We start from the raw sequence: 72089 nt of genomic DNA on the forward strand, positions 1-72089 counted from the left end.
AAAGCATAATTAATCTTGGTCTACTGAATAAACATAACTTCAGAAAAGTGATGTTTCATCCCATTGGTTCAAAGAAGTTCAAACGAGTCAAGTCATATTTCCCACTGAGTGCATTACTTTGCAAGTCTTAGAAAAACTGCCCTTTTTAAAAGTTTTGGGGCTTGTTTTCCATTTTAATGAAGTTTTCCTTAAAGTGACTTTTCTATTCTTATACTTTTAGAAAATTAAAATCTCAAACTATGTTCTATGCCATTAATTTTTCAACCTAAAATGACAAAAGCGGTACTGTCATAGGTCATGTGAAAATTCTACCAGCAAAAATAAATAAATAAATAAAGCTACTTTGCTGTCTGTTCTATGACTGAAACATTTCTTTCTAGAAATTAGGGATAAATTTGGAAACATTCAACTAATTATAATTATAGTCTTCTTCACTATAAAATGTGTGGGGATATTGCAAATGGTATTACATATCCCAATCTAGAGTATTCTTAACTTAAACCTTTCATGTAAAAGGTATCTTCTCCCTAAATGCCTGAAACAGGGTTTAAAATACTCTGCTAAACATAAACACTGTGGCGATCATGATAATGTGATACCCAATGCCTTTCCAAATTTTAGGCGTGAAGACAAATTTGTTGCCTGAGATGTTCCCCAGTATTTTCAGAGGCTGTTCTCCGTCACACTTTACAAGAGCATGAGCCACAGGCCTTATTACATGGAGAGGGTGGCAGCAACGTTGCTCGACAGGCCTTGTGGTACTAACTCAGCACCTCACAGAGAGAGGCCTTTACTGAATCAATTTTATGTTACCATTAATAAACAATATGTGCAATGTAAAGCACATTTTTACACAACTTGAATTAAGAAACCACTAATGTAACTATCTTTTTCCCAAAAAGCACTTTTCCTAAATATTTACTTCTGTGACATTTATGCTTATTTCTAAGTGAGGATTCTGTTCAGATGGTGGAAGGAGCTTGAAGTCCAACATTCATAAGGAGAACACATCTGCAATTTTATTTATATTTTCCCATTTACCAAAAATATAGAAAGGCGAGGAACTTATGCACAGAAAAACAATGCATCGGCAACTTTAAATTCAAAGGATTTATAACTGGAAGGATTTTTCTCACTACTGGTAGTTCTCAAACTATATCTAATAGGAATCTGAGTTTCCACCGGGGACAAGTTAGGACTGCAGAGCCTGAGTCTCCATCCCTCCTTTAGCTAGACAGCTCTAAGTCTCTGTTTTATATAATACAGTTTCATGAAGAAAAAAATTTTTTAAAGTTCTAGTCCTTGAAAGAAAATTGTTGAAGGTGTGAAAATCACTGATTTAGTCCAAGTCCCCAATTTCACATCAGAGTCAACAAAGGCTCAGAGAGATTATAGGTCGATCGCCCAAGGTCACGAAGCCAACCAGCTGCAGGCAGAAGCGGGCTCTGCGTCTCCCTCCTGAGCCTCGGGCTCCGTGGCAGCTGCTTCCTCACACTCAGGAGAGACACACGGGCTTTAAGCAGAACTCAGAGGAAACCAATGCGGGAACTTTGCCGTGTGGCTCAACAATGTTTCGGCAGGGGACGCGAAATACCAGCTTTCTAACTAAACTGTACGTTAAAATGTCATGAATAAAAATCAAGGGATGGAAATTAGCATCACGTCTCCTCTTAGGAGCGTCCGGGACACTCGGTTTATAAAGCGCAGGACAAGAAACGAAGGAGAAAGTCTTCAGTTAAACCGAACAAGCTGAAATGGAGGAAATTCTTCCTTAAAAGAACGATTCCTTCCCCCCAAAAACCTGGTTTACCAAACCCATCAAGACGTGAGTCCCCTATATGTTGTGGGTCCCCTATAGCAGAATTTAAAACCCGCAGCAGGTCTCTGTAGCACCTAGCACGCTGCTGTCCCACTTTCTCATCCTCAGTCGGTGTGAACGACAGACACGCGCTAATTCCCAGGGTGATTTAACCATCAGAAAGGGCAGGGCCCGCCTCCCTGCCTTCCTCTCACAGGAGGACCTGGGCTCTCTCCACCCGCCCCTAGAGCAGGGGTTTGCCTGGTGGGCGAGTCCGAGAGAAGGAACTGAGGTCACTTGCCTGCTTGGGGCTCTTCCTGGAGAAGCTGTGTCGCCCAAGGGCCAGCAGTGGGTCCCCGCACCTCCCGCTGAGCAGCCTCAGGCGATGCTGGGGAACCCAGCGGGAGGGCGGCTGTCTGCCCGCAGCCCCTGCTCTCATCTCAGAGGGGAAGCGGGTGTCACTTGCCACCTTCCCGCCACAGCTCCAAGAAAGGTGACTCCACAACCCTCACAGAAAGGTTTTCTTCTTCCCCGACTTCTACTTAATGTGCATTGTCCAGAACCCAACAAAGGCTCCCCTGCTCGACACACTAAATGGTCCACACACCAGGCCCTCAAAGGTGGGCTTACTGGAACGCGCAGGAGAGGCAGGGTGGAGGGAGAACAGGGACAGGCCCATAGCTGCAGCAGGCTGAACCCACAGCCCCAGCAAACCCAGTAGTTGCGGATGGGTTAGGGTGCAGCCCCCACACTGCAGACCAGCAGAGGGCAACAGTCCAGCAGCATTCCTAGCCCCACCCCAAAATCCAGGTCCCTGCCCAGTTGCAGCAGACCAGTAGCAGCAGCAGAGTCAAGTCTCCAGCCTCCTGGCCGCAGCACTGTGCTGCCAGTGGCCACGGGGAATGAGGCCGCAGCTCAGTGGGCTCACAAACTAGCTCCCCTCAACTGGCCACATCCCCCTGCCTGCCACGCTGGTGGTGCCCTGAGACCCAGGCAACCCGGATCCAGCACCAGCACCCACCACCCTGGTCAGCCTGCTGCCACCACTCCCATGTCCAAGGCTAAGCCTCCCACACCTTGAATCACTGCACCCCCTCCCCAAGCTTAAGTAGCACAGTGAGAGAAAACAAATCCTGTGCTACACCACCACCTACTGGAAAACTAAAGAAAGACCCCAAGTTATCAACCTGCTGAATTGTGGAAACCAAATGTCCCTAAATAAGAAAAGTGTTCACTACTTCAAATGCACCAGCAGAGAAACAACCCATTAAGCAGCATGTACCACCAAGGTAACGCTAACAAAGAAAGAAAATGACAGTTCTCCAGAAAGAAACTCAAAATAACGGCTGGTTGTGATACAAATGAGAGAGAAATCAAAATAGCAGTCATGAAGAAACTCAACAAGACAAAAGAAAACTCAAAAGGCAGTTCAATGAGCTCAGAAATAAAATGAATGAACAGAAGGAGTACTTTACCAAACAGAAGAGAACTATGGAAAGAACCAAACAAATTCTGGAGCTTAAAGAACTCCATAAAGGAGATGAAGAATGGATATATTAATAACCATGATACACAATGAAGCCTAGTTGCTATTTCAAGACTCCCTACCATTGCCATCTTAGTCACCAGTCATTCAAGTGCTGGCAAGATATACAGACATAAGTGACCCTCATTTTAAAAATTCAAATATATCGGCAAACATACTGCTGAGAGAGATGTCTGAGATTTTGCTGCCTACGTTTTCTTTAAGGATTTTCATGGTTTCACAACTTAAGTCTTTTATCCATTTTGAGTTTATTCTTGTGTATGGTGTGAGTTGGTGGTCTAGCTTCTTTCTTTGCCTGTCCCTGTCCAATTTTCCCAGCACCATTTATTAAAGAGACTGTCCATTGTATGCTCTTGCCTCCTTTGTCAAATATTAATTGAGCATAAAGGCTTGGGTCCATTTCTGGATTCTCTGTTCTGGTCCACTGATCTATATGCCCGTTTTTGTGCCAGAACCAGGCTGTTTTGATTACAGTGGCTTTGTAGTATAACTTGGTATCTAGTATTGTGATCCCTCCAACTTTGTTCCTCTTTCTCAAGTTTGCCGTGGCTATTTAGGGTCCTTTTGGGTTCCATATAAATTTTTGGAGAGTTTGTTCTAGATCTGTGAAATATGCCACTGGTATTTTAACAGGGATTGCACTGAATTTATGGATTGCTTTGGGTAGTATGGACATTTTAATGATGTTAATTCTGCCAACCCATGAACACAGTATATTCTTCCAGTTGTTTATATTTTTCTTTATCTCTTTCTCTCATTTTAAATATATCTTTATTGATTTCAGAGAGAGGAAGGGAGAGGAAGAGGGAGAAATAGAAACATCAATGATGAGACAGTTATCATTGATCAACTGCCTCCCTCACACCCCCTACTGGGGATTGAGCCCACAACCCAGGCGTGTGCCCTGACTGGGAATCGAACTGAGATCTCCTGGATCATAGGTCAATGCTCAAGTGCTGAGCCATGTCCAGCCAGGCCTCTATTTTTTTTTTATCGTCCTATACTTTTCTGAGTACAGGTCTTTTGCCTCCTAGGTTGTTTACTCTGAAGTATCTTAAATTTTTGTTGCAATGGTAAATGGAATTGCTTTTTAAATTTCCCTTTCTAAGAGTTCACTATTGGTGTATAAAAATGCCTCACATCGAGCCAGCGGAGCTCAGAGGTTGAGCATCAACCTATGATCCAGGAGATCGCAGTTCGATTCCCAGTCAGGGCACATGCCCAGGTTGTGGGCTTGATTGCCAGTGGGGGGCATGCAGGAGGCAGCTGATCAGTGACTCTCTCATCATTGATGTTTCTATCTCTCTCTCTCCTTCTACTCTTCCTCTCCCTGAAGTCAGTAAATATATATATAAGTTAAAAGTGCCTCACACTGATCAGAATGGCTGTCATCAACAAATCATCAAATGACAAGTGTCGGTGAAGATGTGGAGAATAGGGAATCTTAGTACACTGTTGCTAGAATGTAGACTGGAGCAGCCACTACAGAAAAAGTACGGAATTTCCTCAAAAAATTAAATATGGAACTGCCTTTTGACCCAGTGATCCCACTTCTAGGAAGACAAGTATCACATGATCTCACTCATATGTGGAATCTAATGAACAAAATAAACTGATAAACAAAATAGATCCAGAGACATAGAAGTATAGAACAGACTGATGAATATCAGAGGGAGGTTGGGGGTCGGGTAGTGGGGAGAAGGGAGAGATTAATTGAAGAACTTATATGCATATATGCATAATCCATGGACACACTCAACAGTGTAGAGAAGGCCTGGGGTGGGTGGGCCAGAGGGGGCCGATGCTGGGTGGAGGGGATCAGCGGGGGGGGGGGGGGGGGGCAGAAAGGACATCTGTAATACTTTCAATGATGAAGATAAATTTAAAAATTAATTAAAAATTCATATATCTCCTTAATTTAACTATTTAGAAAATGTACAACTGCTCTGCAAGACATTTTATAAAAATGCTGTAAGTAAAGTAGCAATTAAGAACATTCTCTCACATAAGATGATGACAAAAAATGTTCACTTAAAAACAGAAATTAATCCTTTTAGTATTACAAGCGTATTTAATTCATAAAAAGGGTTCTTGAGGCAGGAGTCCCCAAGTTGTATCTTGTAGTAGAATTTCTAGAGGGTACAAAACTATTATTAGCATTCTGAACAAAAAGTGTCTCCTGGACTGGCATCGTGCCAGGAGTGCTGTGTAAAGATCTCTCCTGTTGCTTCTGTCTGAGAAGTTCATTTTTGACCTCTGCCATCCTCTCCTTAGTCCTGTGAAGATTGTAAACAACAAATGCTTAGTATTTTATTTTTCCCTAAGTGACCTGCATTTTTTTAAGTAGCCACAATAGTAAACAGAATTTCCCTTTTTAACAATGAAAATGTGTTGGAGCAGGCCTTCTATATTCAAGTATAGGTTCTAAATTGTTCTAGAGAAGCACTATGTTTCTAGGGAGAGGGGAGGGGGTTCCTCACTAACAAGTAATCCAAAGCAGGGAGGGGAGAGAAATGGCTGTGATGTGGGCGCTTCTCAGGTGACACTTGCTGCCTCCTGGAAGGACTGTACCTACAAGATTCTGGAGGATGCCCTTGGGCATATCTAGTGAACCACTTGAGAGGTTTTCTTAAATAATCCCTCAAAGACACTGTTCAAGCATTTGCTTTCACCACCCCTGTACAATACACTCATTACCTTGGAGATTTTAAACATTTCCCATGGACGCATAATTTAGAGCAACAACCTCTATGGGAACAAGACAGCCTCGCTGGGGATCAAAATGAACGAAAACAGCTCCAGAGGCCATCAGCTTGTAACACTGTTCCCAAGGCACCGGAGCTGGGAGCCGCCCTTTCTGTCTCCCCGCCCCCCTCAGGGCTCCACCACATTCTTTTTAGCAACTGTGTCAATCATACCGCCCTTCACCCCTGTTCATCTTTCCCCATTTACCCTGCAGGCCTTTGAGCAGAAAAACTATAAAGGATAGTTTGTCTCCAGGTGCCCTCTAGTGATAATAACAAAGGTCACAGTGAAGAAAGTAAATTTACCCAGCGCCAGAATGTGCCCAGCACTTAACCCTTTCAGTTTATTTTCCAAAAGTAGTTAAACTCATTAATATTTCTATTTAGGGTAATTACAACATGCAACTTTATAAAAATATCGCTGTCTAAATTATAAAGCTTCAAAAACAGCTTAAAGACTAGTACATCATGTAGGTTAACTTAGGAAAATATTAAGGGGGAAAAAATAAAATGGGGAAGATATGCAAACTGTCCTGGACAAACATTTGATAGACAAGTTCATTTACTAACATAATTTTCCAAACTTATACTACTTAGTTAGCTTCCATCCCTACTAATCTCATGAACCTGGCTTGATAAAAATTATGCTTTAGAAACTAATTATGAGGTAAATTTATTTTCTCTGATTTTGTGTTTTGACTTACTCGAGTAGTTGACGTGACAGTGACTTTGTACATTGGTTTTCTCTCTGGTGAAGTTGGTCATATTTTTCGAATTTGGAAAGTTCAGATTCCAGATCTTTCATTATGAGTTCTAGCTCCCTTATTAATGAAGCTTTAGTATTCTCTCTTAACTGCTGTAGATTTTCTTGAGGTAATGATTGCATCTGAAGCAAATAAGAAAGATACATTTTTAAAAAAGCATAATTTGAATAATTATATTTGTTTCCTTTAATTTTGAGTCAATAATTCACAGAGCAGCTTTTAACATGAAAGTAAGCTGGTTTGAAATATTAGGTTAACTAAATTAAATCTAAATTATAAAAAGAAAGTTAAATCTTTCTTTATTATTTAAATTTTATATTGTTAACACTATTGTAGATGTCCCCCGTTTTCTGCCCCTTTGCCGCCTCTAACCAGCCCCCACCCCCCTCCCGCCTTGGCCATCACCACAGTGTTGTCTGTGTCCATGGTCTATGCATAGATGTTCTTTAGCTAATCCCTTAACCTTCCTTTCTCCAGGCCCTCCGAACCCCCTCCCCTCTGACATCTGTCAGTCTGGTCCATGTATCCACGCCTCTGGTTCTATTTTGTTCGTCAGTTTATTTTGTTCATTAGATTCCACTTATTAGTAGCGTCATATGGCATTTGTCTTTCTCTGACTTCCTCATGTCACCTAGCCTAAAATCTTTCTTTCATTAGTACTCATGCATTCTGATAACTCAAAAAATAATAGAATCAATTTACATTTTTAAAAATCGAACAATAGAACTTATAATAGTATAATTTTTAAATCAACATTTTTACTTTTCTTCCTTATAGTCTTGTTTTACATCAATTGGTCTTAAAAATAAAATGATCCTCTAGTAAGAATCGTTCTGAATGGTCAATTTAGTGATAATAATGATGGAAATTAAAATACTGAAATGAGAAATATGCCACCTTCCTTCCTGAAATCTACAGAACAAATTGCTATTAAGGGAAGTGGAGAAAACACATACAATGTCTATGTCCAAAGTAAAATTTGCAGTGAAATGAAATAAAGCACATTAAAGATCAAGAAATTAACCTGTAACAACAGATGGGCTTGTTTTAATTTTTCATTTAAATGCTCTACTGTTTTCTCCCCAATCGTCTGTTCATGCTGTTCTGTTTCTGACATCTTCAGTTCCATTTTTTTTCTGAGCATTTTTGCTTTTTGTTTCCACTTCTGTTTTTTATCCTCTAGTTTTTCACATTTCTTTTGAATTGCTTTCACTGATGATAATGTCTGTTGACGTGTATTTTCTTCATCCAGATGTGCACATGCTGAAGATGCAGGTTCCTCTATTGCTATGAAATCATCAGTCTGCGTGAATGAAATAATATAGTTTGGTTATGAAGCTGTGGACTGAGAATAGTCTTAATTCAACACCAGTTAATTGTGACATTTTGAAATGAATTCAGTTGCAGTAAAATGTTATCCGTACTGTAGTACAGTCTTAGAATGTGGAACCTTGGATTACTCAGAATCAAGACCAAAGTTAAAACAACCAGGAGTCACAAACATATATTTGCTGTCATCATATTTGCCACACAGAGTCTGCAGTTGATTTTAAACTCTTTTTTTCTCTGACTGTTTCATGTCTTTCCTCCACCAAATGACTCTATGGCACCTCTTAGGAGAAAGCCTCTTACCTCTTCCCCCATCTTAACTCTTCATAATTTTTGAAGAAGTGCAGGGATATCATTTTGAGGTATTTAGGACTGAGTCAACAAATGCATCCCAAAATAAGACTTTCAAAATGAGACTCTAATTAATGAATCTTCTAACTATGGATTCTAACGCCATAAGTCTTGTATTGAACTACAAATGGTTGATGCTCATTTGAATTGCATTCCAAGAAAAAATGATCCCATGGGTTGCGGAGAAATCACATCTCTCACTGTAAAAGTTTAAGCGAGATGAGCCCTAAAAAAGTAGGGCTTAAATCAATAGTGAAATATTGAACTTCTTTGTTACTTCCCACAAAATAAGGGACCATACTAAACAAAAAGAACAGCACCATCAACAACAAACCTGCTGGAATGTCAGTGATAAGGGCGTGGGAGGAAGAACCTCCTTAGAGATGATGATTGTTTGCTAAGACAAGGCGAGTGAGGCAGTTACTGAAACATGTCTACAACTCCTTTGCACTTCTCCATGAAGCAGTGCTGGCCTTAGTCACTGGTTTCTAGTGAATAGAATGTGGTGGACCTGCTGTGTGACTTCTGTGTCTGGTGACACAGCTCCCATCTCACTCTCTCGGGAAGTTCACCCTGAGACCCGGCCACCCTGTTGTGAAGGATGAAGCAGCCCAGGCCGCGTAGTCAGTCCTCGTCTTGGTGGCAGCTGAGTCTGCCCCAGCTAATGTCCCAGCCAAAAGCCTGCCACTGACAAACAGGTGAATGAATAGCCTTTACATGAGTCTAGTTCCCAGCTTCAAGTCACCCCAGCTGATGGCAAGTGGAAAAGAAATGAGCCGGCCTCACTGCAGATTTGCCAACAAAGTAAATGCTGTTTTAAGACACAGGCTTTAGGGGTGGCTTATTAAGCACCAATAAATAACTGGCACAGATACTGATATTAAAAATGGAGTGCTCACACACACATGTGGGGGAGTGCCTTTGAACAGGAGGTAGGTGGATCCAGAGATAATGTATAGAGGTGTGACAATGAAAACCAAAAGGGCCTCCAAGAAATAGTGAGTGGAGGCCTCATAGCCCTGAGGCGGCTGACAGCAAGCGCTTCTGGGCAAGTGAGCAAAATGACACTGAAACAAGGATGACGGGATTCTCCCTAGGAAGCCCTGAAAGTGAAATGCACTAGAAAGATGAGCTAAAGGAAGACTATTAAATGGCAGAGAACCAGAACTTACCGGGTTCCAATATCCATTTCCCATTTAGAGCTTCTCCCACATGTCCAATGGTCAAATAATGCTAAAATACACACATGGCTTCTGGGTAACATCAAATCCAGGGTGTTCCAGGAAAGCATGGTCTAAGGATGAAGCCAAGACTTATAAAACCCTTAAGACCTCAGAAAGACTTATGTGGTGCCTCAGATGCCTTTAAGGATTTCCAGAATGTGAGAGTTTTCAAGGCACTGTCCTACAACACCTCCAGGAAGCCCAAGGTGAAGAGCTTACCTTAAAACAGTGTGCGAGGGCGGCTTTTCTAATGGTATGAATGCAAATAAAATTCACAGGAAACTCAAAGCTTCTAAGAGAACTGTAGTAGCAAAACCTCTGCTTGCTCACTTGGACTAAAGGAGAACAAGACAGTGCACAATAAAAAGAGGCTTGTGGGCCTTAGACCTTCTACAGGGAGGAGGCGGGCTGAGAAAAGAGCTGTAAGCACAGGTCACCTCTTATGAAAAGGGCTCAGGGAGAAGAGCCAAGGGCCCTGGAGAAGCAGTGCATGGTTAGGACAAGTCTTCCTCTCCTCAGTGAGGAAATAGAGAACATTATGAAATCGCTTTAAATCTCAGTAGTAAAACCAATGCAGTGTCCTTCAGCACCATTTACATACAATTTCCTTCTACCTTACCTCAAGCTTGTTTGAAAGGGAAGGTAAGACCGACTCATCTTCATGTCACACCACAATGTTTCTCCATGAAAACAAATAGGCTTTACATTTTTGAGATTTCAAATTGAGACATTTCCAAAGAGGAGAGGGGACAAGCCAGGTGTGACCCTTCTCCTCCCTGGGCAGTGAAACCTGCCGGTGAGTCTATGAATTATGAGTTAATCACATGAAGTAGATGCCAAGGCAGCAGGTCTGTTACAGGGTTTAATGGAAATGAAGCGAAGTGGGAGGCGCTGGGTTAGAGACTAAAGGTTGGAGAGTAAAAGGAATGGGTGTTATCTTTGTGAGCCTACTTTCCCCTCCTGTCAGAGTCAGCAAACACAAGCTGGCCACGGGCTTTATCAGGAAGCAAAATATCTCCACGAAAGGAGAGTTAAAAACATTCCACTACACTGACTTTTTATTATTACATAAAACACCTGGTAATATGCAAGATGACTGGGAAAGAGCACTCATAAAATTTGATTTGGGCTAGCAGAAGGACAGACTTATCAATCAATGAATTAGAAGGGAGAATCCAAAAATTAACCCGCACATTATGGCCAAGTGCTTTTTGACGAGGGAGCCAAACAGTTAAATCAGACATGAATAGTCTTTTTTAACAAATTGTGCTGGGACAACTGGATTTCCACATGCAAAAGAGTAAAATTAGATCTGTACCTCCTACCATACATAAAAATTAACTCAAAATGTAAAAGCTAAAACTATAAAACTCTTAGAAGAAAACATAGGTGTATGTCTTCATGACAGGATTTGGGTATTTTTTTTAGATATGAAACCAAAAGACAAAATTAGACTAACTGGACTTGGTCAAAATCAAAAACTTCTGTGCTTTAAAAGGCACCATCAAGAAAGTGAAAAGGGGAGCTACTGAATGGAAGAAATATTTGAAAATCCTTTATCTAATAAGGGGTTTGTATCTAGGATATATACAGAACTCTTACAATTCAATAATAAAAACACAATCCAATTGAAAATGGGTGAAGGGATTGAAGAGGCAGGTTTTCCAAGAAGATACACAGATGGATAGTCAGCATGTGAAAAGACGGTGGACATCACTAGTCATTAGAAAATCGCAAATCAAAACCACAATAAGATGCCACTTCACACCCACCAGGATGGCGACAGTCAAAAGACAGCCAATGGCAAATGTTGGCAAGAATGCAGAGAAACAGGAACCCTCATACATTGTGAATGAAAATGCAAAATGGTGTAAGCACTTTGGAAAAAAGTCTGGCAGTTTCTCAAAAGTTAAATATATGATCCAGCAGTCCCATTTATAAATATATTCCCAAAAGAATGAAAACTTGGATATGAATGCTCATAGCAGCATTATTAACAAAACCAAAAAGTGGAAACAACCCTAAAGGGCCATCAAATGATGAACAGATAAAAAAATGTAGTTGCTCCATGCAATGAAATGTTATTCAGCAATAAACAGAAACGCAGTACTGGTGATACATGTCACAAAATAGATGTTCCTTGAAAACATCATGCTAAATATAAAGGGCAGTCACAGAGGACCACATATTGTGTGATTCCACTGATATGAAATGTGCAGAATAGACAAAACTGGAGAGACTGAGCGGACAGTAGTGGTTCCTAGGGCTAGGAAGGGTGCGGAAGTGGAAACGGGCACAGGGTGGTTGCTAAAGGGCACAGGGTTACTTTTTACGGTGATGCAAATGTTCTAAAATGGATTGTGATGATGACTGTATAACTCTTGGAATATAGGAAAAACCACTGAATTGTACACTTTAAATGAGTGAACTGCATGGTATGTTCATTATATCTCAATAAAGTCATTGCCAAAAAAGATTTTAATTTCGTGCTGGTGCCTGGGGTCCAGTAATGGTATGCTTCTTGCCAGGGTTCAAGGCACAGAAGAATTAACAGTATGCCCTTTTTATAGAAAAGTGACAAAGAAAAAAGGCTGTCTTGTTCACTGATACCAAGTCTATACAATTAATAGAAAAATCTGTATTTCACTGCTCAAAGAATTGAATGACATGTATTTCCCCAAGGTGGGTGATTTTGGGGTCCCAAAACTAATTTACAATTACCTTCTCTTTTAACATATTAGTCTGAATTTCCATTTCAATTAGACTTGGTTTTAAATCTTCAGGAAAACTAAGATCCTCATTTTCATGTTCATTTAACTTCCTTTGTGTAATGTTTAAGAGTTCCTTAAATCTGCAGAAATGTACAAAATGAGTAAGTTCAATTCTTTAAGAGTAAATATTTGATAATTATTTGAACAGATACTATGTTCTATCATAAAAAATAAATAAATCTATAAATTATGATCCTCTCATTTGTACCAATCTAATACTGTTTGAAAGCATACTATCTAAATTATAAATATAAGGTGAAAAAAATTTATGGCATATGTGATACAGAGTTAATATTGAAACTATGCAGAGTTCTTATAATTAAGTTATTATTAATATTCATGTTAGTATGTCAATATAAAACATGAACCTATTATTAAATATCAACTATAAACCAGAGATCAGTATCCAAAGTGAAGAAGAAAAGCATAATTACAAGTGAATGTTTTGAAGAGACACAAAAATACCTTTTGGTACCTCCTGACGACAGTCTACAAGAAGAAAGGTCCCAACAAAAACATCAAGGAGCTCATTCGAAATAGAAAGAGAAGCAGGAGAGAAACATCTTTGAAGTCTGACTTGAAGGCAGAATTAGAAAGGGGCAGGGCTTTAGAAGAAGGGAAGTCAGAGAGAGCATGTGTAGCAGTCTCTTCGAGGCAGTTTAAGAAGATATCTTTGCTCGCACAACGTTAACAAAATGAAAGGGATACAAAGCAATGTAGAGAAAGACAGTGAAATGAGGGGAAAACACTGGTGAGGATCAGAGAACAAACTTAAGTGCTCGGCAAATAAACAGACAGGAAGCCATGTGGGGATTCCCAGACATTGGGGAAAATCCCATTATTTTTCACTAGTGGTAAAAACACGATTATACAACTTCTTTAAGTCATACAGACAGTTTTGTATGTGTGATATATTTTATAACTAAAAAAGGAGAAAGAAACATAAGCCAAATCAAGAGAATTTTTGATGTTGTTAAACAATGACACAGGGAGGCTTTTAGATATTAAACTATTTGAATGCTGAAGGGAAGCACACTCACGACTGAAATTAGGAAAGGTCACCAGAGAGCAAAGACATCTTGCAGAAGTAAAAATTCAAGGTAGACATGAAAAGTGCAGTCGACAGGATATGCAAAATGCATCCTCATTATTGTTTTAGGAACCACTAAAGAGTAAGTAGAGCCTGGCCAGGCGTGGCTCAGCGGTTGAGCATCGACCTAGGATCCAGGAGATCAGGGTTCGATTCCCAGTCAGGGCACATGCCCAGACTGCGGGCTCGATCCCCAGTCAGGGGCGTGCAGGAGGCAGCGGACCAATGACTCTCTCATCATAGACGTTTCTGTCTCTCTCTCTCCCCCTCCCTTCCTCTCTCTGAAATCAATAAACATGTATTTAAAGAAAAAAAAAAGTAGTATTTCGGCCCTCAAAGCAGTTTCAGATTGTGCTGTGAGTTTCTGAAGTAAATTTTTAAATAGGATAATTTGTTTAATTATGAAAGTTACACATAGGAAATGAATTTCAATTTTGGTTTTAATAAAGTAAGTGGCAGTTAAATCTTAACTGAAGGTGGAAATGGTCTGAAATATTAAAACCTTACCTAGTGAACTCTTTCTCCAGTTCACCCATCTTCTTTAATCCTTCATGCAGGCAAGACTGCAGGAAGAATTTTAACTCAGCCCATTCCCTTATCTGTTTCTTTTCATGCTGAATCTGTGAAAAACACTTTTAAAGTGAATTATTTTTAAAAATCTAAACATTCACTCTTCTTTCTTAAAAATATGATTTCTCATGAGTTCATGAATAATATGTGTAAACAGGTTTATAAAACGTAGTAGACAGGTTTATAAAATCTAGTTTATAAACCTGGTGCTCATAAGGACAGATTTGAAAACTAATAACCTCTTACAGCAGCTTAAATTGACTTTAAAGTTTCACCATTTTTTGTCTGGAATTTAAATTGCGAAAATTTGCTAAAACAGAGGTTTTGACATATAAAATACCAAGTCTTTAAAAAAAACCAAAACTTTAAGAGAATGGCTATATTGACATTTTAGTTTCTAAAACTGTCCTAGAAACATTCCATTAATAATTCAACATATTCCAGGTTTTATTAAATCGAATCTTACAAGGATAATCTTTGAAAACTTCCCATGCAAATCTGATTTTAGGATGAGATGCTCTCGTTCTCTGTAAGCTTCTGCCGTAAGTTTCAATCTCTCCTTCTCTGTTAAACACTTTTCTCTTTAAACAAAGTTTGTCTTCTCTATATTGAATAAAATCATAGCTTTTACTTGATCCTTGTAGCTTTTCCCATCATCCTGCTCCCCACTTCCACTCAACGCTAGCATCTTTAACACAGGCTCACCCCCAGGCTCCTGCTCTCACCACGCCTCTCCTTTTATAGGAGAATCCACTCCAGCCCTGTAACTGCCCCAAGCACTTCCTGAGGCTCCTTTAGGCCCTGTGCTGCTTTACTTCCCACAGCTACTGGGAACAAGGACCACACCCCACCCTCTGGGCCTCCAACCCCAATTCATTTCTACATGATGGACAGTCCTCGACTCTTTCTATTCCTTTTTAGTTTAGTTTTACTCTTTATTTATTTTTTGTTTGTTTGGAACAAAGTGGTAGCATGTTTATTTGTCTTCACCCTGTTGAATGCCATGAGCTAGAGCTACACTGAAGTTGAGGGGAGATGTAACAAGTTTAAGAAACTCAATACCTGGTTTTATAATTCAATGGTCTTTGTTTATAGCAACACATTAAACTAAAGATATGGGCTAGAGACTGTATACTTAGCACATGAAAATCAGTATATAATCAATACAACAGAAATTATGAGGAATTCCTAAGAGACAGAAAGCTGACAGGCTCAAAGCTGATAGGCTCGAATCGCAGACACATGCACAAGAGGAGGGCTCTGAAGGAGGAACTGGGGGAGCTCAGTCAAGCAGCGGATAGACAGTGCTCACCTAAGACAATCTGTTTTTATTTAACCTTTTTTTATAGAAAATTTCTAACACAAACAAAAGAAGATAGAATATTATATTTACCCTCCAGAGGTTCATCACCCAGCTTCACACTTTTCTTTTTTATTACTTTTTGTTTTTTCTACCTCACTTCTTTTTTTTCTTTCCATCACCACGTATCCCATCTATGCCCCCTTCCACCTCCCCCAATCCCCTCACAGCCCTGCAATTGCCACCCTGTTGTCCCTGTCCATGAGTTTTCTCTAGCTTTTTTCTTTTCCGCTCCATCCCTACACCCCCCTCCAATACCACCAACACCATCAGTAGACAAGTACCATATGATTTCACTCATAGCTGGAATTTAATGAACTGAACTACCAAGCAAAACAGAGACAGACTTATAGATAGAGATCAGTCTATTCCTTTCCTAAAATTCAGAGTTCCTTAAATCTCAACACTTCAGACCAGATTCCCTCAACATTTCCAGCCCTGACCCCTTTGCTGAGTTCATCTGTACTTCTCTTCCTCCCTTCTAGCTCCTCATAGACAATACCCTCAACCACACACTCATAAACCATGATGTGATAGGTCACCTATGTAGATAGCTAATCTTGTACATTTTATGTTGATTCTTATTGGTGTTACTTTGAGTGTGCTAGTGTTCTGTTCTGATCTTGGGGGCACTTTCGTTAACCAGCATTCTCTGTCTTGCTTTTTCTCATAATGCAAGTGTTTTTCATGAGCATCAGATTATCAATTATTTGCCTTTAAAAAATAATAATAATTTCCTATTCCATAGAGACCGGACCTAGGGAAGACTTCTGACGTGCCTTTCACATACATACTCAACTATATTCTTTGAAGGCCTGAGAAAGCTAGAGCTATCTTCTTGCCAATTCAGACTCTTCACCTCAACACTGTGTTGATCAAATATCTGGGTTTCAATCCCAAGTCCATCAGTGATATAAAGTATTTAATTTTATTCTAACAATAGTTAAGCTCAAATATTTCCAACTTATATGACTATATCATATAATATCATATACTTATATCATATAATATATGTCACGGACAAATTTATACTTAGAAAGACAAGATTATCTCTTATGAGAAAAATTAAAACAATGTAAAATTAAGGCCTAAATTCTCTTGTACAGAAGAGATGACAAGTGCTTAAAAGGATGAGGTCAGTGAGAGTTCGAACAGTCAGAGATCACTTCATGGACAAGGAGAGATTGGGAGCCAGGTCCAGATAGATGTAGGAATAAGCAAGAGGAACAGAAACTGAAAAGTCAGAATGGACAGCATGAGTAACAGCAGAAAGATGCTGACATCAGCCCAGTTATCTCAGAGGATAAAGTCCAATGGCAAGGAAATAAAAACATGTTCACACAATGACTTGTACACTAATCTTCACAGTAGAATTATTAACAGCCAAAAAGTGAAAACAACACAAAGTGCCATCAACTGATGAATGGATAAATGGTTGAGCTACACAATGAAGTATTGTTCAGCAATAAAAAGAAATAAAATATTGATATGTGCTATAATGTGGGTGAACCTTTAAAACATTACATTAAGTGAAAGAAGCCCATCACAAAGGACTGCAACTTGTGTGCTTGCATATACATGAAATATCCAGAATAGACAAGTCAACAGAGAAAAAGTAGCCTGGTGGTAGCCTGGTGCAGGGTGAGATGAGAAGCTGGTAGACAGCTAAGAGATGTGGAGTTTGTTTTTGGAGTGATAAAAATATTCTATAATTGATTGAGATGATAGATGCACAACTCTCTGAATATGTTTAAAAGTATTGATTTGTACCATTTAAATGGGCAAATTATATGATATGTAAATTATATCAATACAGCTTTTGTCAAAAAAAATCCAATGGTTGATCTAGATTTAATTTTCTTAATTGTCTGACGATTTCCATGCTTTCATAATATTCTGAGAGGAAGTGAAGGATATGCCTACTTCAACCAGTTTGTATAATGACCGTCCCGTACAAGTTATTTCAAAATCTGTAAAATAAATACAGATTCTATATCTATTCACCAAAATGAAGGTAAGAACTAAAACAATTTTCTGGAACATTCCATTAAGCATTATCCTTTGATTTTATCTGGCTGCCTCATCATGATAATGGAGATATCACTAAAAATATTTTTTAGTTAAAAAAAAGAAAAAAAAAAGCCTCTTGACTTTTATGAAGAACACTGCATAATTCTCAACTTTCCTAAGGCTAAATATTATAAGAAAAACCATAAAATACAAATGGCAGGATAAAAGCCAGGGTTTAAGAAATAAGTGCACTATAAAGATAATAAAATTATAATAAATTAATTACAATAAAAATAGAAAAGAAAGCTAACCATGAAAAGTAGTACCCTAAAACACTTTATATTGTTTAACCAGCTGTAGATGAACTGATGACATGTTAAATTTCGTACATACTTGACTTCTGCTTTCATCTAATTCTTGCTTTAACTTCTTTTTCTCGTCTTCTAAATTCATACGAGAGGGTGATTCAACCTTCTGCAAAGCCTCTAACGTGGATAGTTTATTTTTGGTATCAGCCAGGTCTTGTTGAAGTTGTCTCACAATTGCCTAGTAAGATATTTCCGTTACTGGTTTTAGAAATCACATTTTAATTAAATTATGTTAATAATTATAACTTCACATACAGGATAGGGCTAAAGGTTACAGCTGTGAGTACATGAAACACAGTTTACTTTTGTATTGTTATTTACTAATTATTGCATTACTCTCCATAGGAACAACTGTAAACCTACTTCTGCCCACGCTGGATGTACTTAGAGTCACATATTATTAACATAATATGTAACTGGGAAATATCACCACATACATCAATTCGCCTTCTTTTCCTCATAATGGACAGATTCCTGTTTGCTTAATCAGGTTAAAGACACAGAAATGCAATCCTCCTGCCTAATCAGTATTAGGTTACTTAGACAGCTGATTCAGCCCCTCTCTCAAGCCCTGACCCTCTTCATGAATCTCAAAGCTTTACAATCTACTGACGTCCCAAAGAGAAATGGGTATGTAGGTGGATCAAGTGGTAGTAAGTTCAACATTGTGGAACATTTTTCTCTTTTTATTTTATTTTTTTAACCAGAGGCTTCAATGAACTTCAGAGCTCCTCATACATTCAATCCCTTGCTCAAATTCTTCCAATAGATTCCTATCATAATAGAAAGTGAAGTCATTCCAATGGCCTTCGAGGGTAACCCGGCCTTGCCCTCTCTCCCTGCTACACATAAATCCTGCCACCTGTCACTAGTCTGAAATGGAGATCCAATGTCAAATTAAGAAATCACAGAGAGTTACAATTCTCTCTGTATTGGACAAACATCTCCAAACGATAGTAATTAGGCCTTGCCATGAGAAACACGATCCAATCACTTGTAAAAATATTCAAAGAAAATTATAAATAGTAGTGGAAAGTATAAATTTGCTAAAACTCATCACATTTGTCCCAAATTACGATTTAATGAAAAGTAGATGCCTTTAAAAGAGCTGAGGGGTCTCATGAATATATTACTTGAGACTGAAATATTTCCAAATTTAATTCAAATTCAAAATAACATTATACCAACTAAAATGTACAAGAAGCCACTGAAGAAAAGGTACTATGAGATATACAGCATCTTCACTTCAGTTCATCTGGAAAATCTGAAATAGTGTCAAGATAATCCACTTAATTGAATCTTAATTTCAAAATACTCATTTTAGGTATGAACATTTCCATTTATCTGCTTCCTAAAGGAATTAAGATGTGGTGACAGAAAGATTAAAATTATTATTGTATCAGTATAAGACTAAATTTTAATATCAGTCTATATCTATTAACAATCTATGGCTTAACCTCTTAAAATTTCATAGGCAACAGAAAGTCTTTACTCAAAACAAAGCACCTCTCAGACCTAATGCTCAGTTGCTGGATACAATGTCTTTTAAGCTGATGGAGCAAACACATTTATAATCTATATATTTTTAATATTCAACTAGATTCACATTTAACCATCATCAAATATTACTCTGAATTTTTTTTTAGGAAATTGGAAAACTATTTATCTGTCTGGATACTTACATCTTTTTCTGCTTTATCATTTTCAAACTTAAATATTCTTTCTTTTAAATGATGCCATTCATTGGTTAACTCCTTCTTTCGGTCCTGTTCAGCATGAAATATTTTTCTCATCTCCTGAAGCTGATCTAGGATATTAACAACTGTCTTTTCTTCACTGTCAATTTTGCTGTGAGCATCATCCAGCTGCTGTCGAAGCAACATATTTTCACTTTGTAGTTGACATAACTTCTCCCTTAAGGATTCCTGCTCTGCAATGTATTTATTCACTTTACATTGTTCGCTTTGATACATGTGTTCAATTTCCGTCTTTTGGCCCTTTATTTTTCTTAGGTCTCTTTCTGCGCCTTCTAAAATCAAGGTCCTTTCTCTGAGAGCATCTCTTGTGTGATGAAGCTCAATTTCTAGGCTACTGAACTTACTTTCAGCTTTAGAAAGTTGTTGAGAAAGAATCTCATTGCTTTTCTTAAGGTCAGACATGTCAAAATTCATTTTGTCCTGGAAACAAAACCATTCATCTCTTATTCTCTGGAAAGCAAGTTGTAGGTCTTTCTTTGATGTCTGACATTGTTCACGATCCTGTAGAGCAGTAGCCAGTCTAGGTCGGTATGATTCAACTTCTGCTTCCAGTCTTTCTCTGTTTTGTTTTTCATTCTCCAGTTCAGAGTTGAGCGTTGCATTCTGAGCTGTCAGAGCCTCAAGCTGTCCATTATATTGAAATATTGTTTTTGTTAATGTTTCCTCATTCAGTTTTATTGTCTTCTGAAGATGGTCATTCTTTTCTTTGGCAATTGCAATGTCCTTCAAACATTTCTTTTCCATTTCCCGGTTCTGATTTTTTACTGCATCTATTTCCATTCTTAGAGCAGCAATTTCATCCTGCAACTTGTGACTTTCAGGCAACAGGCTTTCTTCTCTTTCATACCTATCAGAAACCTAAGTAAAACAAAGGAGACTTGTAGCTAACACTCATTGAAATGACATATCATGATAGCCTCTGAAATTAAAGAATAACCTATATGTTTATATAAAATAAGCCTGAAATAAGTGACTATCCCTCTGGAAAAAAAATAGAGTTGGATCCAACCTCAAACTTGAGACAAGCATAAATACTCCAAAGTTCAAAAATTTAATAAGATGATGAATTTTTTAAAGTGAAAAAGAAATCACAAGAGAATTTTTAAGACTCTCAGAATTGGAAAGGGCTTTGTCTGAGTCACCACAGAATGAGAATGTATTATATAAAAGATTAATAACTCTACACTTAAAATTTGAGTTTACAGTCTAAACATATGGCTACTCCACAGTAAGAGTGTTCATCCTGCACATATTAAGATAGACTAAATTTCCTAAAATTCTTTTTTCCCCCCAAAATATCCCATAGATATTCTACTTTTCTAGTACTTTCAAAGTCAGCTATAAAAACTCCCTCTACTAATAACTGATAACCTAGGCTTTGTCCTAAGCACTTCTGCATCCATCAGTGAACTCATTCAGTTATCACAATCTAGAATGGAGAGGTGAAAAAGATAAGCAAGTTCAGGTTCTTCCCCAGGTGTGCAGACTCCACAGTTTGTGCTCTGGCACTGCCCACAGTTCTTCTCTAGTGTGAATACAAAAACACTAAAGAAGCCTCATCTATCAAAGTACAAATGGTGAATAGGATAAAATTTATAGAGCTCTTCTTAGAAAAGGCTGAAATTTTTTATTGTTACAATAACTTTTATTTCTTGTTCATGATGTTGAAAGTAGTAATAAATGTAAAATGGGGGGAAGTACACTGAACTACTTTACTAGGAATAAAATACTTACTAATAAATTATCAGGTGAACTTCTACCTCTGTTTCTTAAAGCCAGGAGCTCTGCTTTCGATGTGTCCATGTTAAGCCTTTGTACATCTTGCTGTAATGCTTCATTTACACATCCTGTAGGTGTTCCGACACTATAGGGGTCAGAGGAACTCCATTCTATTTCAGATTCCATGCTTTTATAGTTACTAGCACTGCAATGATCTGCATATAATGGCTTCTGCAAGAAGTCTTGATTTGGCTTTGTTTCCTTATAAGTATTTGTAGCAGCATAAGTATTGTGCTTTTTTATTTGAATCATGTGTTTTTTTTCACTGTGGCTGGCAATCTGCAAATCAAGATGACTTTTTAGACCACTAGACTGAGGTGTATGTCTGACGCCTAATTTCCTATTAGTGGTATTTGGGTTCATATTTTTTGTCATCTGCATATCAAACTCTTGGTCTTCTTTCACTTTGGATGTAACTACTGGGTTCCTTACTTTGATATTTTCTGTATCACTACAAAAACGCTCTTCATTTTTGTTTAAAACATGTTCAGTGTCAGGTTTGTGATCATTTTCAGAGTGTAACTCCTTTTTGCTTAAACAAAGCTCATAAGAAGATGACCAGGAAGAGTCCTCTGGGGTCCCAAGGCGTGAATGAGATGGAAACACATTTTTGAGGGTGGGTTCTCCCCCAGGAAATGTCTGGAATACTTCAGAGAGAGGCATTCCAAATGCATCTTTTCCCCCACAATCAAGTACTTTATTTGTCAGATTAGAAGGCATTTGTTTTACACTTCCTCCTTTTTTAGAGTTATGGAGGGGCCCTTCCTCAGGACACTCACTAGTGTCTTTTTCACAAAATTCATGACGCTTCTGCTTTAACTCATCACTGGTAAGTTGTAAATTCTTCCTCTGTTTGAATTTCCCATGTTTAACACACATTTCCTCATCCTTTTGCACAGAAGGATGTCCTGAATATGCAAATGTATACTCTCTGTCACATGCCCTATTTATTTCTGAGTCTTGAGACATTTTTTCCAGATGCAAAGTTGGAAGGTGAATTTGCTTGCTTTGGTTTTCTGCTGTCTTTGCTGTAGGAGCACACATTTTTGAAATAACTTCACCCTTAAGTAATCAAGTATGGACAAAGGAAAATTAGAATATAATTAAAATTTAACTTTTAGAATTCTTAATCTATAGTTAGCTACTCCCAAATCACTAGATTATAACTGTGAGGTAAAACAATTACTGGCCTTGGTCTAAATTAAAAGAAAAACATGAACCCTCAAACTTAATTTTGTCACAATTCATTAGATGTTAAATCTATCAAACATAACTTAGTAGCGAATTTTAATGCTTAAAGGCTTCCTCACTTAAAATATTTCACCCCCCCATAACCTCACCAGTGAGCCCCTGCACCACATTTCACCTAACCATATCCTCAATAGTGAGCCCCTACACCGCATTTCAGAATTTTATTAGAGCTGATCTAAGATGGAGCCAAAGGAGCTGAGAGTTACACTCACCTCCTTTCTGTACCAAACTGGAATTACTACTAAGGTACATAACTAGCAACCTGAATAAGCAACTGAAGACTAGCTGAACATTACTCTGGTAACCAAGAACTACAGAAGAACCCTCAGCTAGACTGGTAGCAAGGGCAGAGATTCAAAAAGGGCAGGCCCCGCACCCACTTGTGGTGGTTGAGAATGCTGAGGGGTATCTCAGCTGCAAAGTTCCCCCCTGAGGAGCATGGGGTCTCAACGCACACCCGGGTCCCCAGCCTTGGGCACCAGAGGTGGGAAGAGGAGCCCACATAATATCTGGCTCTGAAAGGCAGCAAGGATTCTGTTCTCCAGGAAAAAATGGGAGTCTGCTGGAAAGACAGGAGCCCTCTTAAAGGGCCAGCACACAAGTCTTATTCCAAACACTCACTCTGGGACTATGAAGAAAGGGTGTCTCAGAGTGGAATGGAATCATGCAAGGAGAAACTGCTTTGAATGTCTCTGGGAAGAGAGCTGAAGGTATGACCTCTCCGTCCCTTTCCTGTGCTGACTGAGCCTCTCTCCCACAATGCCCACAGATGCCATCATTCCTGGGTTAAGCACTCCCTTCATTACAGCATGAACCTGGGGAATCTACTAGCCCCACTGTCCTGACTCCCTGTTCTCTACCCTACGGAGCAACACACTTCAAAGGAGTCAGCTGACTGCGCCTACTGTGTAGACTTCATGGAGGCCTCTTGAGGTGGTCTGATGGACTGAAGGGGTGTCAGAGACTAAGTTGTGTGGCTTTGGGGTGGGGGCCATTTTTTAAAATCCCTTGCAGGTCTAACTAAGGCCACCATTCCAATGAAGAGCCCTCCATTCACACAGCCAAATCTTGGCCTTCTGGGGCCTGATGAATTCTGCTGGCTTTTACTCTAATGATTCCCTGAGGCCCCACCCAACCCAATCACAAAGGTCCACGGATACCCCGTGGGTGGTAGCTGGCATTGGTGTATCCTGGAACTTTTGCTGAATAGCCTCACACCCAGTAATGAAGCTGACTTTGAATCTGTATCAGTCTGGTGAACACCACTCTCACTTACCTGATGACTCACTTACCTCATGCAACTCACATACCAACAGGAGCTCTTTCAGTGACTGACCCCAACAGAAAGCTGGTAGGCAGAGGTGGATCTCAGGGTGACTTGGGCTTTTTGCCCACCTGGCCCACGGGCTTGGTACTGGTGGAAGGAGGCCTTGGTGTGCAGCTTGGCCCCTCCTAGGCACACCCAGGCACAGCCGAGGCAGTCACAAATGCTGATTGCTTTGTAACTCCACACAGGTAGCCCAAGGGAAATCACTGGCAGAACCTGACTTGCACCAGAGTCCCTCCCAAGAGGGCCAAGTACCAATACACGTGGTGGGGGTCTTCAGAGCATGATCCAATTAGCTCCATGAGAACGACACCCAAAGATTTCTGCAGGCACCAGACCATGCTGGCGTGAATTACTCAACATGGCATCAGCTTTCACACTGCAACAGAGTACATACCGTGGTCAACCAGCCTGAGGATCAACCCCATCCATGAATCGGCCATTAACAATCAAGGCTCTACAAAAGGAGGGCTCACATAACACACACAAGTGACTTTCCTGGAGCACCTAGCTCAGGTGATCAGAAAGATTGTGCCACTGAGCCTCACAAGACACCTAATACATAAGGTTATTATACCAAGACTGGGGGCCATAGCAGATTTACCCACTACACAGAAACAAATTTGGAGAGGCAGCCAAAATGGAGAAACCAAGAAACATGCCCCAAATGAAAGAACAAGAAAAATCCACCAAAAAAGAACTAAATGAAATGGAGGCAAGATATGCACCAGATACAGAGTTCAAGAACATGGTTACAAAGATACTCAAGGAACATAGTGAGAACTTCAATAAAGAAATAGCAAGTATAGCCTGGCCAGTGTGGTTCAGAGGTTGAGCATCGACCTATGGTTCAGGAGATTGTGGTTAAGTTCCCAGTCAGGCACATTCCCAGCTTGCAAGCTCGATCCTCAGTGGGGATCATGCAGGAGGCAGCAGATCAATGATTCTCTCATCATTGATGTTTCTCTCTCTTTCTCTCTCTCTTCCTCTTTCTGAAATAGAGACATGTTTAAAAAGAGAGAGAGAGAGCAAGTATAAAAAAGGACAAAGACATCATATAAAAGAAGCAGTCAGAAATGAAGAATACACTAGAAGGAATCAACAGCAAATTAGATGAAAAAGGAAATAGAATCATTAATTTAGAAAACAAGGTAGCAGGAAACGCCCAATTAGAGCAGCAAAATAAATTTTAAAAAAATAATAATAAATAAATAATTAAAAACAATTTTTTTAATGAGGCTAGTTTAACAGACTTCTGGGACAACACAAAGCATAGCAATATCCACATTGTAGGGCTGTCAGAAGGAGAAAAGAGAGAGCAAACAATTGAGACCCTATATGAATAAATAATGACTGAAAACTTTTCTGACCTGGTGAGGAAGAAAGACACACAAGTGAAGGATGCAAACAGAGTCCCAAGCCAGATGAACACAAAAAGGCTCACACTAAGACACTTCAAAATTAAAATGGCTAAGTTTAAAGACAAAGAGAGAATCTTAAAAGTAGCAAGAGGAAAACAGATAGCTACCTACAAGGGAGCCCACATAAGACTGTCTGATCCTTTCTCAATAGAAACATTTCAGGTTGTTAGGTATTGGCACAAAATATTCAAAGTAATGAAAAACAAGGACATACAACTAAGACTACTCTACCCAGCAAGGCTATCATTTAAAATTGAAGGAGAGAAAAAGAGCTTCCCAGGTAAGCTAAAGGAGCTCATCACCAACAAACCAATATTAGAGGAAATATTAAAGGGACTTTTATACAAAGAATATGAAAAATGAAGGGGACATAATTATAAAGAATAAAATAGGAATAAGGGTGTACCTATCAATTATCACTTTAAATGTAAATGGCTTCAATGCTCCAATCAAAAGACATGGAGTAGATGAATGGATAAGAAAACAAGATCTGGTGCCGCTGGGCTTGGCTCAGTGGTTGAGCATCGACCTAGGATCCAGGAGATCATGGTTCAATTCCTGGTCAGGGCACATGCCCAGGTTGTGGGCTCAATCCCCAGTCGGGGGTGTGCAGGAGGCAGCCATTCAATGACTCTCTAATCACTGATGTTTCTATCTGTCTCTCTCCCTCTCCCTTCCTCTCTGAAATCAATAAAGATATATTTTTTAAAAAGAAAAAAGATCCCTACCTTTGCTGTCTACAATACACCCACCTCAGCGAAAGATACACACAGACTGAAAATAAAGGGATGGAAAGAGATATGTCCTGAAAATGCAAACAAAAAGGGCCCTGTCCAAGAAGCTCAGTTGGCCGTCCTGATACGCCAAGTGTGTGGGTTCAGTCTCTCATCAGGACACATACAAGAAGCAACCAATGAATGCATAAATGAGTGGAACAACAAATCAATGTTTCTCTTTCTCTCTCCCTTCCTCTCTCTTTCTCTCCCTCAAGTCAATAAATTAAAACATTAATTTAAAAAATTTTCAAATGCAAACAAAAAAAGCTGGGATAGCAATACTTATATCAGACAAAATAGCATTTAAAACTAAGGCTACAACAAGAGACAAAGAAGGTCATTACATAATGATAATGGGATCAATCCAAAAATAAGAAATAACCCTTGTAAACATATATGCACCCACCATAGGAGCACCTAAATATATAAAGCAAATATTGATAGAATCATAGTAGGGGAGTTTAATACCCCATTGACATCAACAGTGAGATCTTCCAAATAATAATAATAATAATAATAACAATCAAAACTGCAGGGTATACATTTTTTTCAAGTGCACATAAAACATTTTCCAGAATAGACCACATGTTAGAGCATAAAACAAGCCTCAATACATTTAAAAAGATTGAAATCATTTCACACATCTTCTACAACCACGATGGTATGAAACTAGAAATCAATGGCAAACAAAACAAAAACAAAACACCACCGAAACACATAAATGCTAAATAACATGTTACTAAACAATGAATGGGTTAACGATGAGATCAAGGAAGAAATCAAAAGATACCTTGAGACAAATGAAATGATAACAGACCACCCAAAATCTATGGGACACAGTGAAAGCAGTCCTAAGAGAAATTCATACCAATACAGGTTTACCTCTAGAAACAAGAAACCTCAAATTAACAATGTAAACTTTCACCGGAAGACATGTTTTAAATGAGCCCATCAGATTGTTTTAAAATGTGTGACGTGGCCTTAATTTGATCGACTGATTGATTGTTGTTATGACAGTATTCTATCTTTAGTGAGTCAAGTTCACCAAATATAAAATTAACAATTTTAAGGTGAAAAATGTAGTAGCACTTGGTACATTTACAATGTTGTACAATGATCACCTCTGTCTAGTTTCAAAACTTTTCATCAGTCCACAAGGAAACCCCATTCCCATGAAACAATAGCTCCCCATCCCCCCTATTGCTGTCTCTGGCAACCACTTGTCTGATTTCTGTCTCCATAGCATCACTTATTGTAGAAATTGCATGTAAAAGGAATCACGCAATAAAACAGAAAAATCTTCTTCTTTGGCTGGTGTGGCTCGGTTAATTGGACCATCATCCCATGCACCGAAGGGTCATGGGTTCAATTCGCAGTCAGGGCACATACCCAGGTTGCCAGTTCAATCCCAGTTGAGGTACAGTAGGGTGAGAGTCTCTTGATTTTTCTTTCTAACCCTTCCTCTCGCTCTAAAATCAATTAAAAATATATATATACCCTTGGTTGAGGATTTAAAAATAAAAAGCCTAATTTTCTGTTACAAACCTAAAGGTAGTCCACTATAAAATTTTAAGAGTAAGTGCCACGCAAAATTAAATTGAGGGCAGGAAAATTCATTTCACAAGAGAGCACATTACCTTGAAATCTTCATGGTGGGATATAGGCCATGAATCATTAATGCCAGGTTTGCTGGAAAGTCTTTACAGTAAAATATACAAACAAACAAAAAGAGTGAGTTCATTTCTTTAAAAAAAAGCAACAAAAATTTTAAGCGAAAAATCAGCTATCTATGTATCAAATGAAGATTCTTGATATAATTAACATCAGGCCCTGGTTTTAAAAAAGCTTTTAGTTATCTATTTCTGCTGCCACCTCTCCCAACCTATGAACTATTTAATGAAGACACACTCTGCTTGAGATTAATTTGTTTTTACCACTTAATGGCTAACATAAATTTGTTACCTGAACTGGAACAAATCTGATGACTTAAACCAAGGTAGAAAGATACACTGTCCCTTCCCCATCATCCGTCCCTGGTTCAAAGACTAATCTACATCAGTAAAAAATGGCACTCTTGATTCTTGAGCATGGAAACCACTTATTAAGGAGAACCCATTCCTTCCTTTTACCCTAAAACTGTACAGGAAGTTCCCTGAAATGGTTAAAAGTTAAATGTCCAAATGTCAATGAACAAATTTATGTGTTCTTAGCCTTCCCACTCCCAGATCACCCTTCTGCAGACTCAATGACAGTCTTCAACCTTTAAATCTTCAACCTATGAAGGCACAGACTCCTGATACAAGGCTGGGCTCCAATTACCAAGACTGGGAGCTCTCTATTTCCCTGCTCCTGGAAAACAAACTAAATGGAGTCTCAGTGATTCACTCATAACATAGGCGTGTTATCAACTATCCAACCTCATTACTGATTTGACAGCTAGTCCTGCCCCTGCCCAACCCTCCATGTACATGGGAAGCACATCAGCTCATTGGGAGAAGAGGTAGAGGTGAGGAGACACCTGCCTTGGGCCATAGATCTATGTCGTTCAGCAATCTCCAGTCCCCTAAGACTCAATGGGACCTAAGTCCCACTCTGTAAGTCAGAGTTCAGGTAGATAATACCACAGTCCTGTTTGTGATCAAAAGAATCTTTCCAGTGGCTCAAAGTATTTTAATATCTTTCTGTAATTGTCCTAGTTCCTCCAATTAAACAAACAAAACAGCAGCAACCTCATCAGGATTTTCCTGAGCCCCTTCTTTTAATGTGCCTTTCTAGACAACTCCCAACATCCTGTGGCTTCCTTCTTATAATTAATCATTAACTTGTCATAAACCCCCATGTTCTCATCTCTTTTCTAAAACTCTAATTCCTATACCAACCCAGTGTTGTTCATCTTGAAACCGGATTCCCCTGCTAATTCCACTCTTAACCTCTATCCACTGTGTTCACTAGACCCATTCCCCATATTTCTATTATTAAAACACTAACCTACAGGATGATAAAGAAGGAAGATTATAACACTTAGAAACTTGAATTTACATTTCATTTCCACCACTTACTATGTTCCAAATAGTCACTTTAATCTCTTTGAATTTTAAATTCTCCATGTGAACAACCACTTGACCAGGTTATGAAACACAGGTGGAAGTGCTAGAAGGTGTTCTCATGAATTAATTGCTAAAATTCCTTAAACTCCTGAAATTCTATGTGCCTTTGATTCTGTCTATAAAAAATGGAGAACACCACCACTGGCAGAAGTGGAAAAAAACAGCAGAAGTAAAAAATCAAGAGAAGTCATGGAAGAGGAAAAAAAGACTCTAGGAAAAAAAGAAAATACAACTAGTCAAAGGTGCTAGCCTGAGGGGAAAACCAGACTGGGAAGTCAGTAAATAGAGTAGTCAATTAGAAATATCCTCTAAATAGATGTTGAATTTAATTAACATAACATGGTCTACACATAGATATTTGTTACTTACAGATAAGGAATTCATTTCAAGAAGAAGAGATATCATTATACCTAGAAACACTTGCCTGATTAGGCCTTGCTTGGAGAAAACCTTTGGTTCTGTGGCCATAGCTAACTGTGAAGTGCCCTAAAGCCTTTAATGGGAAAATGAGGTACTAGTTACCACTGCAATTGTCAAGTATAGTAAGACAAATGCTTGGACTAACTGGGCCTCTTAGAAAAACTCTAAATCAGAGTTAAAACACAATTAGATTTGACTTTCTGAGTTGATATGATTTGTATCCCTATCTCGATGCCAGTGCTATACAGGGACTTATCAGTGTATGTTGAAGGACCACAGAATAGATTTGGGAGCCAAGTAGGTTGACAGTCAAGTCATGGGTCAATTAATCAACCTCTCTGAATCACAGTTGCCTAATTAATAAAAAGTAAGCTATAATAGCATAGCTACTTTGCAAAGCTATTGTGATGTAGCACATGTTAATTACATAATATTGGGCCTACCCCACAGTAGAACACTCTAGAAATGCATTTCTTAGTTAACAAAATTTTTTAAAATCCTACCTCCTTAAAGAGTCTTCTTCAGAGCTCTCATCCCCTATTAAAGAAATAGTAAAATACACTTTAAAGCAACAATAGAAAAATACAGGACTTTAAAAGTACCAGACTAATGCTTTGTTAGGAAGGATTCCTTTGGGAACACACCTGAAGACTATACTAGAGTGAATATTAATGATATAATGGCTAGGCCATTAATACATTAAGAACTTTTACTTTCCCTTTTTAAATATATCAAATGCAAGAGAAAAGAGTGGGCTCCATCAAAATGTGATACCTACATATGAACTGCTATTTACAATGAACATAACCCTACCCAAACCCCATCAGGCTGACAGAAAACGGTATGGTTAGGAGAAGCAGTATCATAAACGAACAATATCAAACTTAAATAGCATGAGTTTTCTGGACTCCTGCCAAGAAGAGCAGTTAGAAGAGGGTGTACTTATTTTGCTGTAACACAATTACCACTTCTCCAGCTCTTCAGTGAAGATGAGCTGGTTTCGGATGAAACGCTCTATCACAAGGAAATTTGGTCACTAGGCACTGCACTTGGCAGCACAGCAAAACAAAGGGAACAGGCCCTTTCTCTTCCTATACCCAACTGCGAGATAAGTAAGAAAGACTTCGATTCCAGTAGTATAAAGTATAACCCCTTGAGACTGTCTCCTTCCATTGCTAGAGTCTATCTGGACCCACCACATAGAGCAGTGTGGTTCAAACAGTTAGTGCTCTGCAGCAGTGCATGAGGTCATTTTTCTCAACCCTCCCCATTAGTGGCAAATGCCTACAGAAATCATGCTTTTTTGGCTTGTGTGGCATATGTCATCAGATCCTATGCTGATGAACAAGAACAAACCACAAAGGACAAAGAACATCTTGGGTAACTACATTCAAGTACCTTAGGGTTTTAATTTTTTAAGCATTCAAAAAGATACCCACTATATGGCTCCAACTATTCAACAGTCAGGAAAAGGCAAAACTATGGAGACAGTAAAGAGAGCAGTGGGTTCCAGAGCTTATGGAGCAGAGAGGGATGAAGAAGCAGAGCACAGAGGACTTTTAAGGCAGTGGAACAATTCTCTATGATGCCTAATGGTCCACACATATCATCATACATTTGTCAAAACCCACTTGAATGTACAACACCACGAGTGAACCTTAATGTAAACTATGGACTTTGGTTGATAATGATGAGTCAGTGCAGGTACATCCGTTGTAATAAATGCACCTCTCTGGTGCAGGATGTCAAAACTGAGGGAGGCTGTGTGTATGGGGAGGTGGGGTTTATGGGAACTCTTGTACTTCCCACTCAATTTTGCTGTGAATCTAAAAGTGTTTTAAAAAATAATGCTTACTAATTATTTCTTTAAAAATATCTGCTAAACCTGCTATTAACATAGAGCAACTTATTAACGCTATTTTCAAGACACAGGCAGCTTAAAAATTAAGATAAAGATCCAGTGAGAAAAGAAGATGGCAGCATAGGTAACATCTGTATCTGCCGCCTCCCTCAACCACATCAAAATTACAACGAAAATACAGAACCACCATCACTCAGAACCTCCTGAAATCTGGCTGAACAGGAGCCCTACAAGGACGGAACTGAAGGAGCACCGAGACCAGCAGGAAGGGCGGAGAGGTGAGCAGATTGGGGCCAAATCACCCAGAGGTGATTACCTGGTGCCGCAGGATAAACCCAGGAGGGACATCTTGGCGGTGGAGGTTTCCCAGAGGAGCGACGGGTCTCAGCCTCATATCAGGCCCCCAGCCCAGGGCTCCAGGAATGGGAAGAGAAGTCCCCGCAACTTCGGGCTGTGAAACCAGTGGGGACTGTGGCCGAGGGATGCTGAGGCTGTGGGAGTCCCAGGCACCTCTTCTTAAAGGGCCTGCACATGAGCTCACTCAGACACGGTCCCTCTGAGCCCCAGCTCTGGGCAGCAACTTGAAAGGATCTGGGACATTTGGGGAGGAACTAACTTGTCTGAAATCAGGGCGAGAAGTAGAGGGGCAGCTTTCTCCCAGGGAGAAGAGCTAGCAGAGGCCATTGCTCCTTTGTTAAGCCCTCCCTCCACAGAGCCAGCAGGCAGGCGCCATATTTGAAACCCCACCAACTGACTCCGACCTTTGGCCTTGCCCTGGTGATTCCAGGAGACCCGCCCCTCCCAACTTGCCAGCTCATCCCAGCAATTTCCAGTGGCTTTTCTATGCAAGTGGCCTCTCAAATCATTTGTTTAGGACTTTCCTAAAATCTCTCAAACAAGCAGTAAGTGGCCACAGGCCTGGCACTAGTGGCAGCCTGCATAGCTTGGCCTCTCCTGGACACCTCCAAGCCCAGCACAAGTAGCGGCCAACTACGGTTTGCTGTGTAGCTCATGCTGGGTGACCCTGGGCATGGCACTGGCAGAGGCTGACTTTGCACCTCCCAGGAGGCCCCAGAGACAGTGCACCTGGTGGTCAGACTTGACCACACTGGATTACAACCCTACTACATCCACAAGTGACACACTCAAGGGGCACAATTGGTGCACACCAAAGCTCCACTTAAGTAAATCCTGCTCCATAGGGGTGTCTCCAGCACACTAGCTCTTTGGCTGTAGTTGCAGCTGGTCCTCCTAGCCAATTGGCCTGGGGGTCAATTCCTCCCAGTGATGCCAACAGCAACCAAGGCTCAACTACAACAAATCAGAGCACACAGCCCACACAGGGGAGCACCTAGAAGGCCCAGCTCAGGTGACTGGAAAGGCTGAGCCACTGGACCCTACAGGACACCTACTACACAAAGCCACTCTACAAAATCCAGGAGACACAGCAGCTCTACCTAATACATAGTAACAAACACTTGGAAACAGCCAAAATGTGGAGGCAAAGAAACATGTCACAAAGGAAAGAACAAAAGAAATCTCCAGAAAAGGAACTAAATGAAAGAGAACCAAGCAAGTTAACAGATACAGAGTTCAGAATCTTGTTTTTAAGGATGCTCATGCATATTAGTAAGAGTATTACGAAAACAAGTGAGACCATCAATGACATAACAATTTGAAATGAAGGTTACATGAACTGAAATGAAGAATAATTTACAGGGAATCAACAGTAGAGTAGAGGACACTGAGAATCAAATCAGCAATTTAGAACATGAGGAAACAAAAAGCACCCAACCAGATGAAAAAAAAGAAAAAAGAATCCAGAAATATGAAGATAGTGTAAGGAGCCTCTGGGACAACTTCAAGAGGCCCAACATTTGTATTATTTAGGTGTCAGAAGGGGAAGAAAGAGACCAAGAAATTGAAAACCTATTTAAAAATATAATTATAGAAAACTTCCAGTACCTGGGGAAAGAGATAGACTTACAAGTCCAGTAAGAACAGAGGGTCTCAAACAAGAGGAAGCCAAAGAGGCCCACAGCAAGACACATCATAATTAAACTGCCAAAGGTTAAAGACAAAGAGAGAACCTTAAAAGCAGCAAGAGAAAAATAGCAAGAGAAAAGCAGCAAGAGAGTTAGTTACCTACAAAGGCGCGACCATACGACTGTCAGTTGATTTCTCAACAGAAACTTTGCAGGCCAGAAGGGAGTGGCAAGAAAATTCAAAGTGATGAAAAACAAGGAACTACAACCAAGATTGATCTCTCTAGCAAAGCTATCATTTAGAATTAAGGTCAGATAAAGAGCTTCACAGATAAGAAAAAACTAAAGAAGTTCATCACCACCAAACCAGAACTACAGGAAATGTTGAAGGGTCTTCTTTAAGAAAAAGCTAATGAACAAAAGAATCTGACAAACTAAATAGATCCAGAGGCACTGACGCATGCAACAGATGATCATATTTCAGAGGAAAGAGGGAAGGGGGATGGAGTGTGGGAAGAGATTAACCAAAGAAGTTATATGTATATATGCATAACCCATGGACACAGTCAATAACGGGGTAAAGTCCTGGGGAGGAGGTGGGAGCGATGTGGACAGGATCAATTGGGGGGGGGGGAAATGGGACACCTGTAATACTTTCAACAATAAAGATAAATTAAAATAAATAAATAGATAAGAGAAAGATCCAAGTATCAGAATATGGATATTATCCCCTCAATTGAATGAAGCAGATGCAAAAATATGAACAAGCAAATGACTTGAATTGTATACTAGGTAAGGTAAGAAAAACACTGATAAATATGATTGACTATCTTCTTTATAATTATGAAGAGGGAATAAGTGCAATATAAATCAAAACTAAATCATCCTTATAATAAAAAGACAATTTTTATTCAAATTTTAAATCAGAAATCATCATGCTGATTTTATCCAAAAATGATCTTGAAACATTATGCGAATAAAAAGATTATAAATGCCTAATATTGCCCAAGTCATTTATATACAAATACCTGTTGAATACTCACCAAGAGTAACAAGAGCGACTGGCATTGCTATTAATTATGCATGATGCAACTGAAACCACTACAATGTTATATAATCATATTACCTGCTTTTAAAATTAAATTTAAGTCAATCCCAAAAATTCAGTCATCGCTGTAACTGCTGTGTGGAAAAATATTACACAGCAAGCCTAAAACAGCTCTCCGTAGAAAGTAGTACTCAAACGGCTAACACTGGGTTGGTGCCAGATAAGATGAATCTGGGGAGGGTTTACACAATTTCTTAACAGGTTATGAGGGGTTCACTGTGACTAAACACTTTGTACAACCAATGGGATTCATTCTGAACACGTGCTTTCCAAGTGGCAATCTAGAATTTTGGCATACATTATGGGGAAGATGCTTATGTGACTGGGGTGACATAAAACATTTGGCACTCAGTTTAACAAGATTCTGAAATTGCTAACTGACATTTCACAAGTGTTCTCAGAATTTAACACTGAGCACATCCTGGGAACTACACAGAGAGAGAGCTCTTCCAACCTTGTGCCTGGTGTCCTCCACACTTTGTCACACACCCATTTTCTCCTTCCTGACTGTCCTATGATCTTTCCACACTACTAATTCGTAGATAAAAGTAAAACTACATGTTGAGTACTATGAATTTTTCTCGTGAGTAAGCCCACCTAACTGTGGGTTCAGGAACCCCTAACAGAATGGCATTACGAGGCGTTTTCATGCTGCCGGATGATATGTTCCACAATATTAGAGGGAGAGGGTGATTTCAAACATACCTCTCTTGGAACTGGGTCTTCTTACTGCCTTTGCTGTTGATTGCAGTAGATCTATTTGAATAAAGGAAAAAAAGATAAATGAAATGATGATGTGAGAAAACAATGAGAAACAAAAACCGGCAATTTACTCAAAATAGAAAATGCAGAATCCTAATGAGAGAGAGCCTGCTCTACTGTGTGCAAGTGCCTATAAATGAAACGAAACATCACACTGACCTTTTTCTCTACGCACACTTTAATTCCATTTTACAATAGTTCTGAATGAATCAAGCAATTAGGGTAGCGAAAGCAAAACAATAATTCCCTAAAGATAGTACAATAGTGTTCTAGTGATTACAAAGTTCTATTTCTTTGTTTCTAAACTTTTTCTTAATATCTTATGACACTAAAAACATGGCTCTCCTATGAAAGGCAGTTGTTGAAAGGACAAGGTAAAAAGTCAAAGAAACTGTATCCAAAATGTAGGCTGAATTACCCATGGATATCCCAACAACCTCAACACATACCTGGAAAAAGTGGTCTTTCCTGTTGAGCTGTTGCTCTTTCCTGTTCATCTAATAAAGTCCTATTCTCCACCTCCAGTTCACAAGCCATTGTGCACACTGGAGACCTCTGAATGAACCATCTTAGATTTCTCTCTCCATGATAACATTTACATTTAATTATCATGAAATCATATGAACCAGACCTCTTTCCTTTCTCTTCTTTATTTTCCTACAGTCAACGTCCTTGGTCTAGCAAGGGCTCTTAATGATGGCTTTCACAGTGGGGAAAATAACAGGAAATATTAGTTTCCTTTGTAAATTAAGATTCTTTAAGAAGAACAAAACCAATCTCATTGGGATCCTTGCCCACTGGTTAAGTGGTGTCTTTTTCATCCTTAACCATTGGTTTCTGATTCCAGGAAAGTATTGTTCAGTTCCTAGTTTTGGTGACTTTTTAGTGCCACAAATCAATATGGAATAACAGGTATTCATGTACTTATTGTAAACTATTTGCTATACAAACTAAACAAAAGATCCTTTCTTAACAAGTTAAGTTTGTCATAATATGATTATAGAGGAAACATACAACCTCTTAACTAAAAATCCTCTTAATTTTTTACATAAACATATCATAGGGAACATTACAAGTCGAGACTAATTTAGTGAACTTTTTCTCCAACAACATTGTTCCAGATTTTAAATCACCTACAGTTAACTGTTTAAATAATAATGCATACTAGTCTACTAAGGAAGAAATTAAGAAACAGGATAGGAGCCGGTCCAGCATGATCCTGGAGTTTGTACAACCAACGGGGTTCATTCTGAATACTTGCTTTCCATCTGGTCATCTAGAATTTTGGCATGAACTATGGGGAAGATGCTGATGTGACTTGGGTGCCATAAAGCCCTTGGCACTGAGTCTAAAAGGGCTCTAAGACTGGTACATGGCATTTCACACGTCTTGTCAGAATTTGACTGTGGAATACTTGAGCACATCTTGGGAACTCCACAGGAAGAGAGCTCTTCCAAGGTTGTGCCTGGAGACCTCCACACTTTGTCACACACACATTTTCTACTTCCTGATTGTCCTATGATCCTTCTACGCTAGTGAATCATAGGTTGGAGTAAAACTACATGTTGAGTCCTCTGAATTTTCCTAGCGAGTAAGCCCACCTAGGTGTGTGTTCAGCAACCCCTAACAGAATGGCATTATGTGGCATTTTTATGCTGCCGGATGGTGTGCTCCACATGATTAGAGGCAGAGGGTGATTTCGAGCATACCTCTCTTGGAGCTGGGTCTTCTTACTGCTTCCTCTGTAGGTTGCAGTAGATCTATTTCCATAGAGGAAAACAAGATAAATGAAATGATGATGTCAGAAAACAATGTGAAACAATAAAACAAGGCAATTTACTCAAAATAGAAAATGAAGAATCCTAATGATAGAGAGCCTGCTCTACTGTGTGCAAGTGCCTATAAATGAAATGAAACGTCACACTGGCCATTTTCTCTAAGCACTCTTTAATTCCTTTTTACAATAGTTCGGAATGAAATAAGCAAGTATGGTAGCGAAAGAAAAACAATAATTCCCTAAAGATAGTACAATAGTGTACTAGTGATTATAGAGTTCTATTTCTTTGTTTCTAAACTTTTTCTTAATATCTTATGACACTAAAAACATGGCTCTCCTATGAAAGGCAGTTGTTGAAAGGACAAGGTAAAAAGTCAAAGAAACTGTATCCAAAATGTAGGCTGAGTTAGTCATGGAGATCCCAATAACCTCAATATGTATGTGGAAACACTGGTATTTCCTGTTAACTGTTGCTCTTCCCTGTTCATCTAACAACGTCCTATTCTCCACCTCCAGTTCACTCGCCATTGTGCACACTGGAGACCTCTGAATGAACCATCTTAGATTTCTTTCTCCATGATAACATTTACATTTAATTACCATGAAATCATATGAACCAGACCTCTTTCCTTTCTCTTCCTTACTTTGCTACAGTCAACGAACGGCCTAGTCTAGCAAGGGCTCTTAACCATGGCTTTCACAGTGGGGAAAATAACAGGAAATATTAGTTTCCTTTGTAAATTAAGATTCTTTAAGAAGAACAAAACCAATCTCATTGGGATCCTGGCCCACTGGCTAAGTGGTGTCTTTTTCATCCTTAACCATTGGTTTCTGATTCCAGGAAAGTATTGTTCAGTTCCTAGTTTTGGTAACTTTGTACTGCAACAAATCAATATGCAATAACAGCTATTCGTGTACTTAGTGTAAACCATTTCCGATAAAAACTAAACAAAACATCCTTTCTTAACAAGTTGTTTGTCATAACGTGATTATAGAGGAAACATACAACCTCTTAACTTAAAATCCTTTTAATATTTTATATAAACATATCAGAGGGAAGACTACAAGTAGTGACTAAATAAGTGAAATTCTTCTCCAACAACATTGTTCCAGATATTAAATCACCTACAGTTAACTGTTTAAATAATAATGGATACTAGTCTATTAAGGAAGAAATTAGGAAAAACTATAGGAGCCAGTCCAGCGTGATCCTGAAGTTTGTACAAACAATGGGATTCATTCTGAACACTTGCTTTCCATCTGGCCATCTAGAATTGTGGCATGCACTATGGGGAAGATGCCAATGCGACTAGGGTGCCATAAAGCCCTTGGCGTTGAGTCTAAAGAGGCTCTGGGACTGGTAGATGGCATTTCACATGTCTTGTCAGAATTTGACAGGGGAATACATGAGCACATCTTGGGAACTCCACAGGGAGAGAGCTCTTCCAAGGTTGTGCCTGGAGACCTCCACACTTTGTCACACACACATTTTCTACTTCCTGATTGTCCTATGATCCTTCTATGCTAGTGAATCATAGGTTGGAGTAAAACTACATGTTGAGTCCTCTGAATTTTCCTAGTGAGTTAGCCTACCTAGGTGTGTGTTCAGGAACCCCTTACAGAATGGCATTATGTGGCATTTTTTATGCTGCCGGATGGTGTGCTCCACATGATTAGAGGCAGAGGGTGATTTCGAGCATACCTCTCTTGGAGCTGGGTCTTCTTACTGCTTCTTCTGTAGGTTGCAGTAGATCTATTTCCATAGAGGAAAACAAGATAAATGAAATGATGATGTCAGAAAACAATGTGAAACAATAAAACAAGGCAATTTACTCAAAATAGAAAATGAAGAATCCTAATGATAGAGAGCCTGCTCTACTGTGTGCAAGTGCCTATAAATGAAATGAAACATCACACTGGCCATTTTCTCTAAGCACACTTTAATTCCTTTTTACAATAGTTTGGAATGAAACAAGCAAGTTTGGTAGCGAAGGAAAAACAATAATTCTCTAAAGATAGTACAATAGAGTACTAGTGATTACAGAGTTCTATTTCTTTGTTTCTAAACTTTTTCTTAATATCTTATGACACTAAAAGCATGGATCTCCTGTGAAAGGCAGTTGTTGAAAGGACAAGGTAAAAAGTCAAAGAAACTGTATCCAAAAAGTAGGCTGTGTTACTCATGGATATCCCAACAAACTCAACATGTATGCGGAAAAACTGGTCTTTCCTGTTGAGCTGTTGCTCTTCCCTGTTCATCTAATAAAGTCCTATTCTCCACCTTCAGTCCACACTGTAGACTTATGAATGAACCATCTTGGATTTCTCTCCCTCTACTAACTTTTTACACTTAATAGTCATGAAAACCTGTGAACTGGACCTCTTTTTATTCTTTGCTTCATTTTGCTCCTGTCAACTGCTAAAGTCAAATACTTGGCTTTCACAGGAGCAAAAATTACACCATTGTCATTCCTTCAGAAATAAAAATTTTTAAGCAGAACAAACAAGAAAGACATTAGGTTAGAAAAACACAATCAACTTAAATGGAATAAATTGACCTTTCTGACTTGATTTTGCCATTGATAGGTGAAACCTTCACCATGGCCTGATGTTATTCCAAGGAAGCAAAGATTCCTTTGCCTTTGACTCCCTTTATGTGGTTTCCTTCAATCTGTCCTCTACAGGAGTGCTCTACAAACTAGGGCCCAAGGGGTCTAATACAACCTGTTATCTGGTTTTGTACATAAACTCTCACTGGAACACAGTCCTGCCTTCTCAAGGATATATTGTCTGTGACTGCTCTCACACTGCAATGGCAAACATTAGGAGATATGACAGACCACATGACCTAAAATCAGCTCCTTTAGAGAAAAAGTTTCCTGATCCTCCCTTCATATCAAAACCAGAGTGTCCCCAACAAACGTATTCTTATGACATATTTGCACAGTTCTCTCCAATGAATCCCTGCAGTAAATATCACTGACTCCCTACCTTAGTCTTCCTTCCTGCTGGACACCCCAGCTGTATGTGGATATTTACTGTCATGATACACAACTAAGGTGCTATCTGCCCGGCTCCAAAAAGAGAAATGATTATACTAAGCTAATCACAGTACCTTGCTTACCACTAAGTGCTTTAGGAGTTAGCATGTGATGTAGCCCAAGCCTAAAAATTGTTAGTGGAAGTCAACTGCAAGCCTCTCAGTTATCTTCCTTTATTTAAAAGAAACATATAGCTCAGCATCAGTAATCAGGGAAATGCAAATGAAAGCCATAATGCACGATGACCTCACTCATCTCAGAATTACTTTCCTCAAGGTGTTAATAAATAAATAAATACATACATACATACATATATAACTAACTAACTAACTAACTAAATAAATAAATAAATAAATAAGTAAAAACAGTGTTGGCCATGATATGGAGAAAAGAGAAAGCCTCGTGCCCTGCTCTTGGGATTGTAAATTGGTATAGTCACTATGGAAAACAGCATGGAGATGTCTCAGAAAATTAGAAATAAAACTGCCATTCCACTTCTGGGCATTTCTTCAACAAAAGCAGGAACACAGATTTGAAAAGATATCTGCACCCCTATGTTCACTGCAGCATTACTTACAATAGCCAAGATATGGAGCCATGTAGGTGTCCTCTGATCGATAAAGAAAGAAAATTATATGGTATATAATGAAATATCACTCAGACATGAAAAGAAGGAAGTCTTGCCATTTACGAGAACGTGGATGGACCAAGAGGCTGTTAAGCTAAGTGAAATAAGACAGACAAAAACAAATATAGTATGTCTCTCTTACATGTGGAACCTAAAGCAAACAAAACAGAAACACATCCCATAGCTACAGGGGAAAAAATCATGGTTGCCAGACGCTACTGGGTTGAGGAGATGCTTGACATAGAAGAACTTGAATAGGAAGTGAACCTTGCAGCTATAGCATATGGGAGCCCCCTGGATGTCCTGTGCAGCACAGGGGATGTGACACTACCGTAGAAACTTTGCAGGGACATAGAGGGTGACTAGACTTAGCATGGCGATCACATCCTGAGGTATGTAAATATCAAAGAAACGTGCTGTACACCCGAAAGTCATATATTGTGTGCCAACTATACTTTTAACAAGAAATTTCAAAGGAAAGGAGAAAAGCATAGGGAAAAGCAGTCCTTCCAGCCTTTATACACTGTCATGTGAGACTATGATGCCTCGCAGCCCTCGTTAAGCAGCTGGACAGGAAAGGACACATTAGCACTGACAATCACACAGGTGAAAAGGGACAAATGGGATCCTGATGACATCATGGAAAACCAAAACAATCCTGGTATACCGTTCTTTTGGCCACAGTTAATTAGGCCACCTATCCTCTGAAGCTAAGTGCATTCTATGTGACTGACAGCCCAAGGCCTACAGGGTAAGAGCTCTTCCTTTCTGGTGTAGGAGACTTTCAAAAGCTTGCCTTTGCTATGTAGTCCCCTCATTCCAACCATTCCCACAGGACACACTGTGCACCACCAAAACGGAACTGCGCATTCATGCCGCAAAGTTCTCTTGTACATCTGAGCCCTTGCCCTGCTGTGCGCGCTGCCAAACGGGTCATCTCCATAGATGTTCCTCCTGCTAAACATCACCCTTCTGCCCCTTTACCTGGCAAACTTCTTCATGTTCTGCATGTTTACTTTACATCCCACCTACACTTTTTATGTTTTAATTATAAATCTTCTTTTGAATTGATTTGACAGAGACAGAAAGGGAGAAACAGAGAGAGAGAGAAACAGATTTCTTGTTCCACTTCCTTATGCATTCCTTGGTTGATTCTGGTATGTGCCTTGACCAGGGACAGAACCCACCACTTTCGCATTTGGGGAAAGCGCTTTAGACAGCTGATGTACCGGCCAAGGCCTCACCCACATTTTTCAAACTCTATTTCTCCTCTTGGATTTAAAGTGTCCAGCACATACTACACACCAATGAATAGAATAAATAATGACAAGGGTAAGCTCCTAGTGTGCTCTGGCACCTGGTAAGCACCGAATAAAGTATAGGAAATAATAAAAATGACAATGATAATAACAAGCTCTTGGAGGGCAGGGACCAAGATTTTTAAATGTTTGAATTCTCCAATATCACCATAACACCTAGTACCTAAAAGACACCTCACAGTTAAATAGCAAACCATTAAGAGGACCAATGAGTAACTCACTTTTGAGGTTTTCTTTGAAAATTCTGCTTCGGAAAAACACACAGAAATAAACCAGGCACAGCTCTCTGATAATATTAGCACCTTCAAGGTCAAACCTCTATTTCCTCTTTATGTTTTCTATAATCTGTAAAAGCAACCTACACAAGCTCTGGTTGAAGCTCTACTAAGTCCAAGGTGTCCTCATGCATTTCATGTGGCAGGCACAATGAACTCAGTGCCACAGCTGGGTAGCACACTGGCATTCTTCTATTTGTGAAACATTTCTCTGCTTTCATTAGAATTTGTTAAGTCCCAGTTGAGCTATTTGAATATTACGATTTTCTTTTGAACAATGCCATTACAGCCTCCGGTTCTCAGAAAATTACAGTGTCATGACAATTATTCAACAAGGAGAAGGATTGCCTTGTTCTAATGAAGTCAACATGCCTCATTCTGTTTTGACTTCTGAGGAATGAAGTTGATCATAGTGAGACCTTGTTGGTATAATATGTAAAACTGTCTCTGCTTCTCCACTGGCATTGCCTCTCTGACTTCTGTACTCTGGTAGATATGTTTAAAACCCAATCATTGGGATCCTTGGCCTCTGGCTAAGTGTTGTAGTTTTTATCGTTAACCATTGGCATTTAGTTCCAGGGAAGTATTGTTCAGCTCCTAGTTTAGTGACTTTTTAGTGAGACAAAGCAGTATGTAATAACAAGTATTCATTTACTTAGTGTAATCTATTTGCTATAAAAACTAAACAACACGTCCGTTGTTAACACATTCAGTTTGTTACACTTTGATTATAGAAGAAAGGACCTACGTCTTAACTCAAAAATCCTTTTACTATCTTATATAAATCTTTCATATGGGATATTAGAAGTTGTGACTAAACAAATCAACTTCTTCTCCAACAATATTGCTCCGGATTTTAAATCACCTACAATTAACAGTTTAAATAATACTGAATACTAGTCTATTAAGGAAGAAATTAAGAAAAACTATAAGAACCCAACCAGCTTGATCCAGGACTTTAAATAACTGATGGGATTCATTCTGGACACTTGCTTTCCTTCTGGGAATCTAGAATTTTGTCACACACTATGGGGAAGATGCCTATGTGACTAGGGTGCCATATCACCCTTGGCAATGAGTCTAATGGGACTCTGGGACTGGTAAGTGGCATTTCACAAGTGTTGTCAGAATTTGACAGTGGAATACTCGAGCATGTTCTGGTAACTCCACAGGGAGACAACTGTTGCAAGCTTGTGCCTGCTGTCGTCCACACTTTGTCACACGCACCTTTTCTCCTTGCTGATTGTCCTATGATACTTCCACTCTCTTAAATCACAGGTAGGAGTAAATTATACGTTGAATCCTCTGAATTTTTCTAGTGAATAAGCCCACGTAGGTGTGGGTTCGGGAACCCCTAACAGAATGCCATTATGTGGCATTTTTATGATGAGGAATTGTATGTTCTATATGAGTGGAGGCAGAGTGTGATTTCAAGCTTACCTCTCTTGGAATTGCTTTTTCTTGATGCTTTTTCTGAAGATTCCTGGAGATCTGTTTCAATAAAGGTACGAACACATAAATGAAATGATGATGTCAGAAAATAATGTGAAACAAAAAAACAAGGCAACTTATTCAAAAAAGAAAATGCAGAATCCTAATGATAGATAATATGCTCTACCGTATGAAAGTGCTTATAAAGGAAATAAAACATCACACTGGCAAACTTCTCCAACTAAGCAGGGTTTCATTCCTCTGTACAATAGATATGAATCCATCAAGTAACTGGGGTAGTGAGAGGAAAACAATAATTATCAAAGATAGTACAACAGTCTTCTATTGATTACAGACTTCTATTGGTTTCTTTCCAACATATTTTTTAATATCTCTGGACACTAAAAACATGGCTCCCCTATGAAAGGAAGTTGTTGGCAGGACAAGGTAAAAAGTCAAAGAAACTGTATCCAAAATGTAAGCTGAGTTACCCATGGATATTCCAACAAAGTCAACATTAGTGGAGAAAAATTGGTCTTTCCTGTTCATGTTGCTCTTCCCTGCTCATCTGATGAAGACCTATTCTCAATATCCAATTCACGCACCAGTGCACAGGCTGGGGACCTGTGAATGAACCAGCTTAGATTTCTCTCCCTCTGCTAACTTTTTAAGCTTAATCATCATGAAATCATGTGAACTAGACCTCTTTTCGTTCTCTATTTTATTTTGCTACTGTCAACTGCCCAAGTCAAACGATTGGCTTTCAGAGGGGCAAAAATTACACCATTATTATTCCTTCATAAATTAAAAATTTCTAAGCAGAACAAATGAGAAAGACATAGGCTTGGAAAAACACAATCATCCTAAATGGAATAAATTGACCCTCCTGACTTGATTTCAGCATGGATGAGTGAGAGCTTCATCATGGCGTGAAGCTAGTCCAAGGAGACAAAGCTTCCTTTGTCTGCCACTCCACTATGTGGTTTCCATCAATCTGTCCTCTACATGAGTGCTCTGCAAACTAGGGCCCATGGGGTCTAATACACCCTGTCGTCTGGTTTTGTACATAAATTCTCACTGGAACACAGTCCTGCCTTTTCACTAACATATTGTCTATGAGTGCTCTCACATTACAATGGCAGTCTTGAGGAGATATGACAGACCACATGACCTGAAATCAGGCCCTTTACAGAAAAAGCTTCCTGATCCCCCTTCATATCAAAACCAGAGTGCCCTCAACAAATGTAATCTTATGGCATTTCCGCTCAATACTCTCCTATGAATCCCTTCAGTAAATATTGCTGACTCCCTACCTTAATCTTCCTTCTTGCTGGAAACCCCCAGCTGTATGTGGACATTTACTGTTGTGATATACAAATGAGGTGGTATCTGCCCAGCTCCAAAAAGAGAAATGATTATACTAAGCTAATCACAGTACCTAGGTTACCACTAAGTGGTTTAAGAGTGAGCCTGTGATGTACCCCAAGCCTATAAAATGTTAGCGGAAGTCAACTGCAAGCCTCTCAGTTTTCCTCATATTTAAAAGAAACATATAGCTCACCATCACCAATCAGGGAAATGCAAATGAAAGCCATAATGCAGGATGACCTCACTCCTTTCAGGATGGCTATCCTCAAGATATAAATAAATAAATCACAAGTGTTGGCCATGATGTGGAGAAAAGAGAAAGCCTCAAGCTCTATTCGTGGGATTGTAAATTGGTACTGTCACTATGAAAAACAACATGGAGATGTCTCAGGAAATTATACATAAACCTGCCATTCCACTTCTGGGCATTTCTTCAACAAAAGCAGGAACACAGATTTGAACAGATATCGCCACCCCTATGCTCACTGCAACATTATTTACAACAACTAAGATATGGAAGCAATGGGTGTCCTTCGATAGGTATACAAAGAAGATGTAGCAAGTATATGCTATATAATGAAACATCACTCAGACATGAAAAAAATGAAATGTTGCCTTTTACAACAATATGAAAGGACCAAGAGGCTGTTATGCTAAGTGAAATAAGACAAAGACAAATATAGTATGTCTCACTTACATATGGAACGTAAAACAACAAAACAAATCAGAAGCACACCCCAAAAGGACAGGGAACAAACTCACGGTTGCCAGACGTTAGTGAGGTGAGGACACGCATGATATACAACATGATTAACACGTGAACCTTCCACTTATCACATATGTGAGCCTCCCGGATGTACTGTACAGCACAGGAAATATGTCAGTATCATAATAACCTTGCACTGACATAGAACGTGACTAGACTTAGCGTGGTGATCACATCCTAAACTATGTAAATATCTAACCACCATGTTGTAGACCTGAAAGTCATATATTGTGTGCCAACTATGCTTTTAACAGGATATTTCAAAGGAAAGGAGAAAGGCATAAGGAAAAGCAATCTTTCCAGTGTATAAAGATACACTGTCTTTTGAGAATATGATGCCACGGAGCCATCGCTAAGCAGCTGCCTAGGAAAGGACACATTAACACTGACAACCATGCACCTGAAAGAGGACAACTAGGATCCCGATGACATCATGGAAAACCAAAACAATCCTGTTTACTATTGTTTTGGCCACACTTAATTAGGCCACCTATCCTCTGAAGCTAAGTGCATTCTATGTGACTGACAGCCCAAGGCCTACAGGGTAAGATCACTTCCTTTCTGGTGCAGGAGACTTTCAAAAGCTTGCCTTCGCTACGTAGTCACCTCTTTCCCAGCCATTCCCACAGGACACACTGTGCACCAGCAGAACTGAACTGGGCGTTCATGCCGCAAAGTTCTCTTGTACATCTGAGCCCTTGCCCTGCTTTGCGCGCTGCCAAACGGGTCCTCTCCATAGATGTTCCTCCTGCTAAACATCACCCTTCTGCCCCTTTACCTGGCAGACTTCTTCAGGCTCTACATGTTTACTTTACATCCCACCTACACATTTTATGTTTTAATTATAAATCTTCCTTTGAATTGATTTGTGAGGGAGACAGAAAGGGAGAAACAGAGAGAGAGAGAAACAGTGATTCCTTGTTCCACTTCCTTATGCATTCCTTGGTTGATTCTGGTATGTGCCCTGACCAGGGACAAAAACTCACAACTTTGGCATTTGGGGACAACCCTTTAACCAACTGACCTACCTGGCCAAGGCCTCACCCATATTTTTTAAACTCTGATTCTAATCTTGGATTTAAAGTGTCTGGCACATACTACACACCAATGAAAAGAATAAATAATGACAAGGGTAAGCTCCTAGTGTGTTCTGGCACCTAGGACGCACTGAAAAAAGTATAAGAAATAATAAAAATGACAATGATAATAACAAGCTCTTGGAGGGCAGGGACTGGGTTATTAAATGTTTGAATTCTGCAACATTAGCATAACACCTAGTACCTAAAAGACACCTGAGAGTTAAATACCAAATCATTAAGAGGAGCAATAAATAACTGACTTTTGAGATTTTCTTGGAAAATTTTCCTTCGGAAAAACCCACAGAAATAAACCAGGCACAGCTAGCTCTCTGATATTATGAGCACCTTCAAGGTCAAGCCTCTATTTCATCTTTATGTTTCCTATAATTTGCAAAAGCAACCTACACAAATTCTTGTTGAAGGTCTACTAAGTCCAAGGTGTCCTCATGCATTTCACGTGGCAGGTACAATGAACTCAGTGCCACAGCTGGGTAGCACACTGGCATTTTTGTTACAGTGAAATATTTCTCTACTTTTATTATAACTTGTTAACTCTGAGTTGAGCGATTTGAATATTTATTATGATTATCTTTTCACCACTGGCATTAGAGCCTCTGGTTCTCAGAAAATTACAGTGTCATGACAATTATTGAACAAGCAGAAGGACTGCCTTGTTCTAATGAAGTCAACATGCCCCATTCTGTTTTGACTTCTGAGGAATGAAGTTGATCATAGTGAGACCTTTTTGGTATAATATGTAAAATAACCTCTGCTTCTCAACTGGCATTGCCTCTGACTTCTGTACTCTGGTAGATATGTTTAAAAACTAATCTCATTGGGATCCTTGCACACTGGCTAAGTCTTGTCCTTTTTATCCTAAACCATTGGCCTTGAGTTCCAGGGAAGTATTGTTTACTTCCTAGATTAGTGACTTTTCAGTTAGACAAAGGAGTATGTAATAACAAGTACTCATTTACTTAGTGTAATCCATTTGCTATAAAAACTAAACAAAATGTCCATTTTTGGCACGTTCAGTTTGTTACATTTGATTATGCGGAAAAGGACCTATGTCTTAACTCAAAATCCTTTTACTTTTTTAAATAAACTTATCATATGGAATATTAGAAGTCGTGACTAAATAAATCAACTTCTTCAACAATATTGTTCCGGATTTTAAATCACCTACAATTAACTATTTAAATAATACTGAATACTACTCTATTAAGGAAGAAATTGAGAAAAACCATAGGAACCCGAACAGCGTGATCCAGGACTTCAAACAACTAATGGGATTCAATCTGGACACTTGCTTTCCTTCTGGACATCTAGAATTTTGTTACACACTATGGGGAAGATGCCGATGTGACTAGGGTGCCATACCACTCTTGGCACTGAGTCTGACGGGACTCTAGGACTGGTAGATGGCATTTCACATGTGTTGTCAGAATTTGACAGTGGAATACTTGAGCACGTTCTGGTAACTCTAGAGGGAGAAGGCTGTTGTAACCTTGTGCCTGGTGTCGTCCACACTTTGTCACACGCACCTTTTCTCCTTGCTGATTGTCCTATGATACTTCCACCCTAGTAAATCACAGGAAGGAGTAAAATTATATGTTGAGTCCTATGAATTTTTCTAGTGAATAGGCCCACCTAGGTGTGAGTTCAGGAACCCCTAACACAATGGCATTTTGTGGCATTTTTTTGATGCGGAATGCTATGTTCCACATGATTAGAGGCAGAGGGTGATTTCAAGCATACCTCTCTTGGAATTGCTTCTTCTTGATGCTTCTTCTGAAGATTCCTGGAGATCTGTTTGAACAAAGGTACAAATGAAACGACGACAGAAAACAATGTGAAAGAAAAAAACAAGGCAAATTACTCAAAATAGAAAAGGCAGAATCCTAATGATAGATAATATGCTCTACTATATGAAAGTGCCTATAAAGGAAATGAAACATCACACTGGCAATTTTCTCCAACTAAGCAGGGTTTCATTGCTCTGTACAATAGATATGAGTCCATCAAGTAACTGAGTTAGTGAGGAAAACAAAAAATAATTATCAAAGATAGTACAATAGGGTTCTATTCATTACAGACTTCTATTGGTTTGTTTCTAACATCTTTCTTAATATCTCAGGACACTAAAAACATGTCTCTCCTATGAAAGGTGGTTGTTGATAGGACAAGGTAAAAAGTCAAAGGAACTGTATCCAAAATGTAGGATGAGTTACCCATGGATATTCCAACAAACTCAACATGTGTGGGGAATAACTGGTCTTTCCTGTTGAACTGTTGCTCTTCCCTGTTCATGTGATAAAGTCCTATTCTCCATGTCAAATTCACAGCCCAGTGCACAACCTGAAGAAATTTGAATGAACCAGGTTACATTTCTCTCCCTCTACTAACTTTTTAAGCTTAATCGTCATGAAATCCTGGGAACTAGACATCTTTTCCTTCTCTGCTTTATTTTGCTACTGTCAACTGCCCAAGTCAAATGATTGGTTTTTACAGGGGCAAAAATTATACCATTATTATTCCTTCATAAATTAAAATTTTTTAAGCAGAACAAACGAGAAAGACATAGGCTTGGAAAAACACAGTCATCTTAAATTGAATAAATTGACCCTCCTCACTTGATTTCAGCATGGATGGGTGAAAGCTTCATCATAGCCTGATGCTAGTCCAAGGAGGCAAAGCTTCCTTTGTCTTTGACTCCCTTTATGTGGTTTCCTTCAATTTGTCCTGTACATGAGTGCTTTGCAAACTAGGGACTACGGGGAATAATACAACTTGTCATCTGGTTTTGTACATAAACTCTCACTGGAACACAATCCTCCCTTTTCCTTGACTGCTCTCACACTACAATGGCAGACTTGAGGAGATATGACAGGTGACATGACCTAAAATCAGCCCCTTCACAGAAAAGGCATCCTGATCACCCCTTCATATCAAAACCAGAGTGCCCCCAACAAATGTAATCTTATGACACATCTGCTCAGTCTGCTCCAATGAATCCCTGTAGTAAGTATGGCTGACTCCCTACCTTAGCCTTCTTTCTTGCTGTATGTGGACATTTACTGTCCTGATACACAAATGAGGTGGTATCTGCCCAGCTCCAAAAAGAGAAATGATTATACTAAGCTAATCACAGTACCTAGGTTACCAGTAAGTGGTTTAGGAGTGAGCATGTGATGCAGCCCAAGCCTATAAAATGTTAGCGGAAGTCAATTGCAAGCCCCTCAGTTGTCCTTGTATTTAAAAGAAACATAGCTCAGCATCACCAATCAGGGAAATGCAAATGAAAGCCATAATGCAGTACCACCTCATGCCTCTCAGAAGAGCTGTCCTCAAGATAAATAAATAAATAAATAAATAAATAAATAAATAAATAAATAAATGAAAGAATAAATAAATAAATAAATAAATGACTAGTGTTGGCTACGATGTGGAGAAAAGAGAAAGCCTCCCACTCCACTTGTGGGATTGTAAATTGGTACAGTCACTATGAAAAACAACATGCAGATGCCTCAGAAAATTGGAAATAAAACGGCCATTCCACTTCTGGGCATTTGTTCATCAAAAGCAGGAACACAGATTTGAAACGATATCTGCACCCCTATATGCACTGCAACATTATTTACAATAGCTAAGATATGAAAGCAATGTAGGTGTCCTTCGATAGGTAAAAAGAAGATTTAACAATATATGGTATATAATGAAATATCAGCCAGACATGAAAAAAGGGAAATCTTGCCATTTACGACAACATGAAAGGACCAAGAAGCTGTTATGCTAAGTGAAAGAAGACAAAGACAAATATAGTATGTCTCACTTACATGTGGAAGCTAAAACAAACAAAACAAACAAAACAGAAAAACAACCCATAGCTACAGGGAATAAACTTATGCTTGTGAGTTGAGGAGACACATGAAAAAGAAGAAGATGAATAAGAAGTGAACCTTGCAGTTATATCATATGAGAGCACCCCGGATGCAGTGTCCAGCACAGGGAATGTGTCAGTATCATAGGAACTTTGCACAGACATAGAGGGTGACTAGACTTAGCCTGGGTCATCACATCCTAAAGTATGTCAATGTCAAACCACCATGCTGTACACCTGAAAGTCATATATTGTGTGCCAACTATACTTTTAACAAGAAATTTCAAAGGAAAGGAGAAAGGCCTAAGGAAAAGCAGGCCTTCAAGCCTCTACACACTGTCATGTGAGAATATGATGCCTTGGAGCCCTCGCTACCTAGCTGGCCAGGAAAGGACACATTAACACTGACAACCATGCACCTGAAAAGGTGCGACTGGGATCCTGATGACATCACCGAAAACCAAAACAATCTGGGTTCCTATTGTTTTGGCCACAGTTAATTAGGCCACCTGTCCTCTGAAGCTAAGAGCATTCTATGTGACTGACAGCCCAAGGCCTACAGGGTAAGATCTCTTCCTTTCTGGTGCAGGAGACTTTCATAAGCTTGCCTTCGCTAGATATTAACCACATTCCCAACCATTCCCTCAGCACACATTGTGCACCATCAAAACTGAACTGGGCATTCATGCCCCAAAGGTCTCTTGTACATCTAAGCCCTTGCGCTGCTGTTCCCACTGCCAAAGGGAACGTTCCTCCAGCTAAACATCACTCTTCTGCCCCTTTACCTGGCAAATTTCTTCACCTTTTGCATGCTTACATTACATTACATTACATTACATTACATTACATTACATTACATTACATTACACTTTTTATGTTTTAATTATAAATCTTCCTCTGAATTGATTTGTGAGAGAGACAGGAAGGGAGAAACAGAGAGAGAAAGAAACAGTGACTTCTTGTTCCACTTCCTGATGCATTCCTTGGTTGATTCTGGTATGTGCCCTGACCAGAGACCAAACCCACAACTTTGGCATTTGGGGAAAACGCTTTAACCAACTGACCTACCTGGCCAAGGCCTCAACCACATTTTTCAAACTCTAGTTCTTATCATGGCTTTAAAGTGTCTGGCACATACTACACACCAATGAAAAGAATAAATATTGACAAGGGTAAGCTGCTAGTGTGCTCTGGCACCTAGTATGTATTGAGTAAAGTATTGGAAATAATAAAAATGACAATGATAATAACAAGCTCTTGGAGGGCAGGGACAGAGTTTTTAAAATGTTTGAATTATGCAACATCAGCATAACACCTAGCACCTAAATGACACCTGAGAGTTAAATAGCAAACCATTAAGAAGATCGATGATTAACTGAATTTTTAAATTTTCCTTGAAAATTCAGTTTCTAAAAAACACACAGATATAAATCAGGCACAGCTCTCTGATATTATGAGCACCTTCAAGGTCAAACTTCTGTTTCATCTTTATGTTTTCTATAATTTGAAAAACCAACTTACACAAGCTCTGGTTGAAGCTCTACTAAGTCCAAGGTGTCCTCATGCATTTCACGTGGCAGGCACAATGAACTCAGTGCCACAGCTGTGTAGTACACTGGCATTTTTGTTATTGCGAAACATTTCTCTACTTTTATTATAACTTGTTAACTCTGAGTTGAGCGATTTGAATATTTATTATGATTATCTTTTCACCACTGGCATTAGAGTCTCTGCTTCTCAGAAAATTACAGTGTCATGACAATCACTGAACAAGCAGAAGGATCGCCTTGTTCTAATGAAGTCAACATGCCTCATTCTGTTTTGACTTCTGAGGAATGAAGTTGATCATAGTGAGACCTTTTTGGTATAATATGTAAAATAATCTCTGCTTCTCAACTGGCATTGCCTCTGACTTCTGTACTACTGGTAGATGTTTAAAAACCAATCTCATTGAGATCCTTGCCCACTGGCTAAGTGTTGGCAGTCTTACCCTTAACAATTGGTTTCTGGTTCCAGAGAAGTACAGTTCAGTTCCTAGATTAGTGACTTTTCAGTGAGACAAAGCAGTATGTAATAACAAGTATTCCTTTACTTAGTTTAATCCATATGCTATAAAAACTAAACAAAAGATCCATTCTTAATAAGTTCAGTGTGCTATACTGTGATTATAGTGGAAACCTACTACCTCTTAACGTAAAATGCTTTTATTTTTTACATAAAGTTATCGTATGGGATATTAGAAGTCGTGACTAAATAAATTAACTTCTTGTCCAACAATATTCCTCTGGATTTTAAATAACCTACAATTAACTGTTCAAATAACACTGAATACTAGCCTATTAAGGAAGAAATTAAGAAAAACCGTAGGAGCCCATCCAGGTTGATCCAGGAGTTTGTATAACCAATGGGGTTCTTTCTGAACACTTGCTTTCCATCAGGCCATCTAGAATTTTTGGCACACACTATGGGGAAGATGCCGATGTGACTAGGATGCCATAAAACCCTTGGCACTGAGTCTAACGGGACTCTGGGACTGGTAGATGGCATTTCACATGTGCTGTCAGAATTTGACCGTGGAATACTTGAGCACATCCTGTTAACTCCACAGTGACAGGGCTCATGCAAGCTTGTGCCCGGTGTCTTCCACACTGTCACACACACCTTTTCTCCTTCCTGATTGTCCTATGATCCTTCTACTCTAGTAAATTACAGGTAGAAGTAAAACTACATGTTGAGTCCTATGAATTTTTCTAGTAAGCCCACCTAGGTGTGGGTCAGGACCCCTAGGAGAATGGCATTATGTGGCATTTTTATGATGCCAGATGGTATGTTCCACATGATTAGAGGCAAAGGGTGATTTCAAGCATACCTCTCCTGGAACTGGGTCTTCTTATTGCTCCTTTTTTAGATTGCAGTAGACCTATTTGAATAAAGGAACGAAAAGATAAATGAAACGATGACCACAGAAAACAATGTGAAACAAACAACAATGCAAATTACTCAAAATAGAAAATGCAGAATCCTAATGATAGACAACATGCTCTACTGTATGAAAGTGATGAAAACGGAAATGAAACATCACACTGGCTGTTTTCTTGGACTAAGCACAGTTTCATTCCTTTGTACAATAGACATGAATTAATCAAGTAACTGGGGTAACGAGAGAAAAACAATAATTCTCAAAGACAGTACGATAGGGTTTTAGTGATCACGGAGTTCTATTTGTTTGTCTCTAACATCTTTCTTAATACCTTATGACACTAAAAACATGGCTCTCCTATGAAAGGTAGTTGTTCACAGGGCAAGGTAAAAAGTGAAAGAATCTGTATCTAAAATGTAGGCTGTTACCCATGGATATTCCAACAACGTGAACACGCATGGGGAAAACTGCTCTTTCCTGTTGAACTGTTGCTCTTCCCTGCTCATCTGATAAAGTCCTATTCTCCATGTCCAATTCACATGCCAGTGCACAAGCTGGAGACCTATGAATGAGCCAGCTTAGATTTCTCTCCCCCTACTAACTTTTTACACTTAATCATCATGAAACCCTGTGAACTAGACGTCTTTTCCTTCTCTGCTTTATTTTGCTGCTGTCAACTGCCCAAGTCAAATGATTGGTTTTCACAGGGGCAAAAATAACGGCAACTATTATTATTCCATCATAAATTAAGACTTTTTAAGCAGAACAAATGAGAAAGACATACGCCTAGAAAAACATAATCCTCACTTGATTTCAGTATGGATGGGTCAAAGCTTCATCATGGCCTCATGCTAGTCCAAGGAGGCAAAGCTTCCGTTGTCTTCCACTCCCTTTATGTGGTTTCCTTCAATCTGTCCTCTTCACGCGGGCTTTGCAAACTAGGACCCATGGGATCTAACACAACCTGTCATCTGGTTTTGTACATAAACTCTCATTGAAACACAGTCGTGTCTTTTCACTGACATATTGTCTATGACTGCTCTCACACTACAATGGCAGACTTGAGGAGGTACGACAGGTGACACTGCCTAAAATCAGGCCCTTTATAGAAAAAGCTTGCTGATCGCTCCTTCATATCACAACCAGAGTGCCACCATCAAATATAATCTTGTGACACTTCTGCTCAGTACTCTCCAATGAATCTCTGCAGTAAATATCACTGACTCCCTGCCCTAGTTTTCCTTTTTGCTGGAGACCCCCAGCTGTATTTGGACATTTACTGTCCTGATACACAAATAAGGTGCTATCTGCCCAGCTCCAAAAAGAGAAATGATTATACTAAGCTAATCACAGTACCTTGCTTACCACTAAGTGCTTTAGGAGTTAGCATGTGATGTAGCCCAAGCCTAAAAATTGTTAGTGGAAGTCAACTGCAAGCCTCTCAGTTATCTTCCTTTATTTAAAAGAAACATATAGCTCAGCATCAGTAATCAGGGAAGTGCAAATGAAAGCCATAATGCAGGACGACCTCACTCCTCTCAGAATGACTTTCCTCAAGGTGTAAATAAATTAATTAATAAATAAATGAAAAAGTAAAAACACTGTTGGCCATGATATGGAGAAAAGAGAAAGCCTCGTGCCCTGCTCTTGGGATTGTAAATTGGTATAGTCACTATGGAAAACAGCATGGAGATGTCTCAGAAAATTAGAAATAAAACTGCCATTCCACTTCTGGGCATTTCTTCAACAAAAGCAGGAACACAGATTTGAAAAGATATCTGCACCCCTATGTTCACTGCAGCATTACTTACAATAGCCAAGATATGGAAGCCATGTAGGTGTCCTTTGATCGATAAAGAAAGAAAATTATATGGTATATAATGAAATATCACTCAGACATGAAAAGAAGGAAGTCTTGCCATTTACGAGAACGTGGATGGACCAAGAGGCTGTTAAGCTAGGTGAAATAAGACAGACAAAAACAAATATAGTATGTCTCTCTTACATGTGGAATCTAAAGCAAACAAAACAGAAACACATCCCATAGCTACAGGGGAAAAAATCATGGTTGCCAGACACTACTGAGTTGAGGAGACGCATGACATAGAAGAACTTGAATAGGAAGTGAACCTTGCAGCTATAGCATATGGGAGCCCCCTGGATGTCCTGTGCAGCACCGGGGATGTGACACTACCGTAGAAACTTTGCAGGGACATAGAGGGTGACTAGACTTAGCATGGCGATCACATCCTGAGGTATGTAAATATTAGAGAACCATGCTCTACACCCGAAAGTCATATATTGTGTGCCAACTATACTTTTAACAAGAAATTTCAAAGGAAAGGAGAAAAGCATAGGGAAAAGCAGGCCTTCCAGCCTTTATACACTGTCATGTGAGAATATGATGCCTCGGAGCCCTCGATAAGCAGCTGGACAGGAAAGGACACATTAGCACTGACAATCACACAGGTGAAAAGGGACAAATGGGATCCTAATGACATCATGGAAAACCAAAACAATCCTGGTATACCGTTCCTTTGGCCACAGTTAATTAGGCCACCTATTGTCTGAAGTAAGAGCATTCTATGTGACTGACAGCCCAAGGCCTACAGGGTAAGAGCTCTTCCTTTCTGGTGTAGGAGACTTTCAAAAGCTTGCCTTTGCTATGTAGTCCCCTCATTCCAACCATTCCCACAGGACACACTGTGCACCACCAAAACGGAACTGGGCATTCATGCCGCAAAGTTCTCTTGTACATCTGAGCCCTTGCCCTGCTGTGCGCGCTGCCAAACGGGTCATCTCCATAGATGTTCCTCCTGCTAAACATCACCCTTCTGCCCCTTTACCTGGCAAACTTCTTCATGTTCTGCATGTTTACTTTACATCCCACCTACACTTTTTATGTTTTAATAATAAATCTTCTTTCGAATTGATTTGACAGAGACAGGAAGGGAGAAACAGAGAGAGAGAGAAACAGTGATTTCTTGTTCCACTTCCTTATGCATTCCTTGGTTGATTCTGGTATGTGCCTTGACCAGGGAAAAAACCTACCACTTTGGCATTTGGGGAAAGCGCTTTAGACAGCTGACGTACCGGCCAAGGCCTCACCCACATTTTTCAAACTCTACTTCTAGTCTTGGATTTAAAGTGTCCAGCACATACTACACACCAATGAAAAGAGTAAATAATGACAAGGGTAAGCTCCTAGTGTGCTCTGGCACCTGGTAAGCACCGAATAAAGTATAGGAAATAATAAAAATGACAATGATAATAACAAGCTCTTGGAGGGCAGGGACCAAGTTTTTTAAATGTTTGAATTCTCCAATATCACCATAACACCTAGTACCTAAAAGACACCTCACAGTTAAATAGCAAACCATTAAGAGGACCAATGAATAACTCACTTTTGAGATTTTCTTTGAAAATTCTGCTTCGGAAAAACACACAGAAATAAACCAGGCACAGCTCTCTGATAATATTAGCACCTTCAAGGTCAAACCTCTATTTCCTCTTTATGTTTTCTATAATCTGTAAAAGCAACCTACACAAGCTCTGGTTGAAGCTCTACTAAGTCCAAGGTGTCCTCATGCATTTCATGTGGCAGGCACAATGAACTCAGTGCCACAGCTGGGTAGCACACTGGCATTCTTCTATTTGTGAAACATTTCTCTGCTTTCATTAGAATTTGTTAAGTCCCAGTTGAGCTATTTGAATATTACGATTTTCTTTTGAACAATGCCATTAGAGCCTCCGGTTCTCAGAAAATTACAGTGTCATGACAATTATTCAACAAGGAGAAGGATTGCCTTGTTCTAATGAAGTCAACCTGCCTCATTCTGTTTTGACTTCTGAGGAATGAAGTTGATCATAGTGAGACCTTGTTGGTATATGTAAAATTGTCTCTGCTTCTCCACTGGCATTGCCTCTCTGACTTCTGTACTCTGGTAGATATGTTTAAAACCCAATCATTGGGATCCTTGCCCTCTGGCTAAGTGTTGTACTTTTCATTGTTAACCATTGGCTTTTAGTTCCAGGGAAGTATTGTTCAGCTCCTAGTTTAGTGACTTTTTAGTGAGACAAAGCAGTATGTAATAACAAGTATTCATTTACTTAGTGTAATCTATTTGCTAGAAAAACTAAACAACACGTCCGTTGTTAACACATTCAGTTTGTTACACTTTGATTATAAAAGAAAGGACCTACGTCTTAACTCAAAAATCCTTTTACTATCTTATATAAACCTATCATATGGGATATTAGAAGTTATGACTAAACAAATCAACTTCTTCTCCAACAATATTGCTCCGGATTTTAAATCACCTACAATTAACAGTTTAAATAATACTGAATACTAGTCTATTAAGGAAGAAATTAAGAAAAACTATAAGAACCCAACCAGCTTGATCCAGGACTTTAAATAACTGATGGGATTCATTCTGGACACTTGCTTTCCTTCTGGGAATCTAGAATTTTGTCACACACTATGGGGAAGATGCCTATGTGACTAGGGTGCCATATCACCCTTGGCACTGAGTCTAATGGGACTCTGGGACTGGTAGATGGCATTTCACATGTGTTGTCAGAATTTGACAGTGGAATACTTGAGCACGTTCTGGTAACTCCACAGGGAGACAACTGTTGCATGCTTGTGCCTGCTGTCGTCCACACTTTGTCACACGCACCTTTTCTCCTTGCTGATTGTCCTATGATACTTCCACTCTCTTAAATCACAGGTAGGAGTAAATTATACGTTGAATCCTCTGAATTTTTCTAGTGAATAAGCCCACGTAGGTGTGGGTTCGGGAACCACTAACAGAATGCCATTATGTGGCAGTTTTATGATGCGGAATTGTATGTTCTACATGACTAGAGGCAAAGTGTGATTTCAAGCTTACCTCTCTTGGAATTGCTTTTTCTTGATGCTTCTTCTGAAGATTCCTGGAGATCTGTTTCAATAAAGGTACGAACACATAAATGAAATGATGATGTCAGAAAATAATGTGAAACAAAAAAACAAGGCAACTTATTCAAAAAAGAAAATGCAGAATCCTAATGATAGACAATATGCTCTACTGTATGAAAGTGCCTATAAAGGAAATGAAACATCACACTGGCAAATTTCTCCAACTAAGCAGGGTTTCATTCCTCTGTACAATAGATATGAATCCATCAAGTAACTGGGGTAGCGAGAGGAAAACAATAATTATCAAAGATAGTACAACAGTCTTCTATTGATTACAGACTTCTATTGGTTTGTTTCCAACATATTTTTTAATATCTCTGGACACTAAAAACATGGCTCCCCTATGAAAGGAAGTTGTTGGCAGGACAAGGTTAAAAGTCAAAGAAACTGTATCCAAAATGTAAGCGGAGTTACCCATGGATATTCCAACAAAGTCAACATGAGTGGGGAAAAATTGGTCTTTCCTGTTCATGTTGCTCTTCCCTGCTCATCTGATGAAGACCTATTCTCAATATCCAGTTCACACACCAGTGCACACGCTGGAGACCTATGAATGAACCAGCTTAGATTTCTCTCACTCTGCTAACTTTTAAAGCTTAATCATCATGAAATCATGTGAACTAGACCTCTTTTCATTCTCTACTTTATTTTGCTACCGTCAACTGCCCAAGTCAAACGATTGGCTCTTAGACGGGCAAAAATTACACCATTATTATTCCTTCATAGATTAAAAATTTTTAAGCAGAACAAATGAGAAAGACATAGGCTTGGAAAAACACAATCATCCTAAATGGAATAAATTGACCCTCCTGACTTGATTTCAGCATGGATGGGTGAGAGCTTCATCATGGCGTGAAGCTAGTCCAAGGAGAAAAAGCTTCCTTTGTCTGCCACTCCACTATGTGGTTTCCATCAATCTGTCCTCTACATGAGTGCTCTGCCAACTAGGGCCCATGGGGTCTAATACAACCTCTCATCTGGTTTTGTACATAAAGTCTCACTGGAACACAGTCCTGCCTTTTCACTAACATATTGTCTATGAGTGCTCTCACATTACAATGGCAGGCTTGAGGAGATATGACAGATCACATGACCTGAAATCAGGCCCTTTACAGAAAAAGCTTCCTGACCCCCCCTTCATATCAAAACCAGAGTGCCCCCAACAAATGTAATCTTATGGCATTTCTGCTCAATCCTCTCCTATGAATCCCTGCAGTAAATATTGCTGACTCCCTACCTTAGTCTTCCTTCTTGCTGGACACCCCAGCTGTATGTGGACATTTACTGTCGTGATATACAAATGAGGTGGTATCTGCCCAGCTCCAAAAAGAGAAATGATTATACTAAGCTAATCACAGTACCTAGGTTACCACTAAGTGTTTTAGGAGTGAGCATGTGATGTAGCCCACGCCCATAAAATGTTAGCGGAAGTCAACTGCAAGCCTCTCAGTTTTCTTTGTATTTAAAAGAAACATATAGCTCACCATCACCAATCAGGGAAATGCAAATGAAAGTCATAATGCAGGACGACCTCACTGCTTTCAGAATGGCTATCCTCAAGATATAAATAAATAAATCACAAGTGTTGGCCATGATGTGGAGAAAAGAGAAAGCCTCAAGCTCTATTCGTGGGATTGTAAATTGGTACTGTCACTATGAAAAACAGCATGGAGATGTCTCAGGAAATTACAAATAAAACTGCCATTCCACTTCTGGGCATTTCTTCAACAAAAGCAGGAACACAGATTTGAACAGATATCGCCACCCCTATGCTCACTGCAACATTATTTACAACAACTAAGATATGGAAGCAATGGGTGTCCTTCGATAGGTATACAAAGAAGATGTAGCAAGTATATGCTATATAATGAAACATCACTCAGACATGAAAAAAATGAAATGTTGCCTTTTACAACAATATGAAAGGACCAAGAGGCTGTTATGCTAAGTGAAATAAGACAAAGACAAATATAGTATGTCTCACATATGGAATCTAAAACAACAAAACAAATCAGAAACACACCCCAAAACGACAGGGAACAAACTCATGGTTGCCAGACATTAGTGAGGTGAGGACACGCATGATATAGAAGGTGATTAACACGTGAACCTTCCACTTATAACATATGTGAGCCTCCCGGATGTACTGTACAGCACAGGAAATATGTCAGTATCATGATAACTTTGCACAGAGACAGAGGGTGACTAGACTTAGCGTGGTCATCACATCCTAAAGTATGTAAATGTCTAACCACCATGTTGTACACCTGAAAGTCATATATTGTATGCCAACTATGCTTTTAACAAGATATTTCAAAGGAAAGGAGAAAGGCATAAGGAAAAGCAATCTTTCCAGCGTGTAAAGATACACTGTCTTTTGAGAATATGATGGCATGGAGCCATCGCTAAGCAGCTGCCTAGGAAAGGACACATTAACACTGACAACCATGCAGCTGAAAGAGGACAACTAGGATCCCGATGACATTACGGAAAACCAAGACAATCCTGCTTACTATTGCTTTGGCGCCAGTTAATTAGGCCACCTATCCTCTGAAGCTAAGTGCATTCTATGTGACTGACAGCCCAAGGCCTACAGGGTAAGATCTCTTCCTTTCTGGTGCAGGAGACTTTCAAAAGCTTGCCTTCGCTACATAGTCACCTCATTCCCAGCCATTCCCACAGGACACACTGTGCACCAGCAAAACTGAACTGCGCATTCATGCGGCAAAGTTCTCCTGTACATCTGAGCCCTTGCACTGCTGTGCGCGCTGCCAAACGGGTCCTCTCCATAGATGTTCCTCCTGCTAAACATCACCCTTTTGCCCCTTTACTTGGCAGACTTCTTCAGGCTCTACATGTTTACTTTACATCCTACCTACATGTTTTATGTTTTAATTATAAATCTTCCTTTGAATTGATTTGTGAGAGCGACAGGAAGGGAGAAACAGAGAGAGAGAAACAGTGATTTCTTGTTCCACTTCCTTATGCATTCCTTGGTTGATTCTGGTATGTGCCCTGACCAGGGACAAAAACTCACAACTTTGGCATTTGGGGACAACCCTTTAACCAACTGACCTACCTGGCCAAGGCCTCCCCCATATTTTTTAAACTCTAATTCTAATCTTGGATTTAAAGTGTCTGGCACATACTACACACCAATGAAAAGAGTAAATAATGACAAGGGTAAGCTCCTAGCGCGCTCTGGCACCTAGTACGCACTGAAAAAAAGTATAGGATAAAATAAAAATGACAATGATAATAACAAGCTCTTGGAGGGCAGGGACTGGGTTATCAAATGTTTGAATTCTGCAACATTAGCATAACACCTAGTACCTAAAAGACACCTGAGAGTTAAATACCAAATCATTAAGAGGAGAATAAATAACTGACTTTTGAGGTTTTCTTTGAAAATTGTGCTTCGGAAAAAACCACAGAAATAAACCAGGCACAGCTAGCTCTCTGATATTATGAGCACCTTCAAGGTCAAGCCTCTATTTCATCTTTATGTTTCCTACAGTTTGCAAAAGCAACCTACACAAGTTCTTGCTGAAGGTCTACTAAGTCCAAGGTGTCCTCATGCAGTTCACGCGGCAGGCACAATGAACTCAGTGCCACAGCTGGGTAGCACACTGGCATTTTTGTTATGCTGAAATATTTCTCTACTTTTATTATAACTTGTTAACTCTGAGTTGAGCGATTTGAATATTTATTATGATTATCTTTTCACCAATGGCATTAGAGCCTCTGGTTCTCAGAAAATTACAGTGTCATGACAATTATTCAACATGCAGAAGGATCGCCTTGTTCTAATGAACTCAACATGCCTCATTCTGTTTTGACTTCTGAGGAATGAAGTTGATCATAGTGAGACCTTTTTGGTATAATATGTAAAATAACCTCTGCTTCTCAACTGGCATTGCCTCTGACTTCTGTACTCTGGTAGATATGTTTAAAAACCAACCTCATTGGGATCCTTGCACACTGGCTAAGTCTTGTCCTTTTTATCCTTAACCATTGGCTTTGAGTTCCAGGGAAGTATTGTTCACTTCCTAGTTTAGTGACTTTTCAGTGAGACAAAGCAGTATGTAATAACAAGTATTCATTTACTTAGTGTAATCCATTTGCTATAAAAACTAAACAAAATGTCCATTTTTGGCACGTTCAGTTTGTTACATTTGATTATACGGAAAAGGGCCTATGTCTTAACTCGAAATCCTTTTACTTTTTTAAATAAACCTATCATATGGAATATTAGAAGTCGTGACTAAATAAATGAACTTCTTCAACAATATTGCTATGGATTTTAAATCACCTACAATTAACTGTTTAAGTAATACTGAATACTACTCTATTAAGGAAGAAATTGAGAAAAACCATAGGAACCCGAACAGCGTGATCCAGGACTTTAAACAACTAATGGGATTCAATCTGGACACTTGCTTTCCTTCTGGACATCTAGAATTTTGGCACACACTATGGGGAAGACGCCGATGTGACTAGGTGCCATATCACCCTTGGCACTGAGTCTAATGGGACTCTGGAACTGGTAGATGGCATTTCACATGTGTTGTCAGAATTTGACAGTGGAATACTTGAGCACATTCTTGTAACTCTAGAGGGAGAAGGCTGTTGTAACCTTGTGCCTGGTGTCGTCCACACTTTGTCACACGCACCTTTTCTCCTTGCTGATTGTCCTATGATACTTTCACCCTAGTAAATCACAGGAAGGAGTAAAATTATATGTTGAGTCCTATGAATTTTTCTAGTGAATAGGCCCACCTAGGTGTGAGTTCAGGAACCCCTAACACAATGGCATTTTGTGGCATTTTTTTGATGCGGAATGCTATGTTCCACATGATTAGAGGCAGAGGGTGATTTCAAGCATACCTCTCTTGGAATTGCTTCTTCTTGATGCTTCTTCTGAAGATTCCTGGATATCTGTTTGAACAAAGGTATGAATGAAATGACGACAGAAAACAATGTGAAAGAAAAAACAAGGCAAATTACTCAAAATAGAAAAGGCAGAATCCTAATGATAGATAATATGCTCTACTATATGAAAGTGCCTATAAAGGAAATGAAACATCACACTGGCAATTTTCTCCAACTAAGCAGGGTTTCATTGCTCTGTACAATAGATATGAATCCATCAAGTACTGAGTTAGTGAGGAAAAAAAACAATAATTATCAAAGATGGTACAATAGGGTTCTATTGATTACAGACTTCTATTGGTTTGTTTCTAACATCTTTCTTAATATCTCAGGACACTAAAAACATGTCTCTCCTATGAAAGGTGGTTGTTGATAGGACAAGGTAAAAAGTCAAAGGAACTGTATCCAAAATGTAGGATGAGTTACCCATGGATATTCCAACAAACTCAACATGTGTGGGGAATAACTGGTCTTTCCTGTTGAACTGTTGCTCTTCCCTGTTCATGTGATAAAGTCCTATTCTCCATGTCAAATTCACAGCCCAGTGCACAACCTGAAGAAATTTGAATGAACCAGGTTACATTTCTCTCCCTCTACTAACTTTTTAAGCTTAATCGTCATGAAATCCTGGGAACTAGACATCTTTTCCTTCTCTGCTTTATTTTGCTACTGTCAACTGCCCAAGTCAAATGATTGGTTTTTACAGGGGCAAAAATTATACCATTATTATTCCTTCATAAATTAAAATTTTTTAAGCAGAACAAACGAGAAAGACATACGCTTAGAAAAACACAATCATCTTAAATTGAATAAATTGACCCTCCTCACTTGATTTCAGCATGGATGGGTGAAAGCTTCATCATGGCCTGATGCTAGTCCAAGGAGGCAAAGCTTCCTTTGTCTTTGACTCCCTTTATGTGGTTTCCTTCAATTTGTCCTGTACATGAGTGCTTTGCAAACTAGGGACTACGGGGAATAATACAACTTGACATCTGGTTTTGTACATAAACTCTCACTGGAACACAATCCTCCCTTTTCCTTGACTGCTCTCACACTACAATGGCAGACTTGAGGAGATATGACAGGCGACATGACCTAAAATCAGCCCCTTCACAGAAAAGGCATCCTGATATCAAAACCCTTCATATCAAAACCAGAGTGCCCCCAACAAATGTAATCTTATGACACATCTGCTCAGTCTGCTCCAATGAATCCCTGTAGTAAGTATGGCTGACTCCCTACCTTAGCCTTCTTTCTTGCTGTATGTGGACATTTACTGTCCTGATACACAAATGAGGTGGTATCTGCCCAGCTCCAAAAAGAGAAATGATTATACTAAGCTAATCACAGTACCTAGGTTACCAGTAAGTGGTTTAGGAGTGAGCATGTGATGCAGCCCAAGCCTATAAAATGTTAGCGGAAGTCAATTGCAAGCCCCTCAGTTGTCCTTGTATTTAAAAGAAACATAGCTCAGCATCACCAATCAGGGAAATGCAAATGAAAGCCATAATGCAGTACCACCTCATGCCTCTCAGAAGAGCTGTCCTCAAGATAAATAAATAAATAAATAAATAAATAAATAAATGAAAGAATAAATAAATAAATAAATAAATGACTAGTGTTGGCTACGATGTGGAGAAAAGAGAAAGCCTCCCACTCCACTTGTGGGATTGTAAATTGGTACAGTCACTATGAAAAACAACATGCAGATGCCTCAGAAAATTGGAAATAAAACGGCCATTCCACTTCTGGGCATTTGTTCATCAAAAGCAGGAACACAGATTTGAAACGATATCTGCACCCCTATATGCACTGCAACATTATTTACAATAGCTAAGATATGAAAGCAATGTAGGTGTCCTTCGATAGGTAAAAAGAAGATTTAACAATATATGGTATATAATGAAATATCAGCCAGACATGAAAAAAGGGAAATCTTGCCATTTACGACAACATGAAAGGACCAAGAAGCTGTTATGCTAAGTGAAAGAAGACAAAGACAAATATAGTATGTCTCACTTACATGTGGAAGCTAAAACAAACAAAACAAACAAAACAGAAAAACAACCCATAGCTACAGGGAATAAACTTATGCTTGTGAGTTGAGGAGACACATGAAAAAGAAGAAGATGAATAAGAAGTGAACCTTGCAGTTATATCATATGAGAGCACCCCGGATGCAGTGTCCAGCACAGGGAATGTGTCAGTATCATAGGAACTTTGCACAGACATAGAGGGTGACTAGACTTAGCCTGGGTCATCACATCCTAAAGTATGTCAATGTCAAACCACCATGCTGTACACCTGAAAGTCATATATTGTGTGCCAACTATACTTTTAACAAGAAATTTCAAAGGAAAGGAGAAAGGCCTAAGGAAAAGCAGGCCTTCAAGCCTCTACACACTGTCATGTGAGAATATGATGCCTTGGAGCCCTCGCTACCTAGCTGGCCAGGAAAGGACACATTAACACTGACAACCATGCACCTGAAAAGGGACAATTGGGATCCTGATGACATCACCGAAAACCAAAACAATCTGGGTTCCTATTGTTTTGGCCACAGTTAATTAGGCCACCTGTCCTCTGAAGCTAAGAGCATTCTATGTGACTGACAGCCCAAGGCCTACAGGGTAAGATCTCTTCCTTTCTGGTGCAGGAGACTTTCATAAGCTTGCCTTCGCTAGATATTAACCACATTCCCAACCATTCCCTCAGCACACATTGTGCACCATCAAAACTGAACTGGGCATTCATGCCCCAAAGGTCTCTTGTACATCTAAGCCCTTGCGCTGCTGTTCCCACTGCCAAAGGGAACGTTCCTCCAGCTAAACATCACTCTTCTGCCCCTTTACCTGGCAAATTTCTTCACCTTTTGCATGCTTACATTACATTACATTACATTACATTACATTACATTACATTACATTACACTTTTTATGTTTTAATTATAAATCTTCCTCTGAATTGATTTGTGAGAGAGACAGGAAGGGAGAAACAGAGAGAGAAAGAAACAGTGACTTCTTGTTCCACTTCCTGATGCATTCCTTGGTTGATTCTGGTATGTGCCCTGACCAGAGACCAAACCCACAACTTTGGCATTTGGGGAAAACGCTTTAACCAACTGACCTACCTGGCCAAGGCCTCAACCACATTTTTCAAACTCTAGTTCTTATCATGGCTTTAAAGTGTCTGGCACATACTACACACCAATGAAAAGAATAAATATTGACAAGGGTAAGCTGCTAGTGTGCTCTGGCACCTAGTATGTATTGAGTAAAGTATTGGAAATAATAAAAATGACAATGATAATAACAAGCTCTTGGAGGGCAGGGACAGAGTTTTTAAAATGTTTGAATTATGCAACATCAGCATAACACCTAGCACCTAAATGACACCTGAGAGTTAAATAGCAAACCATTAAGAAGATCGATGATTAACTGAATTTTTAAATTTTCCTTGAAAATTCAGTTTCTAAAAAACACACAGATATAAATCAGGCACAGCTCTCTGATATTATGAGCACCTTCAAGGTCAAACTTCTGTTTCATCTTTATGTTTTCTATAATTTGAAAAACCAACTTACACAAGCTCTGGTTGAAGCTCTACTAAGTCCAAGGTGTCCTCATGCATTTCACGTGGCAGGCACAATGAACTCAGTGCCACAGCTGTGTAGTACACTGGCATTTTTGTTATTGCGAAACATTTCTCTACTTTTATTATAACTTGTTAACTCTGAGTTGAGCGATTTGAATATTTATTATGATTATCTTTTCACCACTGGCATTAGAGTCTCTGCTTCTCAGAAAATTACAGTGTCATGACAATCACTGAACAAGCAGAAGGATCGCCTTGTTCTAATGAAGTCAACATGCCTCATTCTGTTTTGACTTCTGAGGAATGAAGTTGATCATAGTGAGACCTTTTTGGTATAATATGTAAAATAATCTCTGCTTCTCAACTGGCATTGCCTCTGACTTCTGTACTACTGGTAGATGTTTAAAAACCAATCTCATTGAGATCCTTGCCCACTGGCTAAGTGTTGGCAGTCTTACCCTTAACAATTGGTTTCTGGTTCCAGAGAAGTACAGTTCAGTTCCTAGATTAGTGACTTTTCAGTGAGACAAAGCAGTATGTAATAACAAGTATTCCTTTACTTAGTTTAATCCATATGCTATAAAAACTAAACAAAAGATCCATTCTTAATAAGTTCAGTGTGCTATACTGTGATTATAGTGGAAACCTACTACCTCTTAACGTAAAATGCTTTTATTTTTTACATAAAGTTATCGTATGGGATATTAGAAGTCGTGACTAAATAAATTAACTTCTTGTCCAACAATATTCCTCTGGATTTTAAATAACCTACAATTAACTGTTCAAATAACACTGAATACTAGCCTATTAAGGAAGAAATTAAGAAAAACCGTAGGAGCCCATCCAGGTTGATCCAGGAGTTTGTATAACCAATGGGGTTCTTTCTGAACACTTGCTTTCCATCAGGCCATCTAGAATTTTTGGCACACACTATGGGGAAGATGCCGATGTGACTAGGATGCCATAAAACCCTTGGCACTGAGTCTAACGGGACTCTGGGACTGGTAGATGGCATTTCACATGTGCTGTCAGAATTTGACCGTGGAATACTTGAGCACATCCTGTTAACTCCACAGTGACAGGGCTCATGCAAGCTTGTGCCCGGTGTCTTCCACACTGTCACACACACCTTTTCTCCTTCCTGATTGTCCTATGATCCTTCTACTCTAGTAAATTACAGGTAGAAGTAAAACTACATGTTGAGTCCTATGAATTTTTCTAGTAAGCCCACCTAGGTGTGGGTCAGGACCCCTAGGAGAATGGCATTATGTGGCATTTTTATGATGCCAGATGGTATGTTCCACATGATTAGAGGCAAAGGGTGATTTCAAGCATACCTCTCCTGGAACTGGGTCTTCTTATTGCTCCTTTTTTAGATTGCAGTAGACCTATTTGAATAAAGGAACGAAAAGATAAATGAAACGATGACCACAGAAAACAATGTGAAACAAACAACAATGCAAATTACTCAAAATAGAAAATGCAGAATCCTAATGATAGACAACATGCTCTACTGTATGAAAGTGATGAAAACGGAAATGAAACATCACACTGGCTGTTTTCTTGGACTAAGCACAGTTTCATTCCTTTGTACAATAGACATGAATTAATCAAGTAACTGGGGTAACGAGAGAAAAACAATAATTCTCAAAGACAGTACGATAGGGTTTTAGTGATCACGGAGTTCTATTTGTTTGTCTCTAACATCTTTCTTAATACCTTATGACACTAAAAACATGGCTCTCCTATGAAAGGTAGTTGTTCACAGGGCAAGGTAAAAAGTGAAAGAATCTGTATCTAAAATGTAGGCTGTTACCCATGGATATTCCAACAACGTGAACACGCATGGGGAAAACTGCTCTTTCCTGTTGAACTGTTGCTCTTCCCTGCTCATCTGATAAAGTCCTATTCTCCATGTCCAATTCACATGCCAGTGCACAAGCTGGAGACCTATGAATGAGCCAGCTTAGATTTCTCTCCCCCTACTAACTTTTTACACTTAATCATCATGAAACCCTGTGAACTAGACGTCTTTTCCTTCTCTGCTTTATTTTGCTGCTGTCAACTGCCCAAGTCAAATGATTGGTTTTCACAGGGGCAAAAATAACGGCAACTATTATTATTCCATCATAAATTAAGACTTTTTAAGCAAAACAAACGAGAAAGACATACGCCTAGAAAAACATAATCCTCACTTGATTTCAGTATGGATGGGTCAAAGCTTCATCATGGCCTCATGCTAGTCCAAGGAGGCAAAGCTTCCGTTGTCTTCCACTCCCTTTATGTGGTTTCCTTCAATCTGTCCTCTTCATGCGGGCTTTGCAAACTAGGACCCATGGGATCTAACACAACCTGTCATCTGGTTTTGTACATAAACTCTCATTGAAACACAGTCGTGTCTTTTCACTGACATATTGTCTATGACTGCTCTCACACTACAATGGCAGACTTGAGGAGGTACGACAGGTGACACTGCCTAAAATCAGGCCCTTTATAGAAAAAGCTTGCTGATCCCTCCTTCATATCACAACCAGAGTGCCACCATCAAATATAATCTTGTGACACTTCTGCTCAGTACTCTCCAATGAATCTCTGCAGTAAATATCACTGACTCCCTGCCCTAGTTTTCCTTTTTGCTGGAGACCCCCAGCTGTATTTGGACATTTACTGTCCTGATACACAAATAAGGTGCTATCTGCCCAGCTCCAAAAAGAGAAATGATTATACTAAGCTAATCACAGTACCTTGCTTACCACTAAGTGCTTTAGGAGTTAGCATGTGATGTAGCCCAAGCCTAAAAATTGTTAGTGGAAGTCAACTGCAAGCCTCTCAGTTATCTTCCTTTATTTAAAAGAAACATATAGCTCAGCATCAGTAATCAGGGAAGTGCAAATGAAAGCCATAATGCAGGACGACCTCACTCCTCTCAGAATGACTTTCCTCAAGGTGTAAATAAATTAATTAATAAATAAATGAAAAAGTAAAAACAGTGTTGGCCATGATATGGAGAAAAGAGAAAGCCTCGTGCCCTGCTCTTGGGATTGTAAATTGGTATAGTCACTATGGAAAACAGCATGGAGATGTCTCAGAAAATTAGAAATAAAACTGCCATTCCACTTCTGGGCATTTCTTCAACAAAAGCAGGAACACAGATTTGAAAAGATATCTGCACCCCTATGTTCACTGCAGCATTACTTACAATAGCCAAGATATGGAAGCCATGTAGGTGTCCTTTGATCGATAAAGAAAGAAAATTATATGGTATATAATGAAATATCACTCAGACATGAAAAGAAGGAAGTCTTGCCATTTACGAGAACGTGGATGGACCAAGAGGCTGTTAAGCTAGGTGAAATAAGACAGACAAAAACAAATATAGTATGTCTCTCTTACATGTGGAATCTAAAGCAAACAAAACAGAAACACATCCCATAGCTACAGGGGAAAAAATCATGGTTGCCAGACACTACTGAGTTGAGGAGACGCATGACATAGAAGAACTTGAATAGGAAGTGAACCTTGCAGCTATAGCATATGGGAGCCCCCTGGATGTCCTGTGCAGCACCGGGGATGTGACACTACCGTAGAAACTTTGCAGGGACATAGAGGGTGACTAGACTTAGCATGGCGATCACATCCTGAGGTATGTAAATATTAGAGAACCATGCTCTACACCCGAAAGTCATATATTGTGTGCCAACTATACTTTTAACAAGAAATTTCAAAGGAAAGGAGAAAAGCATAGGGAAAAGCAGGCCTTCCAGCCTTTATACACTGTCATGTGAGAATATGATGCCTCGGAGCCCTCGATAAGCAGCTGGACAGGAAAGGACACATTAGCACTGACAATCACACAGGTGAAAAGGGACAAATGGGATCCTAATGACATCATGGAAAACCAAAACAATCCTGGTATACCGTTCCTTTGGCCACAGTTAATTAGGCCACCTATTGTCTGAAGTAAGAGCATTCTATGTGACTGACAGCCCAAGGCCTACAGGGTAAGAGCTCTTCCTTTCTGGTGTAGGAGACTTTCAAAAGCTTGCCTTTGCTATGTAGTCCCCTCATTCCAACCATTCCCACAGGACACACTGTGCACCACCAAAACGGAACTGGGCATTCATGCCGCAAAGTTCTCTTGTACATCTGAGCCCTTGCCCTGCTGTGCGCGCTGCCAAACGGGTCATCTCCATAGATGTTCCTCCTGCTAAACATCACCCTTCTGCCCCTTTACCTGGCAAACTTCTTCATGTTCTGCATGTTTACTTTACATCCCACCTACACTTTTTATGTTTTAATAATAAATCTTCTTTCGAATTGATTTGACAGAGACAGGAAGGGAGAAACAGAGAGAGAGAGAAACAGTGATTTCTTGTTCCACTTCCTTATGCATTCCTTGGTTGATTCTGGTATGTGCCTTGACCAGGGAAAAAACCTACCACTTTGGCATTTGGGGAAAGCGCTTTAGACAGCTGACGTACCGGCCAAGGCCTCACCCACATTTTTCAAACTCTACTTCTAGTCTTGGATTTAAAGTGTCCAGCACATACTACACACCAATGAAAAGAGTAAATAATGACAAGGGTAAGCTCCTAGTGTGCTCTGGCACCTGGTAAGCACCGAATAAAGTATAGGAAA

General features: G+C 39.4%; 1 protein-coding gene across 1 annotated transcript; it reads right to left on the reverse strand.

Annotated features, from left to right (window-relative positions):
• Positions 1-6792: 6792 nt before the first annotated feature.
• Positions 6793-24379, reverse strand: LOC308552039 (ankyrin repeat domain-containing protein 26-like; the record flags this gene model as incomplete). The annotated part of the gene is made up of 7 exons (XM_081163007.1): positions 6793-6974; positions 7877-8155; positions 12477-12606; positions 14124-14236; positions 17950-18102; positions 19607-20539; positions 24260-24379. Coding segments are annotated over 7 exons (1910 nt in total), but the record flags the coding sequence as incomplete, so codon positions are not given.
• Between the last annotated feature and the right edge of the window lie 47710 nt (positions 24380-72089).

The sequence above is a fragment of the Miniopterus schreibersii genome (assembly GCF_964146895.1).
Source record: "Miniopterus schreibersii genome assembly, contig: HAP1_SCAFFOLD_94, whole genome shotgun sequence".
Taxonomy (NCBI): domain Eukaryota; kingdom Metazoa; phylum Chordata; class Mammalia; order Chiroptera; family Miniopteridae; genus Miniopterus; species Miniopterus schreibersii.